This window comes from Lathyrus oleraceus, chromosome 7, assembly GCF_024323335.1.
Source record: "Lathyrus oleraceus cultivar Zhongwan6 chromosome 7, CAAS_Psat_ZW6_1.0, whole genome shotgun sequence".
NCBI classification, from domain to species: domain Eukaryota; kingdom Viridiplantae; phylum Streptophyta; class Magnoliopsida; order Fabales; family Fabaceae; genus Lathyrus; species Lathyrus oleraceus.
In genome coordinates, this window is record NC_066585.1 from 282,151,492 (window position 1) to 282,223,580 (window position 72,089).

Here is a 72,089-nt window from a genome sequence, read left to right on the forward strand (position 1 = left end):
AGGATCATCATGGAAAAAATCTCACATCAATTGGACAATTATTTTAAGAGATATGAATTTCTTAACATGGAGAAAAATAAAAAAATGATGGATGAAGGTATGTGAAACATGGAAGCATGATGAAGAAAATTGCAAAAGCCAAAGTGAGAATGTCTTGAGCGGAGGATCGAACCTCCTCCAAATTCAAACGAGCGCGCCATACAGTGAAGCGCTGCGTTTCACTAATACATGTGGCGCAGTGTGATTGGCTTCATGGCACAAAAACAAGAAAAACGCATGCATATAGCAAAGACCAAGATCAAACACGTTCTGGCATTGAGAAATTAGGGTTCATGTGACCTTCATCGTGTTCATCATCATCATGAACTTTTTTCACAGAAATCAACAAACGATGCATCAATAGATTCGTCTTAGCATGCACATCAACAATCCAAACATGATTCATCCTAATTCATACTAACAAATCCAGATCGAGCAAGGAAAGTTTTGTCAACCAAACTTAAAATCCAGATATCTCATTAAATTCTCAATGAAATTCAATTCTACAAAGTTCAGTGTACTCATGGATAGAAGATCTACATAAGCCATAGCATAATTTCATGAAACGCGAGGATCGAATTCTGACCTGAGTTGGAATACAGAGTTGGATTTGTGATTTTCTGGCCTTGTAAGGTTCAAACAGAAGCTCTAGAGTGATTAGGAAGATGAATGAATGGAGATTCGAAGCTCAATGGTGCTTGATCTTGCTCAAATATGCAGCTGCCATGGATGATGTTCAATGTAACAGTTCCAAATTTGGCTCGAATTTGCTGAATCCTTGCTTGCAACACCTTCAATCTTGCTTGTGGATGATGGCACAATGAAGAACTAGGCAAGGTTTATGGGAATTTTTGCAGAAAAATGAAATGAAAAATTGAGAGGATTTGGGATTTTTTGATCTAGATCTGAGATGAATGATTGCTAATCCCAAATTCAGTTAGCATTAGCCTTATATATGGTGGATTAATCATCTTCTAACCTCAAATTCTCCAATGTTGATCTTTGACATGGCAAATGAGACTTGTATGGACATGAATGAAGCCTTTCAAACCATCTCCCACCTTCAAATCCATGATTTCAGGCACAGTTGACCACAGTTGACCTTCTAGGGTTTCAGATGAAATTCAGCTTGACTGTTGAGCTTTGATCATCCAATCTTTGGCCAAATCACTCCAAAATGATCCCTAGGTCATATGAACTTGATGAATCAACCCTAGGGCTTTGCTTCAATAGGAAATGCACTTGCTTGCTTGACTGACTGATCCTCCTAACCAGTCTTGACTTAATGACTTGCACTTGGGCAAATAGACAATGCAATGCTACCCAGTGGCCAATGTAATGTTATGACCTAACATGAAAATGAATGTACAAAATGGGGGGGGTGCAAATTTGAGGTGCTACAGAAGGCAGTACAGATCAGTGGGGTCGAAAGGTAGAAGTTGCAGAGAACAAGAACAGGGCCGGATTGGGACTTCAGCAAGGGCCATTTAATGTCAAAGCTGAAGAGGTGCAACTGAGTTTCCGCAGCGGAGGGTTCATCCATGGTAATGAGCAACACTCAACTGCTGTGATCAAGGGTGATGAAGATGAAGACTGCGGCAACTTTGTGACGCATGGCAAGACTTGCAACAATTGGGTTGTTGTTGATGTTCCCGTTATTGTCCATCGCTCTAAGTAATTTGTTTTTTCATTGTTTTAAGAAAAATCATTCTCCTATGCCTAAGGGAGAAGTGAACATTGTTATGCATTTCAATTATCATCAATAAAATGCAATTCTATTCATCCACATCTATGATGTTTTATTTCTACTTTTCGCTTTTCTGAAAATGGTAATCACAAAAAAAAACATAAATAAGTAAGTAACAATTGTCCATCTGCATAATATTTGGTCACAATTCACTTCTCTAAAGTCAAAATATCAAATCATTATGCAGGTTGGTTCCTAAACCCATTGAATACAATAATCCTACTCCCTCTCCTAATTTTGGTTTCCCTGTGTTTGAGGCTGAGGAAGAGATTGATGAAGAAGTATCGGATGAACTATCTCGTCTACTTGAGCATGAAGAAAAAGCCATTCAGTCGTTCGAAGAGCAGATTGAGCTAGTTAACTTGGGTTCCGAAGATGATGTAAAGGAAGTCAAGACTTGGGTTCCGAAGGGGTTGATTGATCTTCTCAGGGAATATTTAGATGTGTTTGCCTGGTCCTATCAAGACATGCCTGGTTTGGATTCTGAGATTGTGGAGCATAGATTGTCGTTGAAGCCAGAATGCTCGCCAGTCAAGCAAAAGTTGAGGAGGACTCATCTTGATATGGCAGTAAAGATCAAAGAGGAAGTGCAAAAACAAATTGATGTTGGTTTTCTTGTTACCACTGAATATCCGTAATGGGTGGCCAATATTGTGCATGTTCCAAAGAAGGATGGAAAAGTCCGCATGTGCGTCGATTATAGAGATTTGAACAAAGCTATTCCGAAAGATGATTTCCCTCTGCAACACATTGATATGTTGGTAGACAATACAACTAAATTCAAAGTCTTTTCATTTATGGATAGATTTTCTGGTTATAATCAAATCAAGATGGCACCCGAAGATATGGAGAAGACCACATTCATAACGCCCTAAAGAACATTCTGTTATAGATTAATGCCTTTCGAGGTTTAAAGAGCTATGACCACTCTTTTTCATGATATGATGCATAAAGAGATCGAGGTTTATGTTGATGATATGATTTCTAAATCAAGTGATGAAGAAGAACATGTTGAACATTTATTGAAGTTATTCCAGCGTTTGAAGAAGTACAAGCTCCGCTTGAATCCCAATAAGTGTACTTTTGGTGTTCGTTATGGTAAGTTGTTGGGCTTTATTGTCAGCGAGAAGGGTATTGAAGTTGATCCTGCCAAGGTTAAAGCAATACAAGAGATGCCAGCACCCAAGACTGAGAAGCAAGTCAGAGGTTTTCTCGGCCGCTTGAATTATATCTCAAGATTCATTTCACACATGACTGCCACTTGTGCGCCTATATTATAGATTCTTCGAAAAGATCAGTCTTGTGATTGGACCGAAGATTGCCAGAAATCTTTTGACAGTATCAGAGAAGATCTGCTTGAGCCTCCGATTTGGTCTTCACCTGTTGAAGGAAGACCATTGATCATGTATTTGACTGTGCTCGAAGAGAGTGTGGGTTCTGTTCTTGGTCAGCAAGATGAGACTGGAAAGAAATAATTTGCAATTTACTACCTCAGTAAGAAGTTCACCGACTGTGAGACTCAATATTCTATGCTAGAGAAGACTTGTTGCGCATTGGCTTGGGCTGCTAAGCGTCTGCCTCAGTATATGTTGAATCATACTACTTGGTTGATATCCAAAATGGATTCAATCAAATATATTTTTGAGAAGCCTGCTTTTACTGGTAGGATTGCCCGTTGGCAGATCTTGTTATCTGAGTATGATATCGAATACCGATCTCAAAAAGCTATCAAAGGTAGTGTCTTGGCTGACCATTTGGCTCACCAACCGATTAAAGACTATTAGTCAGTGCAGTATGATTTTCCTGATGAAGAGATCTTGTATCTAAAAATGAAAGATTGTGATGAACCATTGCTTGAAGAAGGGCCAGAACCTGGTTCCCGTTGGGGCATGGTATTTGATGGAGTTGTTAATCAGTATGGTAATGGCATTGGCGAAGTGATAAATACTACTCAAGGCACTCATTTTCCGCTTACAGCTAGATTAACTTTCAAATGTAAAACAACATGGCTGAGTATGAAGCTTGCATTATGGGGCTTGAAGAAGCCATTGATCTCAGAATCAAGTATCTTGGCGTCTACGGAGATTCAGCTTTGGTTCTGAATCAGATCAAAGGTGAATGGGAGACTAATCAACTCGGTTTGATACCATATAGAGATTATGTGAGGAGTATATCAACTTTATTTTCAAAGGTTGAGTTTCATCATATCCCTCAAGATGAAAACCGGATGGCAGATGCTCTTGCAACGTTGGCTTCAATGATTATGGTAAAATTTTGGAATGAAGTTCCTAATTTGACTGTGATGCATCTTGATAGGCCAACTCATGTGTTTACTATTGAAGAGGTCAAAGATGAAAAGCTGTGGTATTTTGATATCAAGTATTTTCTCCAAAGTCAGATTTACACGCCTGGAGCATCTTTGAAAGATAATAAGACTTTGAGAAGATTAGCTGGTAACTTCTACCTGAATGGTGATATTCTTTACAAGAGAAACTTCAATATCTTTTTGCTCAGATGCATGGATAGACACGAAGCAGACTTGTTGATGACTGAAGTCCATGAAGGTTCCTTTGGTACTCATTCCAATGGACATGCTATGGCTAAGAAGATGATGAGAGCAGGTTACTATTGGCTGACAATGGAATCTGATTGTTGCAAGTTTGTGAAGAAATGCCACAAGTGTCAAACTTATGTAGATAAGATTCATGTTCCTCTGAAACTATTGAATGTCATTCCCTCTCCACGGCCCTTCTCCATGTGGGGAATTGATATGATTGACATGATTGAGCCTAAAGCTTCGAACGAACATCGTTTCATTTTGGTGGCTATTGACTACTTCACATAGTGGATTGAAGCGGCATCGTATGCGAATGTAACCAAGCAAGTTGGTGTAAGGTTTATCAAAAATCAGATTATATATCGTTATGGTGCGCCAAGTAAAATCATTACTAATAATGGATCTAACTTGAACAATAATATGGTAGAAGATCTTTGCAAGGACTTCAAGATTGCACATCATAATTCTTCTCCCTACAAACCAAAGATGATGGGGCTGTTGAAGTTGCGAATAAGAACATCAAGAAGATCATTTAGAAGATGGTTGTGACCTACAAGGATTGGCATGAGATACTCCCATTTGCTTTGCACGGGTATCATACATCCATCCGCACTTCAACAGGGGCAACCCATTTCTCACTTGTTTATGGTACGGAAGCTATGCTCCCAATAGAGGTTGAGATCCCATCATTGTGTGTCTTGATGGAAGCCAAGTTGACAGAAGTTGAATGGTGTCAGACCGGATATGATCAGCTGAATTTGATTAAAGAGAAGAGGTTAACTGCCATGTGTCATGGTCAATTTATATCAGCAGCGAATGAAGAAAGCATTTGATAAGAAGGTCAAGCCTCGTGTGTTTAGAGAAGGTGACCTTGTGCTCAAGAAGATTCTATCTTTCAAACCTGATGCTAGGGGAAAATGGACTCCTAATTATGAAGGCCCATATGTTGTTAAGGGAGCCTTTTCAGGCAGTTCTTTGATTCTTACAATTATGGATGGTGAGGAATTCACATGTCTTGTGAGTGCCGATGTAGTCAAGAAATACTTCTCCTAAAAAAAGAAAAGAACAGCTCGCTAAGTTGAAAACCCGAAAGGGCGGATTAGGCAGAAATGAGCGTCTCGATGGATTGAAAACCCGAAAGGGCGATCCAGGCAAAAAATAGAGACATAAAATAGAAAATTTATCCCGATAGATTGAGTACCCCATCTTGGGGCAATTTATGCAAAAACTAGGGATTATGGCAAGTAATTGCATTCGGTTGATTTCCAGTCTTGAGCAAGTCAGTCAACTCGGATTCACCATTTTCAACCAAAGCCAAGAGCACTGTGGATATTGAAGTTGGTAGAAGGATTAGTGATCATTGTACTCAATGTAGCCCTTTTCCATGTAAATTACCATTTTTCAACTTTTGTAAAGATCTATGGAGTCTTGTCAGTTACAGGCTACCATTCTATTAAATAAAGTTGAGCTTTTTATCCAATTGTTTCTACTCTTATTTATTTGTCAGCTAAATAGAATTGAATTTTTATGATGATAATTTTGAAAATTTGAATAGAATAAAAACCATTTTTCTTAAAATAATAAAAGCAATTACTTCTAAAAAGTAATCGACTTCATTCAAGAAATATCAATAGCAACCTGAGAACAGGTAAGTCTTAAAAATGCGGAACATTGTTGGTCTTCCCCAAGCAGTTGGTTTGATCACTTTTTCCTCCCCAAAGGCAATTCAGTTTCTCCAGCCAAGTTTTGTGATTGCCTCCCCGGCTGAGCGGTAGGCGCGTAATCTCAACGGTTTACATGATTTAGCATAGGATTTTTATTCCCATCAGGTCGCCAGCAAAGTTCACTCATGAACCCCGCCAGCCCTGATTCTTGAGCAGTACTTCTGGTCCTCTGCAAGGTTATCTCCCATGTGGCATGGTGTTGACCTAAAATTCCCCGCAGAGTTGATGATTCAGATCCTCAGCAGATCTTTTCTATCTCCCTAGTCAGAGTCGAGCGGTTTGTGATGGATGGTTTATGTTCATCCCTAGATTTTTCTCCAGTTGATGCCTCCATCTTGTCGAGATTAGTCAAGTGTTGTAGCAATGATTCATATCAGTGACATATGTATCCTTTGTGATTGTTTTGTCAGCATAATCATCAGTCATATATACATATACATATACATTCATACATTAGATATTTCATTACGCATTATTATTTAATTTGATTCCTTATTTTTCCGATCCTCTGCTATGGTGATATCCTTTCCCCACACAGATTTATGTGTCTGTCCTCCCTCAATTGTAGAGTGTTAGCCCCTTTAAGCAGAAATAATTTAACCTTTCTCATTCCCCGCTGAGTTATTTCCTCGTGGATGATTATTATTTCAGATTCCTCCCAAGTTGATTATCTGGATGAAACCACTCCCATTGAGATATATCCTAATTGATTAGAGTCATTTGTTTGACCGTTTCTTTCTAGCTCTTACCTAGATATATGCTTTTGGTCCCTCGAAAGTTTGTTACCCAGTAACTGGTAATATTCTTCTCGATTTGCAAGTACCTTACTCTTACCCAATACCCGGTAACAGTAATCTACTTCCTCTTGTTTTTCCCCAGCGGATTCGTTTTACGTTTCCCCAGATGGTTTATCCTTGATATGTTCATCCTAGCCGATGACGGATATTCTTCCCTTTGAGTCTATCCTTGATATGTTCATCTTAAACGATGACGGATATTCTCCCCCTTTTTTAGTTTTCTACCTAGTAAAAAGGTAGTTGTAATCCCTTTTGCTTTCTCAGAGAGTTAATCCTTGATATATTCATCCTAACCGATGACGGGTTTTCTCCTCTTTGCAGTCTTCTGCCCAGTAACCAGTAGTTGTAAACCCCACTTTCCCCTACTGAGTCTATCCTTGATATGCTCATCCTAACCGGTGACGGATATTCTCTTTTCAGTATTCTATCTAGTAACTGAGAGATATAATTCTTATTTTATCCCCGACAGTATATCCTTGATATGTTCACTTTAACTAATAATGAATGTCCTCTCTCTTTGGTCTTCTGCCCAGTAACCGGTAGTTGTAAATCCTATTTGGCTTTTCCCTAGCAGGTTATTCTTACCCAGTAACTGGTAATGAATACATCTCTTGTTTCCCTCAGTAAGTCATCATTAATATGTTTGCCCTAACTGGTAACGGATGCCTCTCTGTCAGATTATGTTATCTCCTTACCCAGTAACCGATAATAGGTAATATAATTCTTGTACTCCTGTGTCGAAGTTCATTCTTCCTTAGTTGAGTTTGAGTGCGTATTTCCTTAGTGAAGTCGCCAATCCCCTGTTTGGTTGGAGTATCTTAGTTTTGTTCTGATTTACCCGCTTCCCCTGCAGATTTTCCCTTTATTCCTGGCTGACACTTTCCATTGATTTGTTTTAATGGAATTACCCTCGTGTCCCCAGCAGTTTTTAAGCGTAGCCTGGCCTACGCACAACTTTTTATCCCCTAGACTCTCTGTCTCCCTAGTGAGTTTCCCTTATGAAATGCATTATGCTTCTGCAGACTTTCAGTCTCTCCGGATTATTTTCCTTTGTGGCAATATTTTCCCCACGAAGATTCCTTTTAACATTTATATCATATGCATCATGAGATCTCTTAGGGACCAAAATTTGTTTATATATGTTGTATTTAAGTCCATTGTACTAAGTCGATACGAAGATTTTAACCTTCATCTCCTCAGTTAGAATATCCTTGAATAGGGGCAGCTGTAAGACCCCAATTTTGACCCTAAGATCCCTCATGCAATCTCATCATATGCATTAGAACTGGGATCACACCTTGCCATCCTCCTTACCCTTCATTAATTGGGTTTGCATTGGGAGAGATCACCAAGCACATTTTTTATTATATCATACTTTGTTTTTCATTATTTACTAACCAAAATACCAAAAATATGTCAATGTATAGTTTGTTGCATTTGTAGGTAGTGTGCATGCTCACCTATGCTCTATCACGCTCATATATAGGGTTTAAGACCCTCAATATAAGGAGTGAAATCAAGAATTAATTTAAATTTCCTCTAATCATCATATATGGATCCCCATGATATCACACATATCACTTTGATTAAGAAATCATCAAGAGTTTGGAGTTTGTTTGCTTTGGAAACCCTAATTCATCTAGGTATCTTGTGTGACTTCTTCAACAAGTTTGTTCAACATTTGATCAAATATTTCAAGGGATACTTCATATTTCATCATCTTACACATATATCATCCTCCATGAGTGCCAAAAGTCAATAGAATGTCAAGCTAGCAAGTTGGTTCATGGTGGTTGAGCAGATAAAGTCAACTGGTTAGAACAGGGGTTCCCTAGACCCTATCTCCTAAAATTTATGTCATATGAAAATGATTCCAAGAGCAACGTTACTCAAAATGACATTCCCAACAACTTTCATGTTGAAGTCAATAACTATTTTTGTTTGGAAAGTCATTTTTTATGGTGAAAGATTATAGGTCATTTTGTCTAAACCCTAGTTTGGAGGTCAACCTACCAAGACCATAACTTGCTCAGTTTTTATGAGATTAAAGCCATTAAAATTACATGATCAAATTCAATATGTCTACTTAGACGTTTATGTTTGGAGGAAGTTCAAATTCAACTTGAAAATGCATGTGCCAAGAGGAAACTTTATAAGTCATTTTGGGCCACTACCATTGAACAAGTGATTTTCCTCAACTTCTAAACTGCATAACTCCTTCATGCCAAATCAAATGAGGTCAAATTTGTGACTAAATTTTAAGAGGTTTGAAAGGTAAACAACTTGATGAAGGAACGTTTCTCATTTAAAGTCCATAGAAAAAGTTATTCAACATGGAAGAAGTGAACATTTGACTTGGGACTTAGAAAATTTTCAAATATGTTTGATTTCCCAAACTTCCACCTCAAAATTCATCATGATCCAAGCTTCAAATGAAAACGTATCTAAAATGAAAGTTGTTCCCCTTGATCTCACCTTTCCAAAAAGTCCAAGATCACCTCATTTGGATAAAGAATTAAGGACTTGCGCATGAGTGCAACGTGAGAAACCATTTGCATGATTTTCACTTCCATATTTCATACACGATTGCATGAGCACATGGCATGATTTCAGCATGATCATCACTCATTTTTGGACCTGAATACATCACTTGATGGGCCTATCACACGCCTATGCAAGCATGCAAGAGAATTACTCAAATTTTGCCATTTTTGGAAATGCGTGGAAATGAATCTCCTTGGTTATAAATACAACCATCATTCCTCAGAATTAGGGACCTCATGCTCAAGCTTTGAATCTGCAATCCAAACCCTCTCCATTAAAGGATAATCTTGAATGTTTTCTTTGGAAAATCGAGTTTTAAATCTCCATCTGTTTTGAGATTGAAACTCCAAGACTCCAGACCTTTTCTTGATCATATTCACTTCCAAAAAGCTTCTGAAGCAAGGCCAAGCACAATTGGAACCAAGATCGAGCAAGTTTGAAGCTCCATTGAAGGTGAATTTTCAGAAACTTCATCTCTTCGATTCTTCCTCAATTCTTCACCATTCTTTGTGATTTTTGGTTGTCTGAAGTCCTATCAATGTAGGCAAGAAGATTGAGTTGATTTGAGGTCAAATCGAAGCAACTCAGTTCATGATCCTCAAAATTCAAATCCCTGTATCTTATTATATACTTGGAATTGGAGAAAATTGAGGCCAAATTCGTGCTTCTGAGCATTTTTCCTTCAAATTAGTGTATTCACTTTTCATTTTCCATTGAGTTGAGTCTGAATTAGACCGGTGGTGATCACCGGAGAAGATGACCGGAGCTAGGGCTCCGGTGGTGCACTGGATCAATCCAGGCCATCTGATCTGGTTCTTATGTTCTAATCTCACGCATCCAAAGTGATTACCATATGTGTGCACGCATTGACTGTATTGTTTGGAGGAAGCGGACGCTTGGCGATCAGATCTGTCACCTCAATTAACGAGGGAGATCTGATGGCCCTTGTTATTTTAATTTTATTTTAATTTTATTTTAATTTTCTCATTTTTCATTTAACCCATTTATTTTGATTAATTCATATTAATTTCATTTTTAATCCAAAAAATATGGGACTTTCACCAAAAATCTTTAAATATTCTCCTCTTTCATTTTATGAATTAAAATTATTTTTCCCATTAATTTTGATATTTTTCATGAATTAATTGTTTTTGTGCATATTTTTTATTGTTTAAAAATACTTCTGACTTTGCAAAAATTACGAAATTTTTGGTCTAAGGTCCTTTGACCTTGTTTGACCTAGGATAAATCTCTTGGCCATTTATTTGGTGTTTTGAAGAGATTTTAGGTTTTGACCAAACTAAATTTAATTTAAATGCATTTTTAATTTGATTCTTAATTGTTTAATTGTGTAGAAATCATGTTGAGCCATTTTTAATGAATTGTGAAGTTTGAATATGTGTTTGGGCCTTGCTCAAGGTTGATTTGACTTTTGTTGAGTAAACATCATTAGATTTAGGGGATTGATGAAATGTATATTTCATCTCCCAAAATGAATGGATGATTTTAATTTGTAAAATTCCTCCCATGACCAATTTGTGTTTCTCTCATCTCCCCTCCCTCTTCATCTTCAATCCCATTCTCTCCCATCCTTTTCATTTACCAATGAATTCTCAATAACCTAAGGCTAATTGGTTCATCAATGACGTTGTGTCAAATAAACCAATACACGTATGGATGAGATAGGTCCACCCCTTTTGATCTTTTCTTTTAGTGTGACGTATGTTTTAGGAGTTTGGTTCATTATACCAAATCTCTAACATGCATTAGCACCTAAATTTCTATTGCCTGGCCTCAGATAGTTGTGACTTCTACATAAGTCCAATTACGATTGCTTAACATAGAGCTAAATTTGACCCTAAAGGCATCACATTCTAGTAAGTAAGATTGTAAGTCTCCCATATTTCATGGTATTATGTGGAAACTTGGCCTTTTTTCCTTCCTTTGGAAGGTGTCTTGGTTCAAGGATCCATGCTTGTGAATAGATGGTTGAGTGTTCTCCAAAGAATGACTTAATCAATTAAAAAGAAAAATATCTCTAACATATAATTAACTTTGACTAACATTTGACTAACTCTTATTAACTTTGCTTTACTTTCAAGTCATTTACTTTATGCAATTTAATTTTTAGTCATTTATCATTCATTGTCATTTATATATCATTTGACTTGTTTATGTTTATGTCATTTTCACTTTACTCACTTGAGCCATATATTGTGATTGTATATATGTGTTGGTGTGTTTTGTTTGTGCTCGTGGTCTTAGGACCTTAAAATACCTAATAAACAACAAAAGTCGTAAAAAAAATATTTGTGTGGACTGTTGGGTTTGATATAAACTTTTGGACTTAGAATTAGGCAACATTCCATATCCAAAAGGACTTGGCCAATGCCAATATTTCTAAGACCAAGTTATTGTGATTTGAGCTTTCATCTGATGCAAGTATTGGGGATCCACTTGAGTTCATCTCCTACATGGTCTTGATGCAATTGTTATTTTGATCTTGTGTCTAATGCTTTATTCTGAGTTAATCAAGGATTATTTCATCTGATACATGAGAAGACAAAGAAGACTGCTAGCTATGAAGTTGCTTGCTTGGATGTGGATATCTTTATTTGATGCCTTGATCTCCATGATGTCTGATATTGCTAATTTCTTGTTGGTAATTACTTGATTCAGAGTCCAAAGGGAAAGTGGGTTTTTCTATATGACATTCTTGTCTGTTGGATTGCATTCCATTGGTCAGATCTTTTCAACTCTTAACTTTTAATTTTATGCGTATGTTAGCCTCTTCATCTCCTCCCATTTCTTAAATTTCTAAATCTCTCCCCCTTTTCAAAAACCCTCTTTGCTTGAAATTTCAAAACTTAGACCGTATTTCAAATTAGAAACTTTGGCCTTATGCCATTTAATTTTTAATCTCTCTTCTTAAATCAAATTTGTATATAAATCTAATCATATTCACTTAAAATTTTGAAAGACAAAAAGAACTAACACCCATTCAAACTTTTGGACCCTTTGTGCCTCTTTTAAACTTAAATTTTGATTAAAAGCAATCCATTCATTTTGAAATTGATACCACGAACTACGAGGTTTTTATCCCTCATTTTTATGTTGGTACGTAGGCACAAGTCCGAAGGTCTTGTCAAACACAAAAATATAATTAAAAAATTCTTTTCTCACCCCCACACTCTTTTTTTCTCAAACATCTTTTATACAAAAAACATATATACACACATAAAAAAGGGCTCCCTAGGAATACCTAGGACACTTTGGGTGCTAAAACCTTCCCTCTGTGTAACCAACCCCCTTAACTGAAATCTCTGGCATTTTAGTAGTTTTGATTTGAAAACTTCTTTGGGTTTTGTTCGTACTTTTCCCTTTTCCTTTGGAAACAATAAAAGCGCGGTGGCGACTCTGGTTTTATTTGATGCTTGTATGCTTGTTCGTGTGATATAATATGTCTATTGTGCTTAGTGGTCTCTGAGTGGTGATATAAGTTCTAACCTGAACTTGAGTGCAATTAAGATAGGAGGATGGTATAGTCATGTTCAACTTGTGCGGAGTAGTCCTTAACAAGTTGGCTTGAGACCCATCTACTCAATGGAGACCCTTTGGGAGTTACTGATGTCACACAACTCATTTGTGGTTAGGCATTACTTCCTCTGATTTGGGGTCCAAGAAGCTGAGGACCGTAGAACATTTAACCCAACTTGGCCTATTTAGGACGTAGTACAGAGATTGTTCAGGTGTATATCTGATAACAGTTGTTACGCGATACTACACTCAGACGAGTTTCTCTTGAGAATAGTATGGGTTGATGAGTCAGTCATCCTAACATGTAATATCTGATAGATGGAATTAAGACTCTGGCAACTCTCATATAACATGATCTACATGTTTTTATCCTTAGTACACTCCTTTGGGATGGTTCTTAACCTGACTCCATGCTCGTGACACGCAACAAACCCTTTGATTCTTGGTTGATCCGATCAAGTCTTGTCAATATCAATGAAACTTGGGTGTTGATAAGGTGAAGACCATAATCCACCAAAATGGATGTTTGATCTTGAGAATGACTTGATTCATCCCCTGACCTTTATTTGTGTTTGCCTTGTGTGTGATCCCTTATTTGTGATTGTGGCATTCACGCACTCATGCACATCATAACATTCATCACACGAAAATAACTTCAAGGAACTAATGTCTCATTTGCAAATATTTTCACACCATGGATTATGGACGAAGGAACACTAAGAAGTACGGTTTCAGATGTCCTGATTTGAAAGAGCTAAGGAAGTTATCATCCTGTGTATTAGATCCCTTGGACTTTAAGCAACGCCATGGGAAGCTTTTGTCTGTATTATCTGTTGATGTAGTTGAAGGACTTCTGAGTGTTTTGGTTCAGTTCTATGACCCTTTTTACCGATGCTTCACTTTTCCCGATTATCAGCTTATGCCTATGTTATAGGAGTATGTCTATCTCTTAGGAAAACTCGTTTCTGACAAGGTGCCTTTTAGTGGATTAGAGGAGATTCCCAGATCTCATATTATAGTTAAAGCTCTTCATCTGAAGAAGTCTGAGATTGAGACTCATTGTGTAAAGAAAGGAGGAATGTTTGGGTTAACTTCTGAGTTTCTTATTGGGAAAGCTACTGTCTTTGCTCAAGCCGGTAGTGTGGATGCTTTTGAAGCCATATTGTATGTTGTGTTCCTCTTCTATACAAGTGGTTTATTTTGCACTTGCCTCAGACGCCTGCTTTCTTGGAGAACAAACAATGTCTATGGTGGTCCCAGAGACTTATGTCTCTCATTAATGAGGATATTGTTTGGTATGACTCTATATTGAGTAGCTTGGATATTGTTGATAGTTGTGGTGAATTCTCTAATGTGCCCCTCATTGGTACACAAGGAGGAATCAACTACAACCCTGATTTGGCTCGTCGTCAACTTGGGTTCCCCTTGAGAGACAAATCTAATAACACTTAGTTAGAAGGTATTTTCTATCAAGAGGGTAAACATACCCAACATTTGTAGCAGAAGATGATACATGCTTGGCATAATTTGCATAGGAAAGGTAGATCCGAGCTTGGTCCGTGCAACTATGTAGCTTTGGAAGCTTACATTATTTGGGTGAGAAGAGAGCTTTGGAGCTGAATATTCCATATGCTTGTGAAAGACCTATGTCTTTGGTTATGGCTGAGCCATCAACTCTCCCTAACCAAGATGTAGAGGAGTTGGAAGACGCACTCGCCAAAATGAAGCAAGAGAAAGACATGTGGAAAGAGCGGTTCCATGCTTTGAGCCGAAAACATGAAGAGTTGTAACTTGATTCAAAGGACAAAGACGCGCTTACTGAACTTCTTGAATACCGAGCAGTGAAGAGACAGAGAGAGACAAAGGGTCCATCTTCCTCTAGTGTGACTCAACCTTCCGATGCTTGGAAGAAGATTGTTGACCAGCTTGTCCTTGAGAAGGCTTAGATGAAGACATCTTTTGAGTCTGAGATTCAACGCATCTGAAGAAAGTACGCGTTCGCAGGCAGATCATCTGACACGGTTTCTAGGGGATCCTTAGGATGATTAGTTTCCTTTTCACTTTTATTTGTACTTTGATTTCTGAAAATGTACTCAGTGTAATCCTTCCAATATTTTATGAATAAGAAGATATTTTATGGTCAATCAAATTGTTACTATTGTTATTAGTTAATATTTTCAAATAGAACATCATGTGTTCCTTGAAATTAAAAACAAACAAAAATATTGCATTACATGCATCATATGCATAACAGGTTTTCTTGCGCCAAATTGTCTTATAGGTTACTCTTTTGTGCTTCAGCCAAGTTGACTCACCGATACAACACTCGCGCCAATCAACCCAAGATCATGGAACATTTGGAACAAGAGAATAGAGAGCTGAAGGATGATATTGCATGGTTGATTGCCATGATGGAGTTTGTTCTTGCTGCGCAGAATCAGTCTTCACCAACTCCTGCAACTCCTCCCCAGAGGACTGTTATTTCTTAGGTTGCTACTTCAATCATTCCCGTAGCTGCTAGGAAATCTGGTTTGTCCATACCTGCCGGATTCCCGTGGGGAATGCCACCTAACTTTGTGCCTGAAGGGTTTGCACCCACCTTTGTCTCTATGCCGACATCTAGCTTGGTCATGTCTGTTCCACCACCAGTTGTTCATACTTTGCCTCATGTCGAGAATACCATTTACCATTCTGAGCCATCTGAGGGGCCAGATGTATATGAGAAGATGGATGAAATGAAGGATCAGTTCCTCGAGCTGCGAAAAGAGTTGAAGACTCTAAGAGGAAAGGACCTGTTTCGTAAGAGTGTTGCTGAGCTCTGTCTAGTGTCGAATGTGAAGATCCTGATGAAGTTCAAAGTCCCTGACTTTAAAAAGTATAAGGGAAATACTTGCCCACTAAGTCACCTTGTTATGTATGCCAGAAAGATGTCAACTAAAACTGATAATGATCAGTTGCTGATTCACTACTTCCAAGACAGCTTGACTGGTGCTGCTCTGAGATGGTATATGGGGTTAGACAGTGCAAGTGTCCGTACTTTCAACGATTTGGGTGAAGCTTTTGTGAAGCAGTATAAGTACAATGTTGATATGGTGCTTGATAGAGACTAGTTAAGGTCTATGTCTCAGAAAGATAAAGAGACATTTAAAGAGCATGCTCAGAGATGGAGAGAAATTGCTGCTCAGATTAATCCTCCATTGGAAGAGAAAGAGATGACGAAGATTTTCCTGAAGACCCTGAGTTCGTTTTATTATGAACGTATGATTTCCAGTGCCCCCAGTGACTTTACCAAAATGGTAAACATGGGGATGGGGTTAGAAGAGGGAGTCCGTGAAGGACGTCTATCCAATGAAGAAGCGTCGTCTAGTAAGAATTATGGGATAGGTTTCTCCAAGAGAAAGGAGGGGGAAACCAATTCAGTATCTGTGGGGAGGCAGGGGAGGCCTCATGTCAGAAGGAGTTCTTAACTGCATCCGCATCAACATCAAGTTTCTTTAGTGATTCTCATATTTTCCAACAATTCCAACAATCAATATGTTCCAATTCAACAATAACAACGTCAACAACAATCACAACAAAGAACCAACTTCAACAACAACAACAATAATAACCAACATAATTTTGAGAGGAAGAAGGTCTCCTTTGACCCTATTCCTATGTCCTATGCAGAATTGTACCCATCTCTGGTTCTCAAGAACCTCATCCAACCAATAAATCCTCCGCAAATTCCCGAGCCACTTCCATGGTGGTTCAAACCTGAACTCCGTTGTGCCTTTCACCATGGATCCCCTGGCCATGACATTGAGAACTGCTACCCGTTGAAGTACGAAGTACAAAAGATCGTGAAGAGTGGGATGGTGTCCTTTGAGGATCGTGCGCCTAATGTGAAAGCCAATCCATTACCTGCTCATGGTAATGCTTCTGTCAACATTGTGGGTGGTTGTCCAGGGAATTTCCGAGTCTTTGATGTACGACGTATCCGTAGGTCCCTGGTGGAGATGCATAGAACATTGTGTTTGATCAGTGATTGTGAGCATGACCATGATGGTTGTGCACTTTGGAGAGTGAACCCCCGTGGGTGTATGATCGTCAAAAGGGATATCCAGAGGATGATGGACGAGAATGTAATCCAGATTCAACGGTCGAGGGATATAGATGATGTGAATGTGATTGTTCCTGTAGTCAAGACCCCTGAGCAGGTAGTGATTCAGTTTGATAGCAGCAACAACAACAATGTTAATAGATCGGTATCGCCGTTAGTAATACGGTTAGCGGGCCCTGCCCCGTACGCATCGGATAAAGTTATGCCTTATTAGTATAATGCCACAATGGAGGAGAATGACCAAGAAATTTAGCTACCCATAGCAGATTCTGTGGTAAATATAGTTGATATTGCAAAGGTGACCCGTAAGGGTCGTGTCTTCGATCCGATCTTTCCGAGGGAGGTAGAGGATGTTTCAATCAGTAAGAAGGTGGGTGTGCTTGTGGTGAATCTAGTTAGTGCTCCAGTATGTCAGTCTGGTGAATCCATCAAGCTGAAGCCTAATGATGATGACGAAGTGTTGAGGTTGATAAAGAGGAGTGAGTTCAATATGGTGGAGCAGCTGCTCCAAACTCCGTCAAAAATTTCAGTACTGTCTCTATTAATGAATTCTGAAGCACATAGAGAGGCGTTGCAGAAAGTGCTAGAGCAAGCCTATGTTGAACACGATGTTACGGTGGATCAGTTCGACCATATTGTTGTTAACATTACTTCCTGCAATAATCTAAGCTTTTGTGATGAAGAGCTTCCTAAGGAAGGCATAAATCATAATCTGGCACTACATATTTCGATGAATTGCAAGAAGGATGCACTGTCCAACATGTTGGTCAATACTGGTTTTTCTTCGAATGTGCTTCCGAAGTCGACTCTGTCCAGACTTTCTTATCAAGGCGCCCCAATGAGGTACAATGGTGTGATTGTCAAAGTGTTTGATGGTTCTCGTAAACCCGTCATTGGTGAAGGGGACCTTCCAGTCAAGATAGGTTCGAGTGATTTCCAGATTACTTTCCAAGTAATGGATATCCACCCGGCCTATAGTTTTTTATTGGGAAGGCCATGGATTCATGAGGCAGGAGCTGTAACATCTAATCTACACCAGAAGCTTAAATTTATGAAGAACGGAAAGCTTGTCGTTGTTGGTGGAGAGAAGGCACTCTTAGTGAGCCATATGTCATCCTTTTCATATGTTGAAGCTAAGGAGGAGGTTGCAACTCTGTTCCAAGCCTTGTCTATTGCTGAAGTGAAGAAAATTAGGGCACCGATGTCTTCTTTGAAGGATGCTCAGAAAGCTATTGAAACTGGCAGCACAGATCAGTAGGGCCGCATGGTAGAAATTACTGAGAACAAGAATATGGCCGGATTGGGATTTCAGCTAGGGTCGTTCAACGTCAAAGCTGAAGATGTCCAACCGAGTTTCCGTAGTGGAGGGTTCATTCATGGTAATGATCAACACTCAGTTGCAGTGATCGAGAATGGTGACGATGAAGGCGAAGATTATGCCAACTTTGTGACGCATGGCCAGACTTGCAACAATTGGGTTTCTGTTGATGTTCCTATTGTTGTTCACCGCTCTAAGTAATTTTTTTTCATGTTTAAGAAAAATCCTTCTCCTATGCCTAAGGGAGAAGTGAACATTGTTAGGCATTTCAATTATCATCAATGAAATACAATTCTATTCATCCACATCTATGATGTTTTATTTTTACTTCTTGCTTTTTTGAAAATGCAAATCACAAAGAATATAAATAAATAATAATTGTCCATCTGCATAATATTTGGTCACAATTCACTTCTCTAAAATCAAAATATCAAATCATTATGCAGGTTGGTTCCCAAACCCATTGAATACAATGATCCTACTCCCTCTCCAAACTTTGATTTCCCTATGTTTGAGGCTGTGAAAAAACTGATGATGAAGAAGTATCTGATGAATTATCTTGTTTAATTGAGCACAAGAAAAAAGCCATTCAGCCATTTGAAGAGCAGATTGAACTAGTCAACTTGGGTTCCAAAGATGATGTGAAGGAAGTCAAGATTGGGTCTCAACTGTGTCTAGAGGCTAAGAAGGGTTTAATTGATCTTCTTTGAGAATATTCATAAGTGTTTGATTGGTCCTATCAAGACACGCCCGGTTTGGATTCTAACATTGTGGAGCATAGATTGTCGTTGAAGCCAGAATGTCTGCCGGTCAAGTAGAAGTTCAGGACGACTCATCCTGATATGGTAGTAAAGATCAAAGAGGAAGTGCAAAAACAAATTGATGTTGGTTTCCTTATAATCGCTGAATATCCGCAGTGGATGGCCAATATTATGCCTGTTCCTAAGAAGGATGGAAAAGTCCGTATGTGTGTTGATTACAGAGATTTGAACAAGGCTAGTTTAAAAGATGATTTTCCTTTGCCACACATTGATATGTTGGTAGATAATACAACTAAATTCAAAGTCTTTTCGTTTATGGACGGATTTTCCGGTTATTATCAGATCAAAATGGCACACGAAGATATGGAGAAGACCACATTCATTACACCCTTGGGAACATTCTGTTATAGAGTGATGCCTTTCGGATTAAAGAATGGCAGTGCAACGTACCCAAGAGCTATTACCACTCTTTTTCATGATATGATGCATAAAGAGATTGAAGTCTATGTTGATTATATGATTGCTAAATCAAGTGATAAGGAAGAACATGTTAAGCATTTGTTGAAGTTATTCCAGCGTATGAGGAAGTACAAACTCCGCTTGAATCCTAATAAGTGTACTTTTGGTGTTCGTTCTAGTAAGTTGTTGGGCTTTATTGTCAGCGAGAAGGGTATTGAAGTTGATCCTGCCAAGGTCAAAGCAATACAAGAAATGCATGCGCCCAAAACTGAGAAGCAAGTTAGAGGTTTTCTCGGTCGCTTGATTTATATCTCAACATTCATATCACATATAACTGCCACGTGTGCGCCTATATTCAAACTTCTTCAGAAAGATCAGTCTTGTGATTAGACTTAAGATTGCCAGAAAGCTTTTGATAGTATCAAAGAGTATCTGCTTGAGCCTCCGATTCTGTCTCCACCTATTGAATGAAGACCTTTAATCATGTATTTGGTCGTGCTTGATGATAGTATGGGTTGTGGTCTTGGTCAACAAGACGAATCTGGAAAGAAAGAATATGCAATTTACTACCTCAGTAAGAAATTCACCGACTGTGAAACTCGGTATTCTATGCTAGAAAAGACTTGTTGCAAATTGGCTTGGGCTGCTAAACGTCTGCGCCAATATATGTTGAATCATCCTACTTGGTTGATATCTAAAATGGATCCAATCAAGTACATTTTTGAGAAGTCGTCTTTAACTAGGAGGATTGCCTGTTGGCAGATGTTGTTATCCAAATATGATATTGAATACCGATCTCAGAAAGCGATCAAAGGTAGTATCTTGGCTGATCATTTGGCTCACCAACCGATTGAAGAATATCAGTCAGTGTAGTATAATTTTCTTGACGAAGAGATTTTGTATTTGAAAATGAAATATTGTGATGAGCCATTGCTTAAAGAAGGGTGTAAGACCCCAATTTTGACCCTAAGATCCCTCATGCCATCTCATCATATGCATTAGCATTGGGATCATACATTGGCATTCTCCTTGCCCCTCTTTCATTGGGCTTGTTTTGGGAGAAATCACCAAGAACCATGTGATTGTATCATACTTGTATTTTATTATTTTACTAACCAAAATACCAAAAATATGTATTTGCATTTGCTTAACTCTTTTGTAGGTAGGGCATGATCACCTTGATCTATCAAGTTCACATATAGGGTTTAAGACCCTCATTGCTAAGAGCACAACCAAGGAATGATCCACAAAGGTTCTAGGCATCATATATGAGTCCTCATGATCTCTACATGTTATTTTTATCAAGCATTCTTCAAGAGTTTGGAGTTGATTTGTCTTGGAAACCCTAATTCATCTGGGTATCTTGAGTAACTTCTTCAACAAGCTTCTTCACCAATTGATCAAATTCCTCAAGGGATACTTAAAAATTCATCACCTTATGCATATATGATCTACCATGAGCCTAAAAAGTCAAGATAATTGCAAGTTAGCAAGTTGATGGATGGTGGTTGACCAGATGAATTCATCTGATCAAAACTAAGTCCCCCTAGACCCTATCTCCTACAATTTTCATCATATTAAAATTATTACAAGAGAAACGTTACTCTAAATGACATTCCAAAAAACTTTCATGTTGGGGTCTAGAGATAATTTTGCTTGGAAAGTCATTTTCTATGTTGAAACATTATAGGTCATTTTGTCTAAACCCTAATTTGAAAGTCAACTTCCCAAGGCCATAACTGGCTCAATTTTTATGAGATAAAATATTTCCAAATTTCACAATAAAATTCAAGATGTATACTTCAACTTTGATGTTTGGAGTGAGAGCTAAATCAACTTTTATGAGCATGTGATATGAGGATACATTATAGGTCATTTTGGACCAATACCATTGAACAAGTAATTTTCCTCAACTTCAAAAATGCATAACTCATTCATTCTAAATACAAATGATGCAAAATTGATTTCCAATTTGAAGGTATTAGAAAGAGATACAACTTTGATGAAGACACTTTTCTCATTTGTTTCATGGGCATGCACACGTGCATGCAAGCATGTGCATTGCATTACCAAATTTGGACAATTTTTCAAGTGTGCAAATAACACTTCCTTTTGCTATAAATAGAGGTCCCCTGCATCAATTCAGAGGACCCTTGCGTGCCAACTTTGCCCCCAATCTTCCAAACCCTCTCAATTCAAAGGAAAACCTGAGAAATTTCATTTGAAATTTGAGTTTGAATCTCACTATTTGGAGATTCAAAAACTCCAGGATCCAAAGCTTTGCATTGTTCTTAAGCCACTTCCACGAGCTCCATAAGCAAGATCAAGCACAAATTGAAGCAAAAGAGATGTATTTCTGCACAGCATTGAAGGTAATTTTCGAGCTTTTTCTTCTCTTTGATTCTCTCTTAATACTCATCAATTCTCTTAGATCCTTGGTTGTCTGAAGTCCTACCAATGTAGGCAAGAAGATTGAGTTGCTTTGAGGTCAAATCGAAGCAACTCAGTTGACACACCTCAAAATTCAACTCCACGTATCTCTCTATATATTTGGAGTTAGTTAAAATTGAGGTGATATCCATGATCTACGCCATTTTATCTTTAAGATCATGTCCTTTTTTTTCATTTATGATGTGGTGATGAATGGACCAGTCCGGCCAAGGTCGCCTGAGAAGACGACTGGCGCTTTGCTCCGGCAATGATGTGGCGTGGTCTATAGCCATTGATTTGTTTCAAAATGTTTTAATCATGAGCATACATTGTGATTACCATTGTTACAACATGTTGACTCAAGAACATCATGGAACGCGCGCGCTCAACCACTTGATTATCTGATTTTATTTTTTATTCCTTTGATTTTCTTAAATTCGTATTAATTTTAATATTGCTCCAAAAAATATGAGAGTTTCACCAAAAAATTTCAAATAAAATCCTCTTTCATTTTCTGAATTAAAATCATTTTTTGGATCATTATTAATGTTTTTCATAATTTAATTGATTTTATGAATATTTTTAATTGTTTAAAAATACTTTTAAGTCTCCAAAAATTCTGAAATTTTTTCTCCAAGGTCCTTTGACCTTGTTTGACCTATGATAAATCTCATAGCCATTTCTTTGGTGTTTTGATAAGGTTTTAGGAAATTGACCAACCATATTTAATTTAATGTATTATTTTTAATATTTTTAATTGTTTAAATGCCAAATTAATTGTGTAGAGCCATTTTAATTGACTTCGTGAGTTTAAATTGTGTTGTTGGGCCTTGGTCAAGGTTGATTTGACTTTGTTAGGTTAAGATCATTGGATTTAGGGGATTGGTGGAATGTACATTCTATCTCCCAAAATGAATGAATGAGCTTAACTTGGTAAAAGTCCTCTTTTGTCCAATTTGAGTTTGATCTTTTTCCCCTCCCTCTTCATCTCATTCCCCTTATTTATGCATTCATGTCATGGACCTATAATATCTCAATATCCTAAGGCTAGTTGATTGCAAAATCAACATAAGTATGGATGAGATTAGGTTCCCCACTTTGCATATTCTTTTTGCGTGTGGTATGTTTCATGAGCATAGTTCATCATACTATGTCTCTGACATGCATTAACACCAAAATTCTAATGCCCGACCTTAAATAGTTGTGACTTCTACATAAGTCCAATTACGATTGCTTAACATAGCGTTCAATTTTCATCCAAAGGGCATAGCATTCTAGTTAGTGAGATTATACGTCTCCCCTCTTTCATGGTATTATGTGGAAACTTGGCATTTTTTCCTTCCTTTGGAAGATGTCTTGGTTCAAGGATCCATGCTTGTGATAAGTGGGTTGAGTATTCTCCAAAGAATGACTAAAACAAATGCAAAGCAAAAGCAATACTAACTTCTAACTCATTAACAACTAACATTTATTTCCATGTCCTTTACTTTTAATGCAATTTAATTTTTTAAGCCTTATTCATTTGTCATTATTCATACCTTTCTAATTGGACCATATTGTGTGATATATTTTTATTATGTATATTGTGTTTGTTTGTGTGGTCTTTGACCATTAATGTACATAATAAGAACAAAAAACCCTAAAAAATATCTTGTGTGGACAGTTGGTTTGATCTGAGACAATTGGACTTAGAATTAGGGAACACTCCCTATGAAAAGGACTTGGCCAATGCCAACTTTCATGTAACCAAGTGCTTTTGATTTGAAACATCATCTGATACATCATTGAAGATCCATTTAAGTTCATCTGCAACATGATCATTATGAAGCTGTTATTTTAAACCTATGATTTGTGCCATCTTGGAATTCATCTGATGCATGGGAAACTTTGAGGAAGATCATGGAGTTGCTAAGCTTGGATGTGGCTATTTTTATTTGATGCCTTGCTCTTGAAGTTGAGATTTTGTGCATTGTTTGTTGCTTGATTCTAAAAGGCTAAGGGAATTTAAGTTTCTATATGACATTCTTGTCTATTGGATTGCAGCCCATTGGTCAGATCTTTTCAACTCTTAACTTTTAAATTTTTGCTTAGGATTAGTCTCTTCATCTCCTCCCCACTTCTTTAATTTCAAAATCTCTCCCTCCTTTAAAAAATATTCTTTGCTTGTGTTTGTAGATTTTCAAACTTTGACCACTTTTGTAAACTAGAAACTTTGGACTTAAGACATTGCATTTTCAAACTTCTTTTCTTAATCAAATTTGTAAATAAACTTAACTATACTTAACTTAAAAATTTCAGAAGCCAAAAAGAACTAACTCATTCAAACCATTTTTAGGCCTTTGTGCCTTTCAAACTTAAGTTTTTGTTAAAAAGCAATGCACCCACTTTGAAATTGATACCACGAACTACAAGGTTTTGACCCCTCATTTTTATGTTGGTATGTAGGCACAAGTCCGAAGGTCTTGTCAATCACAAAAATATAATTAACAAGTTCTTTTCTCATCGCCCCATTCTATTTGTTTGCAAAAATCATTTGTACAAAAACACTTATGCACACAAAAAAGGGCTCCCTAGGAGTACCTAGGACGCTTTGGGTGCTAACACCTTCCCTCTGTGTAACCAACCCCCTTACCTATAATCTCTGGCATTTTATTAGTTTTGATTTGAAAAATTCTTATTTTTTGGGGTTTGTTCATACTTTTCCCTTTTCCCTTGGAAACAATAAAAGCGCGGTGGCGACTCTTGTTATTTGATGTCTTGCTTATCCATAGCTTGATGATCATGAATTTACCACTACAGAAATCAAGTGGCGACTCTGTTGGGGAGTAGTCTCCAGTGGGTTTAGCCTACTTTTTATGTGTACATAATTGTATATTTGATGTATGTATATTTGCTTGTATGATATGATCTGCTTTTTGTGCTTGGTGATCTCTGAGTGGTGAGATAAGTTCTAACCCGAACTTGAGTGCAATTAAGGTAGGAGGATGTTATAGTCATGTTCGACTTGTGTGGAGTAGTCCTTAACAAGTTGGCTTGAGACCCATCTTCTCAGTGGAGACCGTTTTGGATTTGGAAATGTCACACAAGTATTTGTGGTTACGCATTACTATCTCTGATTTGTGGTCCGAGAAGCTGAGGACTGTAGAACATTTATCCCTCTTGGCATATTTAGTACATAGTGTGGAGACTGTTCAAGTGTAGACTTGATAACAATTGTTACACGATACTATACTCAGACGAGTTTCTCTTGAGAATATTATGGGTTGATGAGTCAGTCATCCTAACCTGTAATATCCAATATATGGAATTAAGATTCTGGGAACTTTTTAGAACATGATCTATAGGTTTTATCCTTAGTTCACTCCATTGGAATGGTTCTTACCCAAACTCCATGCTCGTGACTCACAATAAACCCTTCATTCTTGGTTGATCCAATCAAGTCTTGTCAATATCAATGGAACTTGGGTGTTAATAAGGTGTAAACCATAATCCACCAGAATGGATGATTGATCTTGACAATGACTTGATTTATCCCTTGACCTTTGTTTGTTTGCCTTGTATGTGATCCCTTTTTTGTGATGGTTGCATTCATGCATTCATGCACATCATAACATTCATCACACGAAAATTTCAAGGAAACTGAGGTATTATTCGCAAATAGTTTCAGATCATGGATTGTGGACGAAGGAACACTAAGAAGTACAGTTTCAGAAGTCCCGACATGAAATAGTTAAGGAATCTAGCATCTTTTATTTTAGATCCCTTGGCCTTTAAGCTACGTCATGGGAAGGACTCTTGAGTGTGTTGGTTCAGTTTTATGACCCTCTCTATTGTTGCTTCACTTTTCCGGATTATCAGCTTGTGCCTATGTTGGAGGAGTATGCCCATCTTTTGGGGATACCTGTTTCTAGCAAGGTGCCATTTAGTGGATTGGAAGAGATTCCCATATCTCATCTTATTGATGAAGCTCTTCACTTGAAGAAGTCTGAGATAGACACTCATTGAGTGAAGAAAGGAGGATTGTTTGGATTGCCATCTGATTTCCTCATCAAGGAAGCTACTTCCTTTGCTCAAGCCGGTAGTGTGGACACTTTCGAAGCTATCTTTATGTTACTCATCTATGGTCTAGCTTTGTTCCCTAACATTGACGGTTTTGTTGATGTTAACGCCATTAGAATTTTATTTATTGGGAATCTTGTGCCTACTCTGTTAGGTGATTTGGACTTCTCTTTGCATCTAAGGAATTCTAAGGGTGGTGGAACGATTGTATGTTGCATTCCTCTTCTGTACAAGTGGTTTATTTCACACTTGCCTCAGATGCCTACTTTTGTGGAGAACAAACAATGTCTATGGTGGTCTCAGAGACTTATGTCTCTCACTAATTATGATATAGTTTGGTATGATCCTTCTTTAAGCAGTTTGAAGATTATTGATAGTTGTGGTGAATTCTCTAATGTGCCTCTCATTGGTACACAAGGAGGAATTAACTACAACCCTGCTTTGGCTCGTCGACAACTTGGCTTCCCCTTGAGAGACAAACCTAATAACACTTTGTTAGAAGGTCTTTTCTATCAAGAGAGTAAAGATCCCCAACATATGAAGCAAAAGATTGTGCATGCTTGGCATAATGTGCATAGGAAAGTAAGATCCGAGATTGATTCGCGCAATTGTGTAGCTTTGGAAGCTTACACTCTTTGGGTGAAGAAAAGAGCTTTGGAGTTGAAGATGCCTTATCCTTATGAGAGACCTATATCTATGGTTGTGGTTGAGCCATTAACTCTCCCTAACAAAGATGTAGAGGAGTTAGAAGTCGCGCTTATTAAGATGAAGAAAGAGAAGGATATGTGGGAAGAGTGTTTTCGTGCTTTGAGCAGAAAGCATGAAGAGTTGCAGCTTGAGTCTAAAGACAAAGATGCACTCATTGAGTTACTTGAAGACTGAGTGATAAAGAGACAGAGAGAATCGGAGGTTTCATCTTCTTCTAGTATGCCTCAGCCTTCCATCGCTTGGAAGAAGATTGTTGATCAGCTTGTCCTCGAGAAGACTCAGATGAAGGCTTCTTTTGAGACCGAGATTCGACGCATTCGAAGGAAGTACGCGCCTACAACCATATCTTATGACATTGTCGTTAGGGATCCTTAGGATGACTAGTCTCCTTTTCTCTTGTATTTTTCATTTGGTTTCTGAAATTATACTCAGTGTAATCCTTCCAATTATATGAATAAAAGAGATTTTTATGGTCATATCAGATTGTTGTAATTATTGTTGAATATATATATATATATATATATATATATATATATATATATATATATATATATATATATATATATATATTTGCAAATAATGTAAGAAGTTCTTTGAAAATAACAAACAATTAAACATTGCATTTCATGCATCATTTGCATAAGCAGGTTTCTCTTTTGCCAGATGTCTCATTGGTGTTTCTTCTGTGTTGAAGCGAAGTTGACTCATCGATACAATACTCGCGCCAATCACTCCTAAATCATGTAACATCTTGAGCAAGAGAATATAGACTTGAAAGAGGAGATCGCCCTCCTGACTGCCATGATGAAGTCAGTGTTAGCTGCACAAAGCCACTCTTCTCCAACGCCCGCAACTCCTCCTCCTCAGAGGACTGTCATTTCAGAGGTGGCTACCTCTACCATTCTCGCATCTGCTGCTCACTTTTGCACCTAGCATGTCTGCCGGATTCCCGTGAAGAATTCCGCCAAACTTTGTGCCCGAAGGCTTTGCGCCTACCTTTGCTTCTATGTCGGTATCTAGCTAGGTCATATATGTGCTGCCGCCTGTTGTGCATACCTTGCCTCGTGTAGAAGACACCATCTATCATTCCGACCGTCTGAGGGCCTATTTGGAAAGAGTGTTGCGGAGTTGTGTTTGGTTCCTAATGTGAAGATTTCAGTAAAGTTCAAAGTGTCTGACTTTGAAAAATATAAGGGGAAAACATGTCCACTCAGTCATTTGGTGATGTATGCCTGCAAGATGTCTACTCAAATGGATAAAGATCAGCCGTTGATCCATTATTTTCAAGATGGCTTGACTGGTGCCGCTCTGAGGTGGTACATGGGGTCGGATAGTGCGAGCCTCCGCACGTTCAACGATCTAGGCGAAACGTTTATGAAGTAGTATAAATATAACGTTAATATGGCTCCTAATAGAGATCAGTTGAGGTCGTTGTCTCAAAAAGACAAAGAGACATTTAAGGAGTATGCTCAGAGGAGGAGAGAACTCGCTGCTCAGATTACCCCTCCTTTAGAGAAAAAGGAGATGACCAAGATTTTTTTGAAGACCCTGAGCTCATTTTATTATGAGCAGATGATTGCCAGTGCCCCCAGTGATTTTACCGAAATGGTAAACATGGGGATGAGGCTAGAAGAAGGTGTCTGAGAGGGACGGTTATCTAAGGAGGAAGCGTCATCCAGCAAGAGGTATGGTAATAACTTTGGTAAGAAGAAGGAAGCAAAGACTAATGCAGTGTCTGTTGGGAGGAAGAGGAGGCCTCATGTAAAAAGAAATCAACCACCCCGTCAACATCACCATCAAGTATCTTCAGTTATTCCTGTATTTTTAGCAAATCAATTAGCACCAGTTCAGCAACAACAACGTCAATAATAACAACCATAGCAACGTACAAACACCTACAACAACAACAATACCAACAATCATCGGCAACATAATTTTGAGAGGAAGAAGGTCTCTTTCGACCCTCTTCTAATGACATATGCAAAGCTATATCCTTCATTGATTCTCAAGAACCTGCTACAACCGAGAAATCCTCCGCAAATACCTGAACCACTTCCATGGTGGTACAAACCATAACTCCATTGTGCTTTTCATTAAGGAGCCCCTGGACACGATATTGAGAATTGCTACCCCCTAAAATATGAAGTTCAGAAGATGGTAAAAAGTGGAATGGTGTCCTTTGAGGACCGTGCACCCAATGTGAAAGCTAACCCACTGCTTGCCCATGGAAATTCATCTGTTAATATGGTGGACGGTTGTCCATGGGAGTTCAAGGTATTCAATGTACACTTCATTAGAAGGTCATTGGTGATGATGCACAAGGATATTTGCTTGGTGAGCGATTGTGAGCATGACCATGATGGTTGTTCTATCTACAGTATTAATCCCAGAGGTTGTATGATTGTGAAGAGGGACATCCAGCGATTGATGGATGAAGGCTTGATTCAGATTGTTCAATCTCGTCACATAGATGATGATGTCAATGTAATAGTACCAATATTAAAGACACCATAGAGAGTGATGATTTCATTTAATAGTAGCAGTAGTAACAGTATCAGTAAGAGATCGATATCGTCGTTGGTCATACGATTGGCGGGTCCAGTTCCGTACTCATCCGATAAATCTATTCCTTATCAGTATAATGCTACTATGGTGAAAGATGGTCTAGAGGTTCCTTTGCCGACGACCAGTTCTGTCGTGAGCATTATTGATGTTACTAAGGTGATCCGCAGTGGTCGTGTGTTTGGGTCGGTGTTCCCAAAGAATGTAGAAGTTTGTCTAGTTGGTAAGAAGGTAGAAGTACCCGTAGTAGATCCAGTTAGCGCTCCAAAGTGTCAGTCTAGTGAATCCAGCAATTTGAAGCCTAACGATGATGATGAAGTACTCAAGCTAATAAAGAAGAGTGAGTTCAATATGGTGGAGCAGTGGCTCCAAACCCCCTCAAAAATATCAGTACTGTCTCTGTTAATGAATTCCAAAGTGAATAGAGAAGCACTATAAAGAGTTCTAGAGCAAGCTTTTGTGGAACATGATGTCATGGTGGATCAGTTTGATCATATTGTAGCTAACATCACTTCCTGTAATAATCTCAGTTTTTGTGATGAAGAACTCCCCGAGGAGGGTAGGAACCATAACTTGGCTTTGCACATCTCCATGAATTACAAAGACGACACTTTATCCAATGTGCTAGTTGACACCGAATCTTCATTGAATGTGTTGCCAAAGTCAACATTATTGAAGCTATCATATCAAGGAGTGCCTATAAGATATAGTGGTGTGATCGTCAAGGCTTTTGATGGTTCATGAAAGACAGTGATTGGTGAAGTGGACCTTTCGGTGAAGATAGGTCTGAGTGACTTCCAGATTACCTTTCAAGTAATGGATATCCACTCAGCCTACAAGTGTCTGTTGGGAAGGCCATGGATTCACGAGGTAGGAGTTGTTACCTCCACGTTGCATCAGAAGCTCAAGTTTGTCAAGAATGGGAAGTTAGTCATTGTTGGCGGGGAGAAGGCGATGTTAGCCAGCCACCTGTCATCTTTCTCTTATGTTGAAGCTGAGGATGAGGTTGCAACTCCGTTCCAAGCCTTGTCTATTGCTTTTGAAAAAAGAGTTGGTGCACCCATGTCCTCATTTAAAGATGCAAGGAAGATTATTGAAGATGGGAATGTTGATCAGTGGGGACAGATGGTAGAGGTCTCCGACAACAAGAACAAAATCGGTTTGGGTTTCCAGCAAGGTTCGTCAACTGCTAGATCTGATAATGTGCAACTCAGTTTCCGTAGCGGAGGATTCATTCATGGCAATGAAAAACACTTAGTTGCTGTGCTAGAGGATGATGAAGAGGAAGACTGCACCAATTTTGTGACGCATGGAAAAGCTTGCAACAATTGGATTGTTGTTGATGTTCCTGTTATTATGCATCGATCTAAGTAATTTCATTTTTTTGTTTTTGAAAATCCTTCTCCTATGCCTAAGGGAGAAATGAATATTGTTTCGGAATTTCAAATTGATCATTAATAAAATATAAATCTATTCATCCACATATATGATGTTTTATTTTTACTTTTTGCTTTATTCTGAAAATGGTAATCACAAAAAACATAAATAAATAATAACAATTGTCCATCTACATAATATTTGGTCATAAATTCACTTCTCTAAAATCAAAATATCAAATCATTATGCAGGTTGGTTTCTAACCCCATTGAATACAATGATCCTTTTCCTTCTCCGAATTTTGAATTCAATGTCTTTGAGGATGCGGAGGAAAGTGATGAAGAAGTGAGTGATGAATTGTCTCGTCTTCTTGAGCATGAAGGAAAAGCCATTCAGCCATTCGAAGATAGATTGAGTTAGTCAACTTGGGTTCCAAAGATGATATGAAAGAGGTTAAGATTGGATATCGACTGTGTCCTGAAGTTAAGAAGGGGTTGGTTGATCTTCTCCGAGAATATTCAGATGTGTTTGCTTGGACCTATCAAGACATACCTGGGTTAGATTCTGAGAAAGTGGAGCATAGATTGTCGTTGAAGCCAAAATGCCCGCCAGTCAAGCAGAAGTTGACTAGAACGCATCCTAATATGGCAGTAAAGATAAAAGAAGAAGTGTAGAAGCAAATTGATGTCGGTTTCCTTTTGATTGCTGAATATCCGTAATGGGTGGCCAATATTGTGCCTGTTTTGAATAAGGATGGAAAAGTCCATATGTGTGTTGATTACATAGATTTGAATAAAGCCAGTCCAAAAGATGATTTTCCTCTGCCACACATTGATATGTTGGTAGACAATACATCTAAATTCAAAGTGTTTTCATTTATGGACGGATTTTCCAGATATAATCAGATCAAGATGGCACCCGAAGATATGGAGAAGACCACGTTCATTACACCTTGGGGAACATTCTGTTATAGAGTGATTCCTTTCTGTTTGAAGAATGCTGGTGCAACTTACCAAAGAGTAATGACTACTCTTTTTTATGATATGATGCATAAAGAGATTGAAGTTTATGTAGATGACATGATTGCTAAATCTATTGATGAAGAAGAACATGTTGAGCATTTGTTGAAGTTGTTCCAGCATTTGAGGAAGTATAAGCTCCGCTTGAATCCCAATAAGTGTACTTTTGGTGTTCGTTCTGGTAAGTTGCTGGGCTTTATTGTCAGCGAGAAGGATATTGAAATTGATCATGCCAAGGTCAAAGCAATATAAGAGATGCCTGCACCCAAGACTGAGAAGCAAGTCAAAGGTTTTCTCGGCCGCTTGAATTATATCTCAAGATTCATTTCACACATGACTGCCACATATGCGCCTATATTCAAGCTTCTTCGGAAAGATCAGTCTTTTGATTGGACCGAAGATTACTAGAAAGCTTTTGACAATAGCAAAGAATATCTGCTTGAGCCTCCGATTTTGTCTCCACCTGTTGAAGGAAGACCATTGATCATGTATTTGATTGTGCTCGAAGAGAGTATGGGTTGTGTTCTTGGTCAGCAAGATGAGTTTGGAAAGAAAGAATTTGCAATTTACTACCTCAGTAAGAAGCTCACCGACTGTGAGACTCGGTATTCTATGCTAGAGAAGACTTGTTGCACATTGGCTTGGGCTGCTAAGCGTCTGCAACAATATATGTTGAATCATACCACTTGGTTGATATCCAAAATGGATCTAATCAAGTATATATTTTAGAAGCCTCCTTTAACCAGGAGGGTTTCCCGTTGGCAGATGTTGTTGTCAGAATATCATATTGAATACCGATCTCAGAAAGCAATCAAAGGTAGTGTCTTGGCTGACCATTTGGCTCACCAACCGATTGAAGATTAAGAGTCAGTGCAGTATGATTTTCCTGATGAAGATATCTTGTACTTGAAAATGAAAGATTGTGATGAACCATTGCTTGAAGAAGGGCCAGAACCTGGTTCCCGTTAGGGAATGGTATTTGATGGAGCTGTTAATCAGAATGGTAATGGCATTGGGGCAGTGATTATTACTCTTCAAGGCGCGCATTTTTCATTTACAACTAGATTGACCTTCAAATGTACAAACAATATGGCAGAATATGAAGCTTGCATTATAGGGCTTGAGGAGGCCATCGATCTCAAAATCAAGTATTTGGACGTCTATGGAGATTCAACTTTGGTTGTGAATCAAATCAAAGGTGAATGGGAGACGAATCAACCCGGTTTGATACCATATAGAGATTATGCAAGGAGGATTTCAACTTTCTTTACAAATGTTGAATTTCATCATATCCCTCGAGATGAAAACCGGATGGCAGATGCTCTTGCCATATTGGCTTCAATGATTGTAGTGAAATATTGGAATGAGGTTCCTAATTTGACTGTAATGCGTCTTGATAGGCCAGCTCATGTGTTTACTGTTGAAGAGATCAAAGACGAAAAGCCATGGTATTATGATGTCAAGTGTTTCCTCCAAAGTCAGATTTACCCATCTGGGGCATCGTTGAAAGATAAGAAGACTTTGAGAAGACTAGCCGGCAATTTCTACCTGAATGGTGATGTTTTGTACAAGAGAAACTTCGATATGGTTCTGCTCAGATGTGTGGATAGACATGAAGCAGACTTATTGATGATTGAAGTCCATGAAGGTTCCTTTGGTACTCATTCCAATGGACATGCAATGACGAAGAAGATGTTGCAAGCAGGTTACTATTGGATGACAATGGAATCTGACAGTTGCAAGTTTGTGAAGAAATTCCATAAGTGTCAAACATATGCAGATAAAATTCATATTCCTCCGACACTGTTGAACGTCATTTCCTCTCCATGGCCCTTTTCCATGTGGGGAATCGATATGATAGGCATGATTGAGCCCAAAGCTTCGAATGGACATCGTTTTATTTTGGCGGCTATTGACTATTTCACAAAGTGGGTTGAAGCGGCATCGTATGCAAATGTAACCAAGCAAGTTGTTGTAAGGTTTATCAAGAATCAGATCATATGTCGTTATGGTGTGCCAAGTAAGATCATTACTGATAATGGATCAAACTTGAATAATAATATGATGGAAGCTCTTTGCAAAGACTTCAAGATTGCACATCATAATTCTTCTCCCTTCAGACCTAAGATGAATGGGGTTGTTGAAGCTGCAAACAAGAACATTAAGAAGATTATTCAAAAGATGGTTGTAACATACAAGGATTGGCATGAGATGCTCCCATTTGCTTTGCACGGGTATCGTATATCCATCTTCACTTCAACAGGGGCAATTCCTTTCTCACTTGTTTATGGCATGGAGGTTGTGCTCCCAGTAGAGGTTGAGATCCCATCACTATGTGTGCTCATGGAAGCCAAGTTGACTGAGGCCCAATGGTGTCAAGCCAAGTATGATCAGCTGAATTTGATTGAAGAGAAGAGATTGACTACCATGTGTCATGGTCAGTTATATCAGCAAAGAATGAAGAAAGATTTTGATAAGAAGGTCAGACCTCGTGTGTTTAGAGAAGGTGACCTTGTGCTCAAGAAGATTCTATCTTTCAAGCCAGATTCTAAGGAAAATGGACTCCTAATTACGAAGGCCCATATGTTGTCAAGAGAACCTTTTCAGGTGGTGCTTTGATTCTTACAACTAGGGATGGTGAAGGGTTCACTCGTCCTGTGAATACAGATGTAGTCAAGAAATACTTCGCCTAAAAAAAGAAAAGAACAACTCGCTAAGTTGAAAACCTGAAAGGGCGGCTTAGGCAAAAATAAGTGTCTCGGTGGATTGAACCCGAAAGGGCGATCCAGGCAAAAGTTAGAGACATAAAACAGAAAGAATCATCCTGATAAGTTTTTTACCCCACCTTGGGGCAATTTATGCAAAAGTTAGGGATTATGGAAAGTAACTGTATCCTGTTGATCTTCAGTTTCGAAGACGCTCTTGAGCACAACTATCGATGTCGATTCATTGTCCCCAGCAGTTGCCAAGAGCATAGTGGATATCAAGAGTTGGTAGAAGGATTAGTGATCATTATATTTAATGTACCCATCTTTCATGTAAATTATGATTTTCAACTTTGTAAATATCTATGGGGTCTTGTCATTTACAGACTATCATTCCATTAAATAAAGTTGAGCTTTATCCAATTATTTCTACTCTTATTTATTTCAGCCAAATAGATTTAAATTTTATTATGATCATTTTTTAAATTAAATTTTTTAAATCAAAATCATTTTTTCTTACACATATGATAGCATGAATTTTAAGCAATCGATTTCATCTTAAAGAAATATCAACAGTGGTTCGAAAGCAGTAAGCCCTAATTTTGGAGCATTATTTGGTCCTCCCCAAAGCAGTAGGCACATTTCTCTTTCATCCCCGACAAAATTATTCAGCACTTAATATTTGTTGATTTCTCCAGACGATTTTTGTTCGCCATTCCCCGACGTGGTAGCCAGTTGAGTTGGTTGATCAGTCCCCTACGGAGTGTTTATTCCCCAGCCGATTTGGGTCTCCAGTGGAGTAAGAACAGTTTTCCTCGGCAGTTCGCGTGGTTGCGACAGAAACTTCAGTTTCCTTAACAATTTCCATCAGATTCGCTCCCAGACAGAGTTTCCTCCTGGTTTCGGAACAGCTATTTGTGTTTATCCTCTGCATGGTTGTCTCCCATTTCATATAGAATTGACCTAAAATTCCCTGCAGACTCGATAACGGTTTTCCTTAGCAAGTCTCTTCCTTCCCCAGCTATGGTTGAGCTTTTGGGATGTTGATCTCTTTTCTCTCCAGCAATTGTCTTTATCTTTTGTGGATTGACCGAGAATTGTATTGATAATTCAAATCTGCGACACCTTTGTATCCTTTGTGATCGTTTTGTCAGCATAATTGTAGCGGTAAATTCATGATCATCAAGCTATGGATAAGTTAGAGATCAAATAACAAGAGTCGCCACCGCACTTTTATTGTTTCGAAGGGAAAAGGGAAAAAGTACGAACAAAACCCAAAAAGTAAGAAGTTTTCAAATCAAAACTAATAAAATGTCAGAGATTACAAGTAAGGGGGTTGGTTACACAAAGGGAAGGTGTTAGCACCCAAAGTGTCCTCGATACTCCTAGGGAGCCCTTTTTGTATGCATATGTATTTGGTATAAAGTGATGTTTACAAACAAATAAAATGGGGGGATGAGAAAAGAATTCATTAATTATATTTTTGTGTTTAACAAGACCTTCGTACTTGTGCCTACGTACCAACATAAAAATGAGGGATCAAAACTTCGTAGTTCGTGATACAAATTTCAAAGTGGATACATTGCTTTTAACAAAAATTAAGTTTGAAAGGCACAAAGGCCTAAAAATGGTTTGAATGAGTTAGTTCTTTTTGGCTTTTTGAAAGTTTAAGTCAAGTATAGTTAAGTTTATTTACAAGTTTGATTTAAGAAAAGAAGTTTGAAAATGCAATGGCATAAGGCCAAAGTTTCTATCTTTTTACAAAGTGGTCAAAGTTTAGAACAAAATAAGTTCAATCAATGAAGGTTTTGAAAAAGGAGGGAGAGATTTTGAAATTAAAGAAGTGGGGAGAAGATGAAAAGACTATCATATGTACAAAATTAAAAGTTTAGAGGTTAAAAGATTTGACCAAATGGGTAGCAATCCAATAGACAAGAATGTCAATAGAAACTCAAAATTCCCTTAGACTTTTAGAATTAAGCAACACACAAATGCACAATTATATCAATCCTGAAGAGCAAGGCATCAAATAAAGATGGCCACATACAAGCTTATTCATTCCATGATCCTCTTCACGGTAGCCCATGTAACAGATGAATTCCGCAAGTCACAGGTTCAAAATGACAACTTCATAATGATCATGTTGCAGATGAACTCAGAGGGATCTTGAATGATGTATCAGATGAAGTTTCAAATTTCCAGCACTTGGTTTCTCAATAAGTTGGCATTGGCCAAGTCATTTAGCATAGGAATGTTGCCTAAGTTCTAAGTCCATTTGTCCAAGATCAAGCCAACAGTCCACACAAAAGTTTTTTAGGGTTTTTGTTGTTATTAGGTACATTAATGGTCAAAGACCACACAACAAGCAAAGCACAAACAAAATATATCACACAATATGGTCCAAGTGGACAAAGTGAAAATTGCATTAACATAAACAGTTAGAATGATATGAACAATGGCAAATGTATAAATGCTAGAATTAAATGACATTAAAGTAAAGGGCTTGAAATTAAAAGTTAGTAGTTAATAGGTTAGAAGTTAGTATTGTTTTGTTTTTTGCTTTTCATTCTTAGACATTCTTTGGAGAACACTCAACCCACTTGTCACAAGCATGGATCCTTGAACCAATACATCTTCCAAAGGAAGGAAAAAAGGCCAAGTTTCCACACAATACCACGAAAGAGAGGAGATTTACAATCTCACTAACTAGAATGTTATGCCTTTTATGTTACAAATTTAGCGCTATGTTAAGCAATCATAATTGGACTTATGTAGAAGTCACAACTATTTGAGGCCGGGCAATAGAATTTTGGTGTTAATGCATGTTAGAGACATAGTATTATGAACTATGCTCATGAAACATACCATACACAAAAAGAATATGCAAAAGGTGTGGCATAATCTCATCCATACTCATGTTAATTTTTCAATCAACTAGCTTTAGGACTTTGAGATATCATAGGCCAAATGAGATGAATGCATAAAGAAGGAGAATGAGATGAAGAGGTAGGGGAATAGATGAAATCTCAAATTGATCAAAGGAGGAATTTTACCAAATTAATATCATTCATTCATTTTTGGAGATGGAATGTACATTCCACCAATCCCCTAAATCCAATGATATTAATTTGACAAAGTCAAATCAACTTTGATCCAAACCCAACAACAAGAGTCAAACACAAACAAGTCATTACAATTGGTCAACAAAATTATTTGGCATTTATTCCAATTAAAAATACTAAAATAATGCATTTAAATTAAATATGGTTTGTCAAATTCCTAAAACCTCATCAAAACACCAAATAAATGGCCATGAGATTTATCATAGGTCAAACAAGGTCAAAGGACCTTGGAGAAAAATTTTCAGATTTTTTAAAGAGTTAAAAGTATTTTTAAACAATTAAAAACAAATGAGAAATCAATTAAATCATGAAAAATATTAATAATGATCCAAAAAATAATGTTAATTCAGAATATGAAAGAGGAAAATATTTGAAATTTTTTGGTGAAACTCTCATATTTTTTGGATCAATATTAAAATTAATATGAATTAATGAAAATAAAGCAATTAAAATGAAATTCAAATAATCAGAAAAAACATGGACCACTTGATCTCCCTCATTAATTGAGGTGGCAGATCAAGTGGCCATTAGCGCGCGTTCCATGGTGCGCCTGAGTCAAACGTCCACACGCTTGGTAATTAAAACGTACGCTCATGATTAAAACAATTTAAACTAATCTAATGGCTCAGGACCACGCCACATCATTGCCGGAGCAAAGCGCCGGTCGTCTTCTCAGGCGACCTTGGCCGGACTAGTCCATTCATCACCACATCATAAATGAAAAAGGAGGACATGATCTAAAAGGAAAAATGGTGTAGATCACGAATATCACCTCAATTTTAACTAACTCCTCACATATAGAAATATATGAGGAGTTGAAATTTGAGGTATGTCAACTGAGTTGTTTCGATTTGACCTCTAGGCAACTCAATCTTCTTGCCTACATTGGTAGGACTTCAGACAACCAAAGAATCAAGAGAATTGAGCAAGATTGAGAGAGAATCAAAGAGATGAAATTTTCTGGAAAATACCTTCAATGTAGGTCTGGATTCAACTGTTATTGCCTGTGCTCGTGCTTGATCTCACTCAGAATGCTTGTAGGAGTAGAATGAAATGCACAAAAGGTCTTGGATCCCTGGAGTTTTGAATCTCAAAATAGTGAGATTCAAACTCAATTTCAAGATGAAATTCTCAGGTTTATCCTCTCAAATGGAAGGGTTAGGGGTTTAAGATCAAAGCTGGTGCGAATGTCTCTTTAATTCTGATGCTAGAGGGGTCTTTTTATAGCTGCAGCATGATATTTGCACCTTCAAATTCACTTTCCAAAATTGGCAAATGATGATGCATGGGTGCATAGGCGTGTACAGGCCCATGAGGTCATTGCCTTAGGTCCACAAATGAGTGTGAGAGAATCTGAAATCAACTTGGATTTCAAGGCAAGTGTGTGTCCAGATTTAAAGTTTGATCTTTGCCAAATGATGATACCATGTTCATGCCATGCACAACCCTAGTAATTCTTGTCCAAAATAGATGAACTTGAACTTTTTGGAAAGGTTAGATCAAGAGGAACAACGTTTCACGTTCAACACTTTTCCATTTGAAGCTTGTATCATGATGAATTTTGAGATGGAAGTTTGGAAATTTCAACATGTTGAAATTTTTTCTAAGTGTCAAAGACCTTCAAAATGGTCACCAATTTCATGTCATTTGGATTTGAAGTGATAGAGTTATGCATTTTTGAAGTTTGGAAAAATCACTTGTTCAATGGTATAGGTCAAAAGTGACCTATAATGTAGCCTTATATCACATGCTCATAAAAGTTGAATTAGCTCTCACTCCAAACATCAAAGTTGAAGTAGACATCTTAAATTTGATTGTGTAACTTAGAAATATTTCATCTCATAAAAATTGAGCAAGTTATGGCCTTAGGAAGGTGACTTTCAAATTAGGGTTTAGACAAAATGACCTATAATGTTTCAATATAGAAAAAGATTTTCCAAGAAATACTAGCTCTAGATCTCAACATGAAAGTTGTTTGGAATGTCATTTAGAGTAAGTTTACTCTTGTAATAATTTTCATATGGTGAAAATTGTAGGAGATAGAGTCTAGGGAGACCCAGTTTTGATCAGATGAATTCATCTGGCCAACCACCATCAACCAACTTGCCAATCTTCAATTCTCTTGACTTTCTAGGCTCATGGTAGATCATATATGCATAAGATGGTGAAATTTGAAGGGATCCTTGAGAAATTTTATCAATTGGTGAGATAGCTTGTTGGAGAAGTTACTCAAGATACTCAGTTAAACTAGGGTTTCCAAGGCAAAACACCCTCAAACTCTTGAAGAAAACTTGATCAATATAACATGTAGAAATCATTGGGACTCATATATGATGCCCATAACCATTCTTGTAATAATTCAATGGTTGTGCTCTTTGTAATGAGGGTCCCAAACCCTAGATATGAACTTGATAGATCAATGGAGATCATTCCCTACCTACAAAAGAGTTAGGCAAATGAAAAGACATGTTTTTGGTATTTTGGTTAGTAAAATGATAATATACAAGTATGATACAATCACAAAGTACTTGGTGATCTCTCCCAAAATAAGCCCAATGAAGGAGGGGTAAGGAGGATGCCAAGGTATGATCCAAATGCTAATGCTTATGATGAAATTGCATGAGGGATCTTAGGGTCAAAATTGGGGTCTTACAGCTGCCCCTATTTAAGGACATTCTAACTAAGGAGGCGAAGGTTAAAATCTTCATGTCGACTCAGTAGAATGGGCTTAAATAACAACATAAAAACAAATTTTGGTCCCTAAGTGACCTCATGATGCATATGATATGAAATCCAAGAGTAAATTCTTTGTGGGGAAATATTGCGACAAAGGAAAAGAACTCGGAGAGACCGAAAGTCCACAGGAGTAAAATGCATTCCTTAAGGAAAACTCACTGGGGGGACAGAGACTCTGGGGGGACAAAGGATTTATGCGTAGGCTAGCTTACGACTTAAAACTACTGGGGGACTCGAGGGATTCCATATAAACATGGAAAAGACTTAGTCGGGGAACAATAACATCTACAGGGGATACGAGTAAGTCAGGATAAAAACTGAAATACTTGAATCATGCAGGAAAAGCGATTTCACTAAGGAAATACGCGCTCAACTCAACTGGGGAGAAATAAACTTCAACACAGGAGGAACATAAATATATTATCTACTACCTGTTACTGGGTATGGAGATAATAAAAAAATCTGACAGAGAGGACATCCGTCACCGACTAGGATGAACATATGAAGGATGACTCGCTGGGAAACAACAGAAGGGAATATTCATTACCGGTTACTGCGTAAGAATAGCCTTGCTGGGGAGACTACAGAAAATAGGATTTACAACAGTTACTGGGCAGAAGACCAAGGGTGAGAATATCTATCATCGGTTAGGATGAAAATATTAAGGATAGACTCAAGCGGGGAAGAACATCCGTCATCGGTTAAGATGAACATATCAAGGATAAACTTGCCTGGGAAATGTTAAGGAGGATACCCATCATCGGTTAAGATGAACATATCAAGGATAAACCAACTGAACAAAAAGTAGGAATTACATCTATCGAATGCTGGATAGAAGACCATCAAAGAGAAAATTTGTCACCGGTTAAGATGAACATATCAAGGATAGACTCTGAGGAGATAAAATAGGGATCACATCTATCAGGTACTGGATATAATACCAAGAGAGAGAATCCGTCACTGGTTAAAGTGAACATATTAAGGATCAACTCTGCAGAGGAAACAAAAGCAGGATTTACAACTACCGGTTACTGGGTAGGAGACCGCAAAGAGAAGGAAACCTGTCATCGGTTAGGATGAACATATCAAGGATTAACTCTCCGGGAAACGAGAATAGGGATTACAACTACCTTTTTACTGGATAGAATACCGAAAAGAGAATATTCGTCATCGGTTAGGATGAACATATCAAGGATAGACTCAAGCAGAGGAGAGAAAGATACTCGTCACTAGTTAGGGTGAACATATCAAGGATATACTTCCTGGCGAATCAGATCCACTAGGGACTCTACTGCTAGGACACTTTTGCCGGGTACCGGGCAAGAAGTAACAAACTGCAAACTAAGAAGAATATTACCAGTTACTGGGTAATAGACTCTTAGGGAACTCAAAGTATCTATCTAGGTAGGATCTAGAAAGAAACAGTCAATCAAGACTCAACCCAATGGGGAGGAAACTGAAGTAATAATCATCCACGAGGAAACAAACTCAGTGGGGAAGAGGAGAAAGGTTAAAGTCTTTTTGCCTAAGGGGCTGACGCTCTACAATTGAGGGAGGACAGACACCGGAATTTGTATGGGGATAAAGTACCGCCATACAGGGAATGAGAATCTAAAACCAACAATTTAATCAGATATGCGAATATGCAAATATGAAATTATATGAATGTATATGTATATGATGATTATGCTGACAAAGACGATCACAAAGGATACAAAGGTGTCGCAAAGAAATTGAATCATCGGTACAATCCTCGGTCAATCCACAAAATATGGAGACAACTGCTGGAGAACAGAGAGATCAACAATCCAAGAAGGCTCAACCCTAACTGGGGAAGGAGGAGATCTGCTGAGGAAAGAGAAATATCACCGAACCTGTGGGGAATTTTAGGTAAACACCATAAAAATGGGAGACAACCCTACATGGAAAACAAACTGCTCAGGAACCAGGAGGAAACTCTGACTAGGGAGCAAATTGACTGGAGATTGGCGGGGAAACCAATGCGATCTACTAGGGAGATCAACCATTTCTGCTGAAGGAAACCAAACTCCACCGGGGAAGGCAGAAACTCTGTCGAGGGAGACAAGTCGCAGGCTACCTGAATCAACCAACTCAGCTAAGAAAAAGGAACGAAGCTCTACTGGGGAATCAAAAAAATCCGCCGAGGAACTAAATCAACACAAACGTCTAGGGATACCCGAAGGGTTAACTGCTTAGGGAACCTCTGATGTTTCACCCTTAAGGACTTGTTATCCATTGGAATGCTGTTGATATTTCTTTTAATTGCTTTGGAAAATTCTTGCTTTTTATATGTTTTAAGAAAAAGAGCTTTAAAAATTTCAAATTTTCAAAAAATGATCATAATAAAATTTAAATTATTGCCTGAAATAAATAAGAGTAGAAACAATTGGATAAAAGCTCAACTTTAATTGATAGAATGGTAGTCTGTAAATGACAAGACCCCATAGATTTTTACAAAGTTGGAAATGGTAATTTACATGGAAAAAGGGTTAAATTGAATACAAATGATCCTTAATCCTTCTACCAACTCTTGATATCCACCGTGCTCTCGACCGTTGCCGGGGTGATGGATTGATGTCAACCCTTGTGCTCAATCAAATTTTCAAAACACTGAAGATCAGCAGAATGCAGTTACTTGCCATAATCCCTAATTTTTGCATAAGTTGCCCCAGGGTGAGGTGCTCAACTTATCAGGAAATTCTTTCTGTTTTTATATCTCTAATTTTTGCCTGGATCGCCCTTTCGGGTTTTCAATCCACCGAGACGCTCCTTTTTTGCCTAAGCCTCCCTTTCGGATTTTCAACTTAGCAAGTTGTTCTTTTTCTTTTAGGCGAAGTATTTCTTGACTGCATCTACGTTCACAGGACAAGTGAACTCTTCACCATCCATAGTTGTAAGTATCAATGCACCGCCTGAAAAGGCTCTCTTAACAACATATGGGCCTTCATAATTAGGAGTCCATTTTCCCCTAGAATCTGGTTTAAACGATAAAATCTTCTTGAGCACAAGGTCACCTTCTCTGAACACACGGGGTCTGACCTTCTTATAAAAGCTTTCTTCATCCTTTGCTGATACAACTGACCATGACACATGGCAGTCAATCTCTTCTCTTCAATCAAATTCAACTGGTCAAACCTATTCTGGCACCATTCAGCCTCAATTAACTTGGCTTCCATGAGCACTCGCAATGAAGGAATCTCAACCTCTACGGGGAGTACTGCTTCCATACCATATACAATAGAAAAAGGGGTTGCCCCCGTTGAAGTGCGAACAGATGTACGATACCCATGCAAAGCAAACGGGAGCATCTCATGCCAATCCTTGTATGTGACAACCATCTTCTAAATGATCTTGTTTGCAGCTTTCACAACCCCATTCATCTTGGGTCTGTAGGGAGAAGAATTATGATGTGCAATTTTGAAGTCTTTGCAAAGAGCTTCCACCAAATTATTATTCAAGTTCGACCCATTGTCAGTAATGATCTTACTTAGCACACCATAACGACATATAATCTGATTCTTGATAAACCTTACAACAACTTTCTTGGTTACATTTGCATATGATGCCGCTTCAACCCATTTTGTGAAGTAGTCAATTGCCACCAAAATGAAACGGTGTCCATTCGAATCTTTGGGCTCAATCATCCCAATCATATCAATTCCCCACATGGAGAAAGGCCATGGGGAAGAGATAACATTCAATAGTGTCGGAGGAACATGAATCGTATCAGCATAAATTTGACACTTGTGGCACTTCTTCACAAACTTGCAACAGTCAGATTCCATTGTCAGCCAATAGTAACCTGCTCGCAACATCTTCTTCGCCATAGCATGTCCATTGGAATGAGTACCAAAGGAACCTTCATGCACTTCAGTCATCAACAAGTCTGCTTCGTGTCTATCCACGCATCTGAGCAAAACTGTGTCGAATTTTCTCTTGTACAGTTCATCACTATTCAAGTAGAAATTGTCGGCTAATCTTCTCCAAGTCTTCTTATCTTTCAAAGATGCCCCAGGCGGGTAAATCTAACTTTGGAGGAAACATTTGATGTCGTAATACCACGGATTTTCGTCTTTAATGTCTTCAACAACAAACACATGAGTTGGCCTATCAAGACGCATCACAAAAAAATTAGGAACTTCATTCCAATACTTCACTACAATCATTGATGCCAATGTTGCAAAAGCATCTACCATCCGATTTTCATCTCTAGGGATATGATGAAACTCAACCTTTGTAAAGAAAGTTGAAATCCTCCTCGCATAATCTCTATATGGTATTAAACCGGGTTGATTTGTCTCCCATTCTCCTTTGATTTGATTCACAACCAAAGCCGAATCACCGAAGACATCCAAATACTTGATTCTGAGATTCATGGCCTCTTCAAGCCCTATAATGCAAGCTTCATATTCTTCCATGTTGTTTGTACACTTGAAAGTCATTCTAGCTGTAAATGGTAGATGCGTACCTTGAGGAGTAATAATCACTGATCCAATTCCATTTCCATATTGATTAACAACTCCATCAAATACCATGCCCCAACGGGAACCAGGTTCTGGCCCTTCTTCAAGCAATGGTTCATCACAATCTTTCATTTTCAAGTACAAAATCTCTTCACCAGGAAAGTCATATTGCACTGACTGATAATCTTCAATTGGTTGGTGAGCCAAATGGTCAGCCAAGATACTACCTTTGATTGCTTTCTGAGATCGGTATTTGATATCATACTCTGATAATAACATCTGCGAATGGGCAATCCTCCTAGTTAAAGCAGGCTTCTCAAATATATACTTGATTGGATCCATTTTGGATATCAACCAAGTGGTATGATTCAACATATACTGACGCAGACGCTTAGCAGCCCAAGCCAATGCGCAACAAGTTTTCTCAAGCATAGAATACCGAGTCTCACAGTCGGTGAACTTCTTACTGAGCTAGTAAATTGCACATTATTTCTTTCTAGTCTCATCTTGCTGACCAAGAACACAACCCATACTATCATCGAGCACAGCCAAATACATGATTAACGGTCTTCCTTCAACAGGTGGAGACGAAATCGGAGGTTCAAGCAAATATTCCTTGATACTGTCAAAAGCTTTTTGACAATCTTCGGTCCAATCACAAGACTGATCCTTCCGAAGAAGCTTGAATATAGGCGCACATGTGGTAGTCATGTGGGAAATGAATCTGGAAATATAATTCAAGCGGCCGAGAAAACCTCTGACTTGCTTCTCAGTTTTGGGCGTATGCATCTCTTGTATTGCTTTGACCATGGCAGGATCAACTTCAATACCCTTCTCGCTGACAATAAAGCCCAACAACTTACCATAACGAACACCAAAAGTACACTTATTGGGATTCAAGCGGAGTTTATACTTCCTCAAACGCTGGAATAACTTCAACAAATGCTCTACATGTTACTCTTTATCACATGATTTAGCAATCATGTCATCGACATAAACTTCAATCTCTTTATGCATCATATCATTAAAAAGAGTAGTCATTCCTCTCTAGTAAGTTGCACCAGCATTCTTTAGACCGAAAGGCATCACTCTATAACAGAATGTTCCCCAAGGTGTAATGAATGTGGTCTTCTCTATATCTTTGGGTGCCATCTTGATCTAATTATATCCAAAAAATCCATCCATAAACAAAAAGACTTTAAATTTAGCAGTATTGTCTACCAATATATCAATGTGTGGCCGAGGGAAATCATCTTTCAGACTGGCTTTATTCAAATCTCTATAATCGACACACATGCGGACTTTTCCATCTTTCTTCGGCACTGGCACAATATCGGCCACCCATTGCGGATACTCGACGATTACAAGGAAATCGGCATACATCTGCTTCTGCACTTCCTCTTTGATCTTCACAGCCATATCAGGATGCGTTCTTCTCAACTTCTGCTTGACTGGCGGGCATTCTGGCTTCAACGGCAATCTATGCTCCATAATCTCATAATCCAACTCAGGCATGTCTTGATAGGACCAAGCAAACACATCTGAATACTCTCGAAGAAGATCAATCAACCCCTTCTTGACTTCTGGACACAATCGAGACCCAATATTGACTTCCTTCACATCATCCTCGGAACCCAAATTGACTAACTCGACCTACTCTTCGAACGACTGAATGGTCTTTTCATCTTGCTCAAGAGGACAAGATAATTCATCACTTACTTCTACATCACTTTCCTCCTCGGCCTCAAACACAGGGAATTCAAAATTTGGAGAAGAAGAAGGATCATTGTATTCAATGGGGTTAGGAACCAACCTTCTATTTACTGTGGAAATTGGTAAACAACCGCTGGTCCTCCCTAGGCCTTAAAACTAAGGGTTACTTGCAGGATTAACCAGTTGATCCTAAGACATGTGCTAGTGCGAGTGTGGCTTATTCAATTCGACAGAACAAATTTCTAAGGAACGGCTCCTGACAAAGTATTGAACAAGCACAGGTTTTTTCCACACGAAAGGTTTAAATGATGCTATAGCCTATGGGTGACTCGTGACCGACAACACTACAACATTCAAAAGACGTACACGACGGACACGCTTTTGGTGAACTCTATTATCGTAATAGAATCAGTGTCGACAGGGTAGACGACAACGTAAAGTGATAACTCAAAAGTAAATGAAATTAAAATAAAATGTTCAACGGGAACAATTTAAAAGTAAGGAAGTTGCATTGAAATAAATGTGGTGATTCACGTACATAGCACTCTTAAAAACTCTTGCTTCCTCGCGCTGGGAATGAGAAGCTTTTTACAGGTGATTTTAGTACAAGGTGAACACCTCAGGCCCTCGTGGGATATCCTATTTATACTAAACTAAAGAAACTGCCTACAGGCCAAAAACTCCTAAAAAATAGCAGACGTCGTGCCACACGATCTGCAAACTACTCTATACACGTTCTGCAAACTGCTCCATATTCTGGCGCTTATTCTTCTTGTAATTGCTAGTCATTTTCAATTTCAAACTTCTCCCGCCCAAGTATTTAGGTCGACCCTGTCTTCTATGTGTTTGACACAACTAGAAATTCCTTAAGTCCCAGTCTTCAGTTCAGTCGACATAATGGATTTTCGGCCAACATGATTCTTCTGTCGGTTTCGTCTCTTAGTGACTTATGTTTTTCTCAACTCTTGCTTTATCTTAGGCACATCTCCATCCTTTGATGGGGTATAAACCTTACATTGATTGCACCTTCAACATGCCTTATAGATTTCTTGTGGTAATAAAATGCCCCCCAGAGATGCCATTTTCGAATGTCGACTTTTTTGTAAGATAATGGCATCTTTGAGATGTCGACTTGCTCCTCACTGCTTCCACTTCAACTTAGTGGTACCTCTGTTTGTCCCACGCTGATGACGTCACCTAATCATGACAACATCTCCCTTTTTTCCTCGAGACACACAAAATCACATCTCCATCACTTCACGTCTTTATGACTCAAACGTGCTTACCGCCATAACTGCCTTTTCGCCTCCACGTGTCTGCAAACGTGGGAACATGAGTACAGGTGTCACCGTGGGTAATAAAACGTTTACTCTTCCTTTGCTTAGGGTTTAACTCTTATAAAACCCTTGTTCCTTCTTCTTCTTTCCTTTTTTCGCCCTTTTCCTCAGTGAACGCAAATCACTTGCACTCTTTTTTAGTCAAAAGAACCATTTTTCTTCTCCAAACCTTCAACTTCCTCCATGGCTAGCTCAAGTAAAAGAAAACCACTTCCCTCCGCTGCGAAGCTTGCACAACCACTCACCATTGATGGCAAGGAGTACGTTCCTGAACCTCCATTTGCAGAAGAAAAATAAAAAATCTGGCGTTCCCAGGTATTGATCCCTTTCTCCTTGGCTGACGAACCTTTAGCATTTCTAGGTCCACTTCCGGAAAATCGTCGTCCTGAGATAACCAAAACAAATTCCTTTTTCCCCACCAGTCATCTCTCTGAACCTTTGGTTTCTTCCCAAAAACCTTTTTCCCTTTGTTATGTCGACAGGAATATTAGGACTGCTCCTTCCAAGAACTGCCCTATGTTTTGCGCCTGAATGGATCGCTTAGAAGCAGAGAAAATCGACCATTGGAAACGGGCAGGTATCTATACCCTTCTGCAGATTGCCTATTGTGGCCCTCCTCAATCTTGTGGCATGTTACTGGCTGCCCTCCAATTTTGGGATAGTTCGACCAATTCTTTCCATACTAAGTGTGGCATGATTACGCCGACACTCTTGGATATTGCTGCCACCACCGGCTTAAAACCGACTAGCGAAGTTTTCGACTGTGAAGCTGTAGCACCAATCTCTCTGCGGTTTGACGTAGGTGACTCTCGTAAGCCGACATACAACAATTTTATTGATCACCATGCCACCTCTTCATGCCCTGTGACCACTGAAGAACATGTGGCTTTCCTGACTCTTTGGCTATCTCATTTTGTTTTCTGCTCTAGATCTATGTAGATAGCCAAACATTTTGCTCTTCTGGCAACCCTGCTGCACCAAGAGTGTGACATCGCTCTGGGCCAATTAATCTTGGTCTCTCTTTATGAATCTCTGTCTAAAGTTGTCTGTCAAATCAAACTTTTTGACCCTGAGAACTCAAAGAAGAAAAATGTTTTGGTCCATGGACCTTTTTGGTTCTTACAACTGTGGCTCAATGCCACTTTCTCTAAAGAACGACACCTTTTTTGGAAGCGGCTGATCCCTTTGACGCCCATCGACAAAACTTTTCCTGATGTCAAGGTGTTTCGCCTCTTGTTCACCATCATGTTGATCCGCGCCGACTTTCACCCTTCTATGGCCCCTTTCAGCCGTCGAACTGAAGGTCCTGAATAGCTTACCAAGGCTTTTCCTCTGACTGAAGATGAGCATAAAAATGAAACCTTCCTTATTTGGAGACGTCTTTTGGTCCCTCGATTTCTGTCGGATGTAACCTTTGGTAACAACCCTGGCCTAGTTGCTTACCAACCTAACTTGGTAGCCAGACAATTTGGCCTTTGTCAGTTTATTCCCAAGGCCCTGTATTCTTCTCCCAACTTACTCACAAACATCCTTTGTGATCAACCCTGGAGTATGATCCAAGAAGATCTTGAGACCCTTTGGGAAAACCGACCAAATCTCTATTCCACTCCCTTTCAACCAGCCGTCTTCTACACCAAAGAGTTTGATGATTGGTGGCAGTCATATATTGTTGTTTACATTGATGCTCCTGAGGCTAAATTATCTGAACTAATCTCAGGCTCTTGTTTATTTGCAGGCAAAATCGACTAAATGTAAGGCTCTCCATGCCAAACAAAATCGCGCTTTTCAGAACTATTTCCAAGTTGTGTATCGACCTGATAATCTTCGTCGGACCATCTTTGAGGTTGCGTCCAAATTAAAGGGAAGGTAACCGACATGCTCCCAAAACTTAAAATCCATTGTTACGCAAAAGACAAGTATCTTTACGCCCTTCATTTTGGAGATATCTAATTCCCTCCTTTGCCATCTAGCCCATTGGCTTTGGCCTTTGGCAATTCGGTTCTAGAGTGGTATTATTATCCCTTTTTCCACGTACAAAATGCTTATAAGAAAAAGGCCGACAGAGTGGTACCGACGAAGCATTATCTGCCCTACTACTCAGGGCCACTTCATATTGATCCTCAATATGTTAGCATGTTCGAATCCACACAAATTGGTAACACTTTTTTGGAAAGCTAACACCTACTTTTAGTTGGATTTTGTCGCTTACTTGTTTTTTATGTTTCTTTACAGCGATCCCTCTAGACCCCGTGGATCACGTTCCTGCCAATGAACCCACCCTTTCGACACAAGAGACTCGTGTTCGTCTCTGGCTGATTTGCCGTTTTCTTTTAAGTCAGTTTTTATTCTTAACCGTCATTTCCCCTCTTGCAGGCTGCTCCTGAGAAGTCCTCTGATGATGATGAGCGACCTATTGCCCAAGTTTTGAAAAAACCCAGTTCTTTGGTATGCACTTATATGAAGCGATCTCACTCAATCTTGTGATTTCTCTAAGGAATACATGGTCTCTAACTTCTTACTTATGTGCAGGGTCAACCACGTTCGACAGACCCAACTGTCTCCTCTCACTCCAAGAAATCCAAAAAACACAAACGCTCTGCTGCCACAGTATCTGAGGTATTTCTTGTCGGCTTGTCTGATCTTGTGACTAGAATATTCGCTTATAACCTCTCTTCACGTCTTCAGCCGACTGAGCCATCTTCTTAACACTTCCACAAATCCAAAGGCCACCATGGCCATAAGAGGAAGAAGCGTGACTCTCCCTCTAGGAGTGGTGAAGCCAAGAAAAAGAAACACCACAAAGTGCTCACTCCAGAGGCTCCTTCTCTAGATGACGACACTATCATGGTCGACATGTCCCTCCTTAATAAAGTCCCTGATCCAGCTAAGGGGGCTTCGTAGTCGACCAACACCCCCGTTGCTGCTGTTTTGGGGGAAGAGAATCCAGATGTCGTTTCCCCTACACCGACACATGTAATCACTTGTTTTACTATCTTTTCCCTTGAGTTACTAGACTTTTCTTACAAACATCTTTTCCTCTTACAACAGGTTGATGCTTCTGGTGAGCCATCTCACCCAGTCTCTGACTACACTCCCTCGTCGTCGGCTTCTTCTCCAACTCACCAAGCACCCTCTATCGACATTGTTGGTGAGTTCATTGGCTTCCCTATCCAGATTAATGATAGTGACTCTGATTCTGTCACTAGACCTGCAACACACACGAATTCCAGTTCGACTAGTTCTGGCTCTAGTCTTTCTTCAGCTTCCTTGCCTTTGCATGATTCAAGGGGGCCATGGAATGTCGGCACCACAACAAGCCAACCTTCTCAGACTACTCCTCTATCAACTACTTCTCCTTCATCTTCCTAGGGGCTGGCCATAAATCCTCCTGCTCTAGAAGCAATTGCTAGGCTTCGTAGCCTAGTAAGGTTATGTGATGCTTCTTCAGATTCTGAGCAGCTTCACTATTCTGGTAAGATGGGTTCTGAGGCGACGAAAATCAAAGCTCTAATGGACAAGGTTCTTTTTCACGCCTTGAATCCTGACCTCCCTCATGTGCTTATGAATGAACCTGCTGTCAGCCCAGAGATCTTACATGTGCTTGCCCAACTCAAGGAGCTTCAGCTTTCAGAATATGCTAAGTGTGCAACGGCCTCTTTAGAAAAACTTCTGGTTCCCATGTTGCATCATCTCGACAGTGTTAGGGAAAATGAACGCCAGATTGTAACTACTGAGGCCTTTGTGAAGGAGAAATGGGAGTTGGTGATGAATGCCGATGTAGAGGTCACCAAATTGCTGGGGACGATTAAGGAGAAGAAAAAAGAATTTGCCTCCAAACAAACAAGGGTTGCTGAGATACGCCAGCAAATTGATGACCTTCGGTGTCAAATTGATGCTTTGGACAGTGAGTTGGAGTCAATAACTGAGGAGGAGTCGTGCATTGTCGACAAAGCCATAAAGCCTGCCCAAGACACTGTGGCACCTGTCTCTCCACTACAACTTTGAGCTTCAAGCCTTTCGATCTAAATTCGGCCAACTTTGACCGATTTTATTTTCATGTAATATTTGAACAATGGCTTTTTTTCCAATTTTTTTGCTTAGACTCCAACTGCAACTCTAGTAGCTCAATAAGTTAATCTTTGTCCTTGGTCCTTTGTAGCTAATAGAGAAGATGAAATCTATGGCTCTCTTTGTCTCTTTGTCACTTGGTCCTCTAGTAGCTCAATAAGTTAATCTTTGTCCTTAGACTCCAACTGCAACTCTTCATGCTTCTTGCTTAAAGCACGGAAACGCTCTTCCCACATATCCTTCTCTTGCTTCATCTTAATGAGCACATCTTCCAACTCCTCTACATCTTGATTAGGGAAAGTTAATGACTCAACCACAACCATAGACATAGGTCTTTCATAAGGATAAGGCATCTTCAATTCCAAAGCTCTCTTTTTCACCCAAAGAGTGTAAGCTTCCAAAGCTACACAATTGCACGGCCCAAGCTCAGATCTTCCTTTCCTATGCACATTGTGCCAAGCATGCACAATCTTCTGCTTCAAATGTTAGGGATCTTTACCCTCTTGATAGAAAAGACCTTCTAACAAAGTGTTATTAGGTTTGTCTCTCAAGGGGAACCCAAGTTGACGACGAGCCAAAGCAGGGTTGTAGTTAATTCCTCCTTGTGTACTAATGAGAGGCACAATAGACAATTCACCACAACTATCAATAATCTCCAAACTGCTCAAAGATGGGCCATACCAATCTATATCATCATTAGTGAGAGACATAAGTCTCTGAGACCACCTTAGACATTGTTTATTTTCAACAAAAGCAGGTGTCTGAGGCAAGTGCGAAATAAACCACTTGTACAGAAGAGGAATGCAACCGACAATCGTTCCACCATCTTTAGAATTCCTTAGATGCAAAGAGAAATACATATCACCCAATAAAGTAGGCACAGGATTCCCAATCAAGAAAAGTCTAATGGCGTTAACATCAACAAAACCATCAATGTTGGGGAACAAAGCTAATCCATAAATGAGCAACACAAAGATAGCTTCAAAAGCGTCCACACTACCCGCTTGAGCAAAAGCAGTAGCTTCCTTGATGAGGATATCAGATGGCAACCCAAATAACCCTCCTTTCTTCACCCAATGAGCCTCTATCTCAGGCTTCTTCAAGTGAAGAGCTTCAGTAATAATATTAGATCGGGGAATCTCCTCCAATCCACTAAAAGGCACTCTACTAGAAACAGGTATCCCCAAAAGATGAGAATACTCCTCCAAGGTAGGCACAAGCTGAAAATATGGGAAAGTGAATTAACGGTAGAAAGGATCATAGAACATCACCAATACACTCAAGAGTTTGATAAGAAGGTCAGACCTCGTGTGTTTAGAGAAGGTGACCTTGTGCTCAAGGAGATTCTATCTTTCAAGCCAGATTTTAGGGTAAAATGGACTCCTAATTATGAAGGCCCATATGTTGTCAAGAGAGCCTTTTCATGCGGTGCTTTGATTCTTATAACTATGGACGGTGAAGAGTTCACTCGTCCTGTGAATATAGATGCAGTCAAGAAATACTTCGCCTAAAAAAAGAAAAGAACAGCTCGCTAAGTTGAAAACCTGAAAGGGCGGCTTAGGTAAAAATAAGTGTCTCGGTGGATTGAACCCGAAAGGGCGATCCAGGAAAAAGTTAGAGACATAAAACAGAAAGAATCATCCTGATAAGTTTTGTACCCCACCTTGGGGAAATTTATGCAAAAATTAGGGATTATGGAAAGTAATTGCATCCTGTTGATCTTCAGTTTTGAACACGCTCTTGAGCACATTGATCGATGTCGATTCATTGTCCCCAGCAGTTGCCAAGAGCACAGTGGATATCAAAAGTTGGTAGAAGGATTAGTGATCATTGTATTTAATGTACCCCTATTTCATCTAAATTACGATTTTCAACTTTGTAAAGATTTATGGGGTCTTGTCACTTACAGACTATCATTCCATTAAATAAAGTTGAGCTTTATCCAATTATTTCTACTCTTATTTATTTCAGCCAAATAGATTTAAATTTTATTATGATCATTTTTGAAATTAAATTTGTTAAATCAAAATCATTTTTTCTTAAACATATAAAAGCATGAATTTTAAGCAATCGATTTCATCTTAAATGAATATCAACAGTGGTTCGAAAGTAGTAAGCCCTAATTTTAGAGCATTATTTGGTCCTCCCCAAAGCAGTAGGCATATTTCTCTTTCATCCCTGACAGCATTATTTAGCACTTAGTATTTGTTGATTTCTCTGGACGATTTTTGTTTGCCATTCCCCGGCGTGGTAGCCAGTTGAGTTGGTTGATCAATCCCCTGCGGAGTGTTTATTCCCCAGCCGATTTGGGTCTCCAGTGGAGTAAGAACAGTTTTCCTCAGCAGTTCGCGTGGTTGCGACAGAAACTTCGGTTTCCTTAACAATCGCCATCAGATTCGCTCCCTGTCAGAGTTTCCTCCTGGTTTTGGAGCAGCAATTTGTGTTTATCCTCTGCATGATTGTCTCCCATTTGATATAGTATTGACCTAAAATCCCCTGCAGACTTGATAACGATTTTCCTTAGCAAGTCTCTTCCTTCCCCAGCTATGATTGAGCTTTTGGGATGTTGATCTCTTTTCTCTCCAACAATTGTCTTTATCTTTTGTGGATTGATCGAGAATTGTATTGATGATTCAAATCTGCGACACCTTTGTATCCTTTGTGATTGTTTTGTCAGCATAATTGTAGCGGTAAATTCATGATCATCAAGCTATGGATAAGCTAGAGATCAAATAACAAGAGTCGCCACCGCGCTTTTATTGTTTCCAAGGGAAAAGGGAAAAAGTACGAACAAAACCCAAAAAGTAAAAAATTTCAAATCAAAACTAATAAAATGTCAGAGATTACAGGTAAGGGGGATGGTTACACAGGGGGAAGGTGTTAGCACCCAAAGTGTCCTAGGTACTTTTAGGGAGCCCTTTTTGTGTGCATATGTATTTGGTACAAAGTGATGTTTACAAACAAATAGAATGGGGGGATGAGAAAAGAATTCATTAATTATATTTTTGTGTTTGACAAGACATTCAGACTTGTGCCTACGTACCAACATAAAAATGAGGGATCAAAACCTCGTAGTTCGTGATACAAATTTCAAAGTGGATGCATTACTTTTAACAAAAATTAAGTTTGAAAGGCACAAAGGCCTAAAAATGGTTTTAATGAGTTAGTTCTTTTTGGCTTTTTGAAAGTTTAAGTCAAGTATAGTTAAGTTTATTTACAAGTTTGATTTAAGAAAAGAAGTTTGAAAATGCAATGGCATTAGGCCAAAGTTTCTATCTTTTTACAAAGTGGTCAAACTTTAGAACAAAATAAGTTCAATCAAAGAAGGTTTTGAAAAAGGAGGGAGAGATTTTGAAATTAAAGAAGTGGGGAGAAGATGAAAAGACTATCTTATGTACAAAATTAAAATTTTAGAGTTGAAAAGATCTGACCAAATGGGTAGCAATCCAATAGACAAGAATATCAATAGAAACCCAGAATTCCCTTGGACTTTTAGAATAAAGCAACACACAAATGCACAATTATATCAATTCTGAAGAGCAAGACATCAAATAAATATGGCCACATCCAAGCTTATCCATTCCATGATCCTCTTCTAGGTAGCCCATGTAACAGATGAATTCCGCAAGTCACAGGTTCAAAATGACAACTTCACAGTGATCATGTTGCAGATGAACTCAGAGGGATCTTGAATGATGTATCAGATGAAGTTTAAAATTGCAAGCACATGGTTTCTCAATAAGTTGGCATTGGCCAAGTCAGTTAGCATAGGAATGTTGCCTAAGTTCTAAGTCCATTTGTCCAAGATCAAGCCAACAGTCCACACAAAAGTTTTTTAGGGTTTTTGTTGTTATTATGTACATTAATGGTCAAAGACCACACAACAAGCAAAGCACAAACACAATATATCACACAATATGGTCCAAGTGGACAAATTGAAAATTGCATTAACTTAAACAATTAGAATGATATGAACAATGGCAAATGTATAAATGCTAGAATTAAATGACATTAAAGTAAAGGGCTTGAAACTAAAAGTTAGTAGTTAATAGGTTAGAAGTTAGTATTGTTTTGTTTTTTGGAGAACACTCAACCTACTTGTAACAAGCATGAATCCTTGAACAAAGATATATTCCAAAGGAAGGAAAAAAGGCCAAGTTTCCACACAATACCATGAAAGAGGGGAGACTTATAATCTCACTAACTAGAATGCTATGCCTTTTATGTTACAAATTTAGCGCTATGTTAAGCAATCGTAATTGGACTTATGTAGAAGTCACAACTATTTGAGGTCGGGCAATAGAATTTTGGTGTTAATGCATGTTAGAGACATAGTATTATGAACTATGCTCATGAAACATACCACACACAAAAAGAATATGCAAAAGGTGTGGCCTAATCTCATCCATACTCATGTTAATTTTTCAATCAACTAGCTTTAGGACTTTGAGATATCATAGGCCAAATGAGATGAATGCATAAAGAAGGGGAATGAGATGAAGAAGGAGGTGGAATAGATAAAATCTCAAATTGGTCAAAGGAGGACTTTTACCAAATTAATACCATTCATTCATTTTGGGAGATGGAATGTACATTCCATCAATCCCCTGAATCCAATGATATTAATTTGACAAAGTCAAATCAACCTTGATCAAGACCCAACAACAAGAGTCAAACATAAACAAGTCATCACAATTGGTCAACAAAATTATTTGGCATTTATTCCAATTAAAAATACTAAAATAATGCATTTAAATTAAATATGGTTTATCAAATTCCTAAAACCTCATGAAAACACCAAATAAATGACCATGAGATTTATCATAGGTCAAACAAGGTCAAAGGGCCTTGGAGAAAAAATTTCAGATTTTTTAAAGACTTAAAAGTATTTTAAAACAATTAAAAACAAATGAAAAATCAATTAAATCATGAAAAATATTAATAATGATCCAAAACATAATTTTAATTCAGAATATGAAAGAGGAAAATATTTGAAATTTTTTGGTGAAACTCTCATATTTTTTGGATCAATATTAAAATTAATATGAATTAATAAAAATAAAGCAATTAAAATGAAATTCAAATAATCAGAAAAAGCATGGAGCACTTGATCTCCCTCATTAATTAAGGTGGCAGATCAAGTGGCCACCAGCGCGCGTTCCATGATGCACTTGAGTCAAACGTCCACACGCTTGGTAAATAAAATGTACGCTCATGATTAAAAAAATTTAAACCCATCTAATGGCTCAGGACCACGCCACATCATTGCCGGAGCAAAGCCCCGGTCGTCTTCTCATGCGACCTTGGCCAGACTGGTCCATTCATCACCACATCATAAATGAAAAAGGAGGACATGATCTGAAAGGAAAAATGGTGTAGATCACGAATATCACCTCAATTTTAACTAACTCCTCACATATAGAAAGATATGAGGAGTTGAAATTTTAGGTATGTCAACTGAGTTGTTTCGATTTAACCTCTAAGCAACTTAATCTTCTTGCCTACATTGGCAGGACTTCAGACAACCAAAGAATCAAAAGAATTGAGCAAGATTGAGAGAGAATCAAAGAGATGAAATTTTCTGGAAAATACCTTCAATGTAGGTCTGGATTCAACTGTTCTTGCCTTGGCTCATGCTTGATCTCACTCAGAATGCTTGCAGGAGTAGAATGAAATGCACAAAAGGTCTTGGATCCCTGGAGTTTTGAATCTCAAAACAGTGAGATTCAAACTCAATTTCAAGATAAAATTCTCAGGTTTATCCTCTCAAATGGAGGGGTTAGGGGTTTCAGATCAAAGCTCGCGCGAATGTCTCTTTAATTCTGATGCTAGAGGGCTCTATTTATAGTTGTAGCTCATGATATTTGCACCTTCAAATTCACTTTCCAAAATTGGCAAATGATGATGCATGGGTGCATGGGTGTGTACAGGCCCATGAGATCATTGCCTTAGGTCTACAAATGAGTGTGAGAGAGTCTGAAATCAACTTGGATTGCAAGGCAAGTGTGTGTGAAGATAAAATTGTATCATGATAATTTTTGAGGTGGAAGTTTGGAAATTTTAACATGTTGAAAATTTTTCTAAGTGTTAAGCCATATATCTCAATATTCCACCTTGCTTAACTTTTTATGTGAGCTTCAAATGAGAAACGTATCTTCATCAAAGTTGTAGCTATTTCAAAGACCTTAAAAATGGTCACCAATTTCATGTCATTTGGATTTTAAGTGATAGAGTTATGCATTTTTGAAGTTTAGAAAAATCACTTGTTCAATGGTATAGGTCAAAAGTGACCTATAATGTAGCCTAATATCACATGCTCATAAAAGTTGAATTATCTCTCACTCCAAACATCAAAGTTGAATTAGACACCTTGAATTTGATTGTGCAACTTATAAATATTTCATCTCATAAAAATTGAGCAAGCTATGGCCTTAGGAAGTTGACTTTCTAATTAGGGTTTAGACAAAATGACCTATAATGTTTCAACATAGAAAATGATTTTCCAAGAAAAAATCGGTATATATATCAACATGAAAGTTGTTTGTAATGTCATTTAGAGTAAGTTTTCTCTTGGAATCATTTTCATATGGTGAAAGTTGTAGGAGATAGGGTCTAGGGAGACCCAGTTTTGATCAGATGAAGTCATCTAGCCAACCACCATCAACCAACTTGCCAATCTTCAATTCTCTTGAATTTCTAGGCACATGGTAGATAATATATGCATAATATGATGAAATTTGAAGGGCTCCTTGAGAAATTTTATCAATTGGTGAGATAGCTTGTTGGAGAAGTTACTCAAGATACCCAGTCAAACTAGGGTTTCCGAGGTAAATCACTCTCAAACTCTTGAAGAAAACTTGATCAATACAACATGTTGAAATCATTGGGACTCATATATTATGCCCATAACCATTCTGGTACCAATTCAATGGTTATGCTCTTTGTCATGGGGGTCTCAAACCCTAGATATGAACTTGATAGATCAATGGAGATCACACCCTACCTACAAAAGAGTTAGGAAAATGAAAAGACATATTTTTGGTATTTTGGTTAGTAAAATGATAATATACAAGTATGATACAATCACAAAGTACTTGGTGATCTCTCCCAAAACAAACTCAATGAAGGAGGGGTAAAGAGGATGCCAAGGTATGATCCCAATGCTAATGCTTATGATGAAATTGCATGAGGGATCTTAGGGTCAAAATTGGGGTCTTACAATAATCATCATATATGCATAAACATATACATATACATTCATATAATTTCGTCATTTGCATCATCGCACTTGTAATTCATTCTTGTGGTTTTAATTCTCTGCTATGGTGGTACTTTATTCCCATATAAGTTTGGTGTTTGTCCTCCTTCAATAGTAGAATGTCAGCCCCTTAAGTAGAAAGACTTTAACCTTTCTCCTTTCCCCACTAAGTTACTTCCTCGTGGATGACTTTTGTTTTAGCTTCCTCCCTAGTTGATTATCTGGATGGAACCACTCCCCTTGAGTTATATCCTCATTGGATTGAGTCTTGATTGACCGTTGGCCTAGATAGATGCTTTGGGTTTCCTGAGAGTTTATTACCCAATAGCTGGTAATATTCTTCTTAAGTTTGCAGTTTGTTACTTCTTACCCAATACCCGACAAAAGTAACATTTTTCTCTCCCCAGCGGATTCATTTTAATGTTTCCCCGGGATGTCTATCCTTGATATGTTCATCCTAACCGATGACAGATATTTTCTTCCTCTGTTTTGAGTCTATCCTTGATATGTTCATCTTAATCGGTGACGGATATTCTCTTTGATGGTATTCTACCCAGTAAAAAGGTAGTTGTAATCCCTACATTTTATTCCCCAGAGAGTTAATCCTTGATATGTTCATCTTAACCGATGACGTATTTTTTTCTCTTTGCGGTCTTCTACCCAATAACCGCGGTAGTTGTAAATCCTGCTTTTCTCCCTTTTGCAGAGCTTATCCTTGATATGTTCACTTTAACCGGTGACGGATATCCTCTTTGAGGTATTCTATCCAACATTCGATAAATGTAATTCTTACTCTTTTGTTCAGGTAGTTTATCATTGATATGTTCATCCTAACCGATGACGGATATCCTCCTTAGCATCCCCAAGCAAGTCTATCCTTGATATGTTTATCTTAACCGATGACGAATTTTCTTTCCTTTGAGTATATCCTTGATATGTTCACTTTAATCAGTAACGGATATTCTCTCCATTCGGTTTTCTGCCCAGTAATCGGTAGTTGAAAATCCTATTCCTGCCGTTTTTCCCCAGCGAGTCTATTCTTACCCAGTAACTGGTAATGAATACACCCTCCTGGCGGCCCTCAGTGAGTCATCCTTGATATGTTCATCCAAACCGATGACGGGTGTCCTCTCTATCAGATCTTTATTATCTCCTTACCCAGTAACAGGTAGTGGATAATAGATTTCTGCTCCTCCTGTGTTGAAATCTATTTCTTCTCCAGTTGAGTTGATTGCGTATTTCTTTACTGAAATCATTTTTCTTGCATGATTCGAGTACTTCAGTTTTATTCTGATCTATTTGTTTCCCCTGCAGTTGTTCTTTTGTTTCCCCAGCTGATTCTTTCCATTTTTTATGGAATTCCTCTAGTCCCCGAACAATTTTAAGTCGTAGCCTGGCCTACGCACAACCTTTTTATCCCCTTGGAGTCTCTGTCTCCCCAGTGAGTTTTCCTTATGGAATGCATTATGCTCCTCCGGATCGTCGGTCCCTCTGATTTCTTTTCCTTTGTGGAAATATTTCCCCACAGAGAATTTGTTTTTACATTCATATCACAAGCATCATGAGGTCTCTCAGGGACAAAATTTGTTTCTATATGTTGTTATTTAGGCCCGTTCTACTGAGTCGAAGCAAATATTTTAACCTTCACCTCCTCAGCTAGAAAGTTCTTAAATAGGGACAGCTGTAAGACCCCAATTTTGACCCTAAGATCCCTCATGCCATCTCATCATATGCATTAGCATTGGGATCATACCTTGGCATTCTCCTTGCCCCTCTTTCATTGGGTTTGTTTTGGGAGAAATCACAAAGCACCATGTGGTTGTATCATACTTGTATTTTATCATTTTACTAACCAAAATACAAAAAATATGTCTTTGCATTTGCCTAACTCTTTTGTAGGTAGGGCATGATCACCTTGATCTATCAAGTTCACATTTAGGGTTTAAGACCCTCATTGCTAAGAGCACAACCAAGGAATGATCCATAAATGTTCTAGGCATCATATATGAGTCCCCATGATCTCTACATGTTATTTTGATCAAGCATTCTTCAAGAGTTGGAAGTTGATTTGTCTTGGAAACCCTAGTTCATCTGGGTATCTTGAGTAACTTTTTCAACAAGCTTCTTCACCAATTGATCAATTTTCTCTTGTGATACTTCAAAATTCATCACCTTATGCATATATGATCTACCATGAGCCTAAAAAGTCAAGATAATTTCAAGTTAGCAAGTTGATGGATGGTGGTTGACCAGATGAATTCATCTGATCAAAACTGGGTCCCCCTAGACCCTATCTCCTACAATTTGCATCATATGAAAATTATTCTAAGAGAAACTTTACTCTAAATGACATTCCAAACAACTTTTATGTTGGGGTCTAGATATAATTTTGCTTGGAACGTCATTTTCTATGTTGAAACATTATAGGTCATTGTGTCTAAACCCTAATTTGAAAGTCAACTTCCCAAGGCCATAACTGGCTCAATTTTTAAGAGATGAAAGATTTCAAAATTGCACAATAAAATTCAAGATGTCTACTTCAAATTTTATATTTGGAGGGAGAGCTAAATCAACACTTATGAGCATGTGATATGAGGATATATTATAGGTCATTTTGGACCAATACCATTGAACAAGTGATTTTCCTCAACTTCAAAAATGCATAACTCACTCATTATAAATCCAAATTGTTGATTCTAAGTGTTGGCAACAATTTTGGTAAAACAAAGAGTGTTCTTAAGATGTCATGTGTGATGTCTTAACATAAGATATCCTATGTACCTGCTGGAGTTAAAGAACATGTGCAAGCAGGATTGTTTCAGAATGCCACTTACAATGCTAAGGCGTCTGATATTGGATGTACCTGCTGGAGCTTAATTGGAAGACATGTTCATGCAGGATTCTTTCTGATGACATACACAATGTCATGGTATCTGATATGGCTATACCTGCTATAAAAGGAAATTGGATTATGCAGGAGTTTTCCAGATGTCAGACCCGATGTCATGACATCCTGTACACAGAACATTCAGTATGAATGTCTGGTGTTTTGTGATTGCACAATTAATGGCAATCATTGGTTGATTGAAGATATGGCTAGCTGGCGCATTCTTTCAGAGATTTCAACCAGATTTATTTATTTTCCAAGAAGATCTTTACAGCTGATATGAAAAGATTTGATTGGAAAATATATTTAGGGTTTTCAAGATGTCCATTGTTTCTATAAAAAGGGACTCAGAAAACCTGTTTGTACACACAACAAAGACTGAGCGAAATTTAGAGAGAGAGCTAGGGTTTGTGTATGTAGGTCATTCAAGTCATGTATTGATGATTGAATTGGACTGATTTGTCTTCTTGTTCAAAGCTTTGAAGCAAGATCAAGAGTGTGTCTTCTTGATTGAAACTGTGAAGTAAAATCAAGAGTTTGTAATTGAAAAGTATTTTCTTTTCACAAGGGATTGTTGTTTAAAATCACGGGTGTGTGATTGTAAGGGAAGTGAGTGGGTTCTCATATCTAAGAGTGCTTAGGTAGAAATTGCACGGGTAGAGATTAGGTGAGAAAGACTGTAACTTGGTGAAGTGTACGGATAGTCTTTGAACTAATTCTATTATAGTGAATTTCCTTCCTGGCTTGGTAGCCCCCAGACGTAGGTGAGTTGCACCGAACTGGGTTAGCAATTGCTTGTGTTATTCGCTTTACCATTCTGTTTATTTTCTCCATTGTGTATTAGCAGATATTAGTGTCGTAACATTACCTTCGACATCTTATATCTGATATCAGAATTTCAATTGGTATTAGAGCAGGCATCCTGCTCTGGTTCTGGGTGAGATCTAGGGGCATTACTTTCTGGTACAATGGAGAGAGATGGAGGATCTGTTCATAGGCCACCAATTTTGGATGGTTCTAACTATGACTATTGGAAACCTAGAATGGTAGCGTTTCTGAAATCCCTTGATAACAAGGCTTGGAAAGCAGTGCTAACATGTTGGGTGCATCCTGTCATTACTAAAGAAGGAGTAGCCACCACTAAGAAGAAGCCTGAAGAACAATGGTCCAAGGAGGAGGATGATCTTTCTCTTGGAAACTCTAAAGCCTTGAATGCAATATTCAATGGGGTAGACAAGAATATTTTCAGGCTGGTAAATAACTGTGAAGTGGCCAAAGAAGCTTGGAATATTCTCAAGGTCACTCATGAAGGCACCACTAGGGTAAAGATGTCAAGACTTCAGCTGCTCACCTCCAAGTTTGAAAACTTAAGGATGAAAGAAGATGAAAACATTCATGAATTTCACATCAGTATCCTTGAGATTGCTAATGCTTCAGGAGCCCTAGGAGAGAAGATGACAGATGAAAAGTTGGTGAGAAAAATACTCAGGTCTCTCCCTAAGAGATTTGCAATGTAGGTAACTGCCATAGAAGAGTCTCAAGACATCTCCAACATGAGGGTAGATGAGCTAATTGGTTCCCTCCAAACCTTTGAGTTAGGGTTGAATGATAGTGTTGAAAGGAAAACAAAGAGAATTGCATTCGTGTCAAACACAAAAGAGGATATGAGTCAGGAGGGTGATGAAGATCTTGTCAATGAAGTAGCTATGTTGGGAAGACAGTTCAATAAACTGTTGAAAAAGATGGATGTAAGATCAAAGGCAAATGTCAAGAACATCTCATCTGACATCAGTAAACCCAACAATGCTGGAAGAAAAGCAATAGCAGATGAGAAGCTCAAAGAAGAAAAAAAGGTTCAGTGCTATGAATGTGATGGGTATGGACACATCAGGACTGAATATGGAACCTACCTCAAGAAACAGAAGATGAGTCTTCTTGCCACATGGTCTGATGAGAGTGATACTGAAGAGGCTGCAAATATTGTGACTGCTCTGACAGGAAGATGGGGGTCTGATGAAGACTTAAGTGATGATGTAGTAACCTTTGAAGAATTGGCATCTACCTACAGAAAGTTATGTCACAAAAGTGTAGAGCTATGCAAACAGGTTGATATCCAGAAGAAGGAAATTACTCAACTTGAGAACGAGAAGATAGAATACTTGGAAACCATCTCCAAGTTACAAACAGAAGCAGTGGTTCTGAGTGCCAAGCTAGAAAAAAATCCTCAAGTTGAAAAACAGAAGATAGCACAGCTGGAAAGTGAGAAGGCAGACCATGCAAAAATCATCTCAAAATTGAAGATTGAAGTCATGTTTCAAAATTATAAATTAGAAGAGATGACCAAGTATGTAAGAATGTTAAGCAATGGGTCTGACTCCTTAGACAAGATTCTTCAAATTGGACAAATAACAGGAGACAAATCTGGCATTGGGTATAATAACTCAAAACCTGAGAGCAGTGACACTGGTGTCAAACCTCAAGCCAAATTTAAGTGCATTCAAAAACCTGTGATGTCACATAATATGTCACAGCACCAAAGGAGAAAACAGTTGAAAGGAAAACACCAAATATGGAGATGCCATTACTGTGGGAAAATTGGTCATCTAAAACCATTCTGCTATAAACTGTATGGCTATCCTAGGTCTGCTCATCATCAGGATCACCATCAATTCAGACCCAAACATCACATGCCTATCATCAAAAAGCAATGGGTCCCTAAGACTAATGTCAAAAGTCTGATAGCTCACAGTCCCCTCAGAATCACAGCCAAAGAAGAATGGTACCTTGACAGTGGATGCTCCAGACACATGATTGGAAACCAAGACCTGCTAACTGATCTGCACCAACAAACTATAAGTCATGTAACCTTTGAAGATGGAGCAAAAGGTGAAGTCAAGGGAACAGGTAACTTGATTGCCTTGGAGTACCTAGACTTGACAAGGTTCTACTAGTCAAAGGACTAACTGCAAACCTCATAAGCATTAGCCAACTATGTGATCAAGGTCTGAATGTTAACTTCACCAAAACTGAATGTCTAATCCTTGACATAAAGAGTGAAGTAATTATGAGAGGAATCAGGACCCAAGACAATTGCTACATATGGAGCTCTCAATTGGATTGTCCCTTAAAGTATTGGGTGAGTACATGTGCCCTCAAGAGTGATGAAAAACAAGGCTGGGGAAAAGGTCACACAAAGATGTCACACCAGAAGTCCAGAGGAGAAAAGGTTATGATGGCTCAAAAAACTGAGAGGGTAGACCAAACAGGTGGACATTTGACCAGTCACAGGGAGAATGGAACTATTGTGACTAAGCCACAAAGGACTCTGTGCAAAAAGGCCAAGGACAATATGGAGAAGATTTGGGTGACACCTGTGAAAGGTATAGAAGATGATAGCAGTTGGGCTCAACTGGGTTGGATGAACCTATTACTGTTTGCAGACAATGTTACACATGATGTCATAACATTGTATTATGACTTCCTAAATGCTGAAGCAAGCGCCAAAAATCAGATTCAACACAGATGGACAAAATACTGTTCTAGCGATTGTCACTCCATTTGGAAACTTGTGAAAGAAAAATTCAGAAGTCAAGAGTTTGGCCTAGAACTAGCAGACAAGCTTGCAAGGAATTTGGGTAAAATTGAACATGAGGAAGGGAAATTAGGGATTTGGACTCTAGAGAAAATATGGCAATTAATGTGGAATGGAAAAGGCAAGAAAAATATTGTCTTCCAAATGAAAAGAAAAAGCCACATTAATAATGAATCATCTCCTAGTATTGGAAATAGCATCTATTTCATTTGCACACTCTGCCTGAACACAATTCTTTCCATCCTCATTAAACTTCTCAAAGAACCTCTGCTAGGGCAAAGAAAGTTTTCTCAAAAGTTCAACAACATGTCTCAACATCCGTCAACATCTAGCTCAAACTCCTTTCATACTAGAACTTCCTCCATGGAATTTTTAGAAGAAGAGTTGACAGACGCAACCCATCTGCGTATGATACCAGGTGACGTTCCAAGCTCCCCTTCCATGGCTAGAGCTAAACAAGGCAACACTCCTGAAGAATCGCCTGAGAAAGAGGACATGCACTCTACTGATCGCATCATAAGAAACCTAGTTACTAGGATACTGAATGAAGAGCATGGAGTTAAGGACATTTTTACCCCTCTGTCCAGATGGGACCCCTCACCTGAGGTGGAAACCCAAGCTAAGAAAGATGATGACTCATCTAAAACAGAAAAGGAAGTAGCTGCTGAGGGACTATGTTCTCTTGGAAAAAACTTACCTAGTATGTCCCCTGATACTGCTCAGGACATTGAGGAAGAAGGGTCTGAGGAAGAAGATGACACGTTGGTCAATCTTGTGAAAACAAGTGTAGCTAATAAACTGAGAAAAAGGAAGAGAATGGCTGAGATAAGGACAGGAAGGAAAGAGAAAAGGGTTGCTGGTATAGGTCCCTCCAAGACTTGGAGTAAAGTAAAGGTCAGGAAGATGAAGAAAAGTGAGAGGTCTGAATCTGATGAGGATGTCGAATATGATGTCTCAGACATTCCCCCTATTAAAAGGAAGCCTGTAAAGAAGTCTCCAAACAAAGTGGTTGCTGTTCATCTTGACAATATCTCATTTCACGTGGAAGGTGGTGCTGCCAAATGGAAGTTTGTGACTCAAAGAAGGGTAGCAGTTGAAAGAGAATTGGGAAAAGAGGCAAGTGAAGTAAAGGAAGTCATGGAGTTAATTAAGACAGCTGGTCTTGTGAAAACTGTGACTACTCTGCCTCAGTGCTATGAGGGGTTAGTCAAAGAATTCATTGTGAACATCCCTGAGGAGATAAATGAAAGAAACAGCAGGGAGGGCTGCAAAGTTTTTGTAACGGGTAAGTGTGTGAAACTTTCACCTACTATCATCAACAAATTCCTAGGAAGAGGAACTAATGGAGGAGTAGATCTAGAGACCACAGACAATGAGGTCTGTAGAATTATTACAGCTGGCCAAGTTAAGGAATGGCCTAGTAGGAAACACCTATCAGCTAGTAAGCTCACTGTGAAGTATGCCATTCTACATAAGATTGGTTCAGCAAATTGGGTACCTACTAATCACATATCTACCATCTCCATTGCTCTTGGGAGGATCATTCATGCCATTGGAACTAAGATAAACTACAATTTTGGAAAGTTTGTGTTTGATCAAACCATCAAACATGCCTCCACCAATGCTGTAAAGTTGCCCATTGCATTCCCTTCTATCATTTGTGGCATCATCCTGAGTCAACAACCAGGAATCCTGAGTACAAGTGATATTCCAAGCAGGAGAAAGACCCCTCTATCAATTCACTATAAGCTTTTTTAGGGTAGTCATGTCAATGATGTTGTTATGACATCCGCCAGAAGGGAACCTGCATCTCAAGGGAGCCTAATTAATCAATTGAAAGATACCTGCAAGGAATTAGAGGAAGGTATGAAGGTGGCCAAGGCAAGAAAAGAAGCTTTGGAAGCCCTTATCTGTAGCCTTGAAAAGGAGGAGTTAGAAAAGGCTGGAAAGGATTCAGATGGAAAACCACAATCCAGTGGCAGCTCCAGAAGCTCTGAGGGTTCTGAAGATGAAGATGAAGGTAAAGGAGATACTTCTTCTTCTGATTAATTGTCCCTGGCTGTATTGAAGACTTGGAGGGGTGCTGGAAGGTGTGGTGGAAGCTGGGCTGCTGTTTTGAAGGCTGTTGTCTTGTTTGTTTTTATATTTTGTGGCAGTCCTCTTGGTTCCTGTTATGTAATATTTAGGGCTCTTAATGAGTTCCTTGTATTTGTTCATTGTCTCAGTGTTTTTGCTGTGTATAATGATGGTTGTGTACTTCCTGAATATTATGTTTTAACATGCTTAATGTTATAACATCTGTTTTAACTTTCTCTGCTAGGCTAATAGACATTTATTTTGTCTGATTGGTCACCTTTGGGTAATTTTGACTAAAAAGGGGGAGAAGTGCTTGATATGGAAGTTGTATGTGGCTGATCAGATGGATATCTATTATTGAAAGAGGTGCACAGGTGTTGTTGTTGTAGCAGATGTCAGTATGACATTCTGGCTGGTACAGGTACTGGAGTTCAGTAGCTGTTTTTTGGTGAATGCACAGATTTAGGGGAAGAAGAAGTACACTTGTACACTGTGCATTTGTGTGTCTTACTAGTTGCATCCATAACTAGTAATTCTGTTGATTGTTGCACAAATTTAGGGGGAGGAGAAATACCCTTGTGCATATGTGTATTACTAGTAGCCATAGCTAGTAATTGTTTTTTGCTTCTGCTGCTGATTAAACTACTGTTATGTGGTTTAACTGCTCATAGTTTGCCTTGTGAACAAAAAGGACAAATATATGTTTTAGCTAAAATTTGCCAAAGGGGGAGTTTGTTGATTCTAAGTGTTGGCAGCAATTTTGGTAAAACAAAGAGTGTTCACAAGATGTCATGTGTGATGTCTTAACATAAGATATCATATGTACCTGCTGGAGTTAAAGAACATGTGCAAGCAGGATTGTTTCAGAATGCCACTTACAATGCTAAGGCGTCTGATATTGGATGTACCTGCTGGAGCTTAATTGGAAGACATGTTCATGCAGGATTGTTTCAGATGACATACACAATGTCATGGTATCTGATATGGCTGTACCTGCTATAAAAGGAAATTGGATTATGCAGGATTTTTCTAGATGTCAGACCCGATGTCATGACATCCTGTACACAGAACATTCAGTATGAATGTCTGGTGTTTTGTGATTGCACAATTAATGGAAATCATTGGTTGATTGAAGATATGGCTAGCTGGCGCATTCTTTCAGGGATTTCAACTAGATTTGTTTATTTTCCAAGAAGATCTTTACAGCTGATATGAAAAGATTTGATTGGAAAATATATTTAGGGTTTTCAAGATGTCCATTGTTTCTATAAAAAGGGACTCAGAAAACCTGTTTGTACACACAACAAAGACTGAGCGAAATTTAGAGAGAGAGCTAGGGTTTGTGTATGTAGGTCATTCAAGTCATGTATTGATGATTGAATTGGACTGATTTGTCTTCTTGTTCAAAGCTTTGAAGCAAGATCAAGAGTGTGTCTTCTTGATTGAAACTGTGAAGTAAAATCAAGAGTTTGTAATTGAAAAGTATTTTCTTTTCACAAGGGATTGTTGTTTAAAATCACGGGTGTGTGATTGTAAGGGAAGTGAGTGGGTTCTCATATCTAAGAGTGCTTAGGTAGAAATTGCACGGGTAGAGATTAGGTGAGAAAGACTGTAACTTGGTGAAGTGTACGGATAGTCTTTGAACTAATTCTATTATAGTGAATTTCCTTCCTGGCTTGGTAGCCCCCAGACGTAGGTGAGTTGCACCGAACTGGGTTAACAATTGCTTTTGTTATTCGCTTTACCATTCTGTTTATTTTATCCATTGTGTATTAGCAGATATTAGTGTCGTAACATTACCTTCGACATCTTATATCTGATACCAGAATTTCACAAATGATTCCAAATTGGCAACCATTTTTAAGGTCTTGGAAATAGATACAACTTTGATGAATACACTTTTCTCATTTGGAGCTCACATAAAAAGTTAAGCAAGGTGGAATAATTGAATATGTGACTTGAAACTAAGAAACTTTTTCATCATGTTGAAATTTCCAAATTTTCACCTTAAAATGCATCATGATACAAGTTCCAAACGGAAAAGTGTTTAGCATAAGAGTTGTTCCTCTTGATCTAATCTTTCCAAAGAGTCCTAATTCATTCATTTTGGACTAAGTTTGATAGGTCTGTGCATGGTGTAAGTAGACCTGTATCAGTTGGCAAAATCAAAGCTTCAAATGTTCAAACAACTTTGCCTTGCCATTCAAGCTTCACGCATACCTCATTTCAGTTGATTTTGGACCTAAATGGATTGCTTCATGGGCCTTGCATTAGAAAATTTGGACAATTTTCCAAGTGTGCAAATAACACTTCATTTTGCTATAAATAGAGGTCCCCTGCATCAATTCAGAGGACCATTGCGCGCCAGCTTTGCCCCCAATCTTCCAAACCCTCTCAATTCAAAGGAAAACCTAAGAAATTTCATTTGAAATTTGAGTTTGAATCTCACTGTTTGGAGATTAAAAAACTCTAGGATCCAAAGCTTTGCATTATTCTTAAGCCACTTCCCCAAGCTCCATAAGCAAGATCAAACACGAATTGAAGCAAGAGAGATCCATTTCTGCACAACATTGAAGGTAATTTTCCATATTTTTCTTCTCTTGGATTCTCTCTTAATACTCATCAATTCTCTTGGATCCTTGGTTCTCTGAAGTCCTACCAATGTAGGCAAGAATATTGAGTTGCTTTGAGGTCAAACCGAAGCAACTAAGTTGACACACCTCAAAATTCAACTCCACGTATCTCTCTATATATTTGGAGTTAGTTAAAATTGAGTTAATATTCATGATCTAAGCCATTTTATCTTTAAGATTATGTCCTTTTCTTCATTTATGATGTGGTGATGAATGGACCTGTCCGTCCAAGGTCTCCTGAGAAGACAATCGGCGTTTTGCTCCGGAAATGATGTGGCGTGGTCCAGAGCCATTGATCTATTTCAAAATGTTTTAATCATGAGCGTACATTGTGATTACCATTGGTACAACATGTTGACTCAAGCCCATCAAGGAACGCGCGCGCTTAACCACTTGATCTGCCACCTCAATTAATGAGGCAGATCAAGTGGTCCATGTGTTTTTGATTATCTGATTTTATTTTTTATTCCTTTAATTTTTATTAATTCATATTAATTTTAATATTGATCCAAAAAATATGAGAGTTTCACAAAAAAAATCAAATAAAATCCTCTTTCATTTTCTGAATTAAAATTATTTTTTGGATCATTATTAATATTTTTCATGATTTAATTGATTTTGTGAATATTTTTAATTGTTTAAAAGTACTTCTAAGTCTCCAAATTCTGAAATTTTTTCTCCAAGGTTCTCTGACCTTGTTTGACCTATGATAAATCTCATAGTCATTTATTTGATGTTTTGATGAGGTTTTAGGAATTAACCAACCATATTTAATTTAATGTATTATTTTTAATATTTTTAATTGTTTAAATGCCAAATTAATTGTGTAGAGCCATTTTAGTTGACTTTGTGAGTTTAACTTGTGTTGTTGGGCCTTGGTCAAGGATGATTTGACTTTGTTAGGTTAAGATAATCGGATTTAGGGGATTGATGGAATGTACATTCCATCTCCCAAAATGAATGAATGATCTTAACTTGGTAAAAGTCCTCCTTTGTCCAATTTGAGTTTGATCTATTTCCCCTCCCTCTTCATCTCATTCCCCTTATTTATGCATTCATGTCATGGACCTATAATATCTCAATATTCTAAGACTAGTTGATTGCAAAATCAACATAAGTATGGATGATATTAGGTTCCCCACTTTGCATATACTTTTTGTGTGTGGTATGTTTCATGAGCATAGTTCATCATACTATGTCTCTAACATGCATTAACACCAAAATTCTATTGCCCGGCCTTAAATACTTGTGACTTCTATATAAGTCCAATTACCATTGCTTAACATGGCACTAAATTTTGATCCAAAAGGCATAGCATTATAGTTAGTGAGATTGTAAGTCTCCTCTCTTTCATGGTATTGTGTGGAAACTTGGCCTTTTTTCCTTCCTTTCGAAGATGTCTTGGTTCAAGGATCCGTGCTTGTGATAAGTGGGTTGAGTGTTCTCCAAAGAATGACTTAAACAAATGCAAAGCAAAAGCAATACTAACTTCTAACTCATTAACAACGAACATTTATTTCCAAGTCCTTTACTTTCAATGCAATTTAGTTATTTAAGCCTTATTCATTTGCCATTACTCATACCATTCTAATTGTTTATGTTAATGTCATTTTCACTTTGTCCACTTGGACCATATTGTGTGGTATATTTTGATTGTGTATATTTTGTTTGTTTGTGTGGCCTTTGACCATTAATGTACATAATAAGAACAAAAAACCCTAAAAAATATCTTGTGTGG